Source organism: Phascolarctos cinereus, unplaced genomic scaffold (assembly GCF_003287225.1).
Source record: "Phascolarctos cinereus isolate Bilbo 61053 unplaced genomic scaffold, phaCin_HiC Scaffold_2;HRSCAF=192, whole genome shotgun sequence".
In the NCBI taxonomy this organism is placed as follows: Eukaryota; Metazoa; Chordata; class Mammalia; order Diprotodontia; family Phascolarctidae; genus Phascolarctos; species Phascolarctos cinereus.
The window spans coordinates 228681264-228753352 of record NW_027555625.1 but is presented as its reverse complement, the minus strand read 5'-3'; the positions used below and the strand labels follow the sequence as shown (position 1 = coordinate 228753352).

Sequence of the window (72089 nt, the reverse complement as noted above, 5' to 3'; positions counted from 1 at the left end):
CAAACCTCCCTGTTTGACATTGCAAGCTTTTCACAAGCTGCCTCCAGCCTATCTTTCCAGGCTGATGGAACATTGCTTTTCACCTTGCTCTTTATGCCCCAATCAAACTGGCCTGGCCTACATGACATTCCATCTCCTGCCTCTCTCTATTCCTTTGCACAGGTAGTCTCCATGCTTGAAATGCTCTCCCTCCTCAACCCCCACCTCTCGGAATCTCTAGCTTTCCTTAAGGCTCAGCTGAAGTATGATTTCCTTCAAGAGGCCTGTGATGGGAGCAATATTTTAAGGCCCTGCTCCTATTAAGGCCAAGCTAGTTTTCCCTTATGAGCAGTTAGGTGGTACTATAGTGCACAGAGCACAGCGTCTAGAGTCAGGAAGATTCATCTTCATGAGTTCAGATCTGGCCTCAGACAGTTAAGTGACTGTGCAAGTCACTTCACCTTGTTTGCCTTAGTTTCCTCATCTGCAAAATGAGCTGGAGAAGGCAATGGCAAACGGTTCCAGTATCTTTGCCAAGAAACCCCCCAAATGGGGTCATGAAGAGTTGGACATGACTGAATAACAACAGTTTTTCCTTAAAAAACAATGGAACCATCCTTACCTTGAGACTTAATTGACTCTTGGGAAAAAAAGGCTCAGACCCTTGTTGTAGCTTTCTGGCCTTAGTACAAAAGCAGAAACCCTAATAGCCATTGCCTTTCTCCTCTTTCAGGCTTCTGACTGTGGCCTTTCATGAGCACCACAGAGGCAAGAAAGCTACCCCAATTGGATAGCTGAATCCTTGCTAAATATGCTTTCCTTGCTCTGAATATCCTTCCATTATGGCTAATAAACCTTCTTTTGTTAATTGTTAGATGTTCTATGATTGTTTCATTTTATTCCAATCTATATTCTTCTCCCAGACCTGGATCTGACCTTCTGGACTTCAAAATCATGCCTCTACTGCTATCTCATTCTGGAACATCCCTTAGTGCTTGGGACTGACGAGGGCCAGAGGTTAGGGGTGCTGGAACCCCGAGATCACAACACACAGGTCCTGCCTGAAAGAATTTGACAGAAGTCTTCTTTCAGCCAAAGACGAGGTTTATTGAAGATCTGCCATACCAGCCAATCTCTTGAGGACTTTGAGAGTCTGTGAGGTATTGGCAGTGGATAGATTTTAGGAATCTGAGCATCTTATTGGAGACAAGATAGACCTTATATACAGAAAGACTGTGGGAGGGATCTAGAGTGGCCAAGCAGTTTGGGGTGACTGGAGGAGGGCTCTAAGGAAGCTCTGAATGGGAGTGGCCAGTAAAGTGGGGTGAACAGAACTCCTGGGGCCTGGACAATGGAGTCTACCTAGGATTAAGTGTGGGAAATGGCCAGGGGCATAGGGAGGGCTAGGCTAGGTTAAGGGTAACTGAATTGGGAGATTGGGTGTAGCCACAAAGAAAGGCCTATTGATGGGATTATAGATCAGGCAAACGCCAGAGATTTGGCCTTGTGGGAAAGTACAGGTCCTCATCAGGACCTCCTCCACCTGGACCATCTTACTGATGGGGTTGGGATCTGGGCCTCAAAATCAAGGCCCTTCTCCCCACCTCCCCCAATGTTCGGCTCTCTTTTGTGTGGTGTCTTCTTGCATTAGAATATAAGCTCCCTGAGGGCAAGCTTTTGCCCGATTTGTATCCCTAGTGCTTTGTACATGCTAAATACTTACAACATTTGTTTGCTTTCTCCCTTCTTTCCCTGAACTTGAGTTACCAGATCAGCCTGAATCAGGCCTACACTATTACAGGGTCCCAGTTGTTAGTCTCCCTTCACTTCTCAATCGCTATGTATTGTTTTGTCAATATAGCCTACATCTACTTATTTGTGAACAGGAGAGAGGCTGTATGATGTAGCAGATTGGACACTGACTTGGAGTCAGAAGGTTTGGTTTAAAATGATGACTTGAGGGGCAGCTAGGTGGTGCTGTGGACCTGGAGTCAGGAGGACCTGAGTTCAAATGTGACCTCAGAGCAAACACTTGACACTAGCTGTGTGACCCTGGGCAAGTCACTTAACCCCCATTGCTTCACCAAAAAAAACCCCCAAAAAACCAAAGCCCAAAGAAAATGATGACTTGGAAACTTAATACCTGGATCTCAGCTTCCTCGTCAAGACTCTATGCCTCTAAGGTCCCTTCCAGCTCTAAATCTATGATTTCATGTTAAGTTCCCCTAGTAGAATATAAACTCCTTGAAGGCAGGGACTATCTCACTTTTGTATATGAATCCCTAGCAACTAGCCTAGCACATAATAAGTGCTTAATACATTCTTGGTGATTGGTTGGTGTCTGTCCTCCAGGAGCTTGAAATTGAGGTAATTGAAGAGGTCTAGGGGTTTTGGGGTGCTGGGACCCCAAGATCATGGTACCGGGCCCTATCTGAAAGAATTCAACTCAAATCTTCTTGAGCCAGAGGAAAAGTTTATTAGTGGTGACGCGTAAGGACGAGCGGGCACGAGAGGTTCTCAGCCCTGAATGAGGGCCAGGGTAGATCTTATATGCTTTGGGTGACCAGGGAAGGGTCTGGGAAAATGGTCTGGGAAAAGGGTCTGGGTGAGAATTCCCAGAGACTGGAATGTCTAAGAGATTGAATAGACAATGGGAATAGATAATGAAGGAACTGAAAGGTATCTGAATGAGATTAAAAGGTAGGCTAAGGCTTTCAAAGGGAGATGAGGGGTTGGGGCCTGTAGACAAAAGGAGAGCCAGATTCCCTTTGGGGCAAGGGGCAAAGACCTCGGTTTGGGCCACACCCCATCATAATGACTCAAGACATATCTATGAAAACTAGCAATGTCAATGTGGGATAATTGAATGAGCCCTAGACTGGGAGACAGGGGGCTTGAATTCCAATCTTGGCTTTGCCATTTACTAGCTATGTTACTTGGGGACAAATCATTCACCCTCTATAGACTCTGGATTTCCTGAATAAAGGGCCCACACTAGATCGTCTCCTAAAGTTCCTTAGATCTCTTAAGTTTTATGGTTCTAGGGGACCACTGAGCTGTAGTTTTCAAGTGCTATAGGAGTTGGGAGGAGGGAATTACTACAAAAGTCTAGAGAAGACTTTCTGGAGGAGGTGTGACTCATTGAACTTCTATTCCTTCCAGGCCAAGATCCTGGCCTTAGATTTCCTGTGACTGTGTTTGGAGAGCTAATGATCTACTAATCAGCTAGGTTGACCAAAGTTCCTATCTGGTGAGAAGAGAGTTGCTGGGTTGGTTAGTTATAATCCATCTCTTTTGCCCTGTTCAGTGACACCAGACAGAGAGACATCATTTAAACAATACCAACAACCACTACCACTCAACATTTAAATACTACCAGCTCTAGCCAGAACCTCTAAGGGTCTTCCTCTCCCAGACTGATATTTTTGTAGTGGTAAATTGGGCCATCTACTGTCTCAATTCTTACCTAGCCTTTAGTCACTGAGTGGGCATTGCCTCAGACAAACTGAGAACTGGGAAAGACCGTAATTTAGAAAGGTCAAGGTCACCCACTGCACCCTGGGCCAGCGGTCTTGACTCTTGTCTTGCCGCTGGACTTGGATGACTCTGGAGGAGAGAGTGAGGCGGACGACTTTGCACAGCCCTGCCTCACTTAGGGTGAGTCAAGATATCACCCTTGTGATGTCACTGGTCCTCTTTGAGAATGAAGTATGAACAACAATAACAAGAGGGATGATAAGTAATCTAAGCTGAAGGTGATGAAGCTGTTTGGAAGCTTTTGCTGTGAGAAGGTGGTCCTGGCATCAATTTGGCCCTGGCCTCCCTGTGCTCCTACCTGGTTAAAGTGCTCTGAGACCCCTCCTCAAATTCTCCTTCAGTGGTTTGTATTTCTCTTTCACCTCACTCACATTCTAATTCAGACTATACTTATTTGTATGCATATCTTATCTCTCTTATTGTGGACTTAGAGCTGGAAGGAATCTTAGTGGTCATCTAGTCAAACCCCTCTCATTTTACAAAAGGGAAACTAAGAAGTGGTCTGTGGGGCAGCTAGGTGGCGCAGTGGATAGAGCACCGGCCCTGAAGTCAGGAGGACCTGAGTTCAAATTCGGCCTCGGAGCAAACACTTGACCCTTACTAGCTGTGTGACCCTGGGCAAGTCACTTAAACCCAATTGCCTAAAAATAATTAAAAAAAGAGAAAGGCAGAAGTGGTCTGCCCAAAGTCGTACAGCTAGCAAGGACCAGAGCTGGGCTTTGAACCCATGGCCTCTAACTCTAGAGGCAGCCTTCTTTCCATGAACTTTGCTGCCTCGTGCTCTTTGAGGGCAGGAATTGTTATTTATTTCCTTCTATTCCCGACACTGAGCACAAAACTTGACATATTGTAGGTAACTGTGAAGTGTTTGTGAACTGAATGGCCCCAGCCCTTTGACCTCTCAGCCAAACATTTTCTGTGAAGGGATAGCTAACCAGAGACCAGTTGGCCTTTAGGGCCAATGAGGACATGGGAAATAGCCCAGGAGATAGCTACCCCGGACGAGAAGGCTTCTGAGGGAGCAGGGCAATTTCCCCTTCATTCAGGGTTCTTGGGTTTGGGCATCAGAGGTGCCAGAGGTTCCCACTTCCCTCACCCCATCCCCCTCCTTCTAGGCCCTGCAAAGAAAACCCCACACTGGAAGGAATAGTAAGTGTCTGGATGGGTACTTCATGAAAGCAGATGTGAGTAGCAACCTAGTCTCCTCCCAAGACCCAATAGAGCATCAAAGAGTCAGGGAGGCTGAACTCAGGCCTCGGCTGAGGCAAGCAGATTTTTACTGCTGCTGATGAAAGGAACAGCCAAGCCAGGGAGAAGCTTAACAGAGAGGGAAAATCCAGGCTCCTTGTTCTAATTTTCTGCTGGCCTCAGGCAAGAGCGTTAGAAGGAATCCATTAGTGCAAGAGGCCAACAGTGAAGGCAGAGGGGAGGGGGAGAGTGACAAAGGGGATCCAGAGGATGCCAAATTAGAGAAAAAGAGAGAAGGGAAAAATGATGAGAAAGACAGACGGAGACACAAACAGACACAGAGAGACTGGGACAGAGAGAAGGCTAGAGTATGAAAGAAGAAAAATGAGAGAAGAAAGCCTAGAGAGAAAGACAAAAGAGAGGGGAAAAAAGACTAGAGAAAGAGAAAGAGAAGAGAAAGACTATCAAAGGAAAACCAAGGAGAGAAAAAAAAGAAGTCTAGAAAAAGAGGCAAATAAAGGAAGTCTAAAGCAAGTAGAAAGAATTATAAGAAGGAACCTTAGAGATCACATGACCTACTTATTTTACAGATAAAGAAACCAAGGCCTAAAAAGGTGGGACCACTTGGCCACAGTCACAGGGCTAGCAAAAATAGCAGAGCCAGGACTGCCTCTCTGATGAAGAAAGAAAAGGCTGGTGGACTCAGAGAAAAAATAAATTGGAGAGACTGAGAGGACTAGGAAAAAGACTGAGAGATCTTAGGAGACCTCAGGAGTCCGGAAAGGAAATACTACCTTTTGGTTACTTACCTGGTAGGGGCATGAGACCATCTAAGTGTCCATCATGATCACAAACAAACCAATGATAAATATGATTGTTCAGTCCCTGCCCATTCTCACTGAGATTCCCAGCTAGCTTCAGTCCCCTGTATTAAAGTAAGGAATCTCCCATAGCCTGATCATTCCTAGACAGACAGACAGACAGACAGACAGACAGACACACACACACACACACACACACACACACACACACTGTTCCTTGTCATCAGTCTCCATTTTAATGCTTGAACTTAAACCCTAAAATAGGTTAGCAAGGTGTGAATTGCTTGTACCTATCAGCAGGAAGGTGATGAAGCCCAGCTGGTCTTTAATGTCCGCTTGGCCTCTGGCCCCGGAGATCAACCAGTTGAGGGAAGGTTGGGTTCAACAGATTCAACAAACAATAATTGTTTATTGATACTCCCAAGGGTGGGGAACCTGAGGCCTCAAGGCCACATGTGGCCTTCTAGGTCCTCAAGTGCAGCCCTTTGATTCACTTGAGGACCTAGAGGGCCCATGTGACCTCGAGGCTGCAGGTTGCCACAGCTCAGTTGAGAAAAAAATAGAATATGCTGGCCTGGAGAACACCTTGCAACAAAGGGAACAAGAGGGCAGAGCCTCCCTTGTCACAGGCTCATGAGGGATCCATCTTTTGGAGTATATGATTACATCTGTAATGCATTTTTCTCTGCTCTCTTCTCCCCGATGCCACCCTGATGCAGGCCCTCTTCACCACCTGTCTGGGCTATTGCAATGATGCTGAAGGGGCTTCTTGCCTCTACTACTTTCCTCTTCTAACCCATCCTTCCTTAAGCCCAGATTCCTTATTCAACCAACTGCAAGGGCTCCTTGTAGCCCATAGGATCAAATATAAGGTCTTCTGTTCAGCTTTTAAAATCTTATACAACCAGGCCTCAACTTATCTTTCCAGTCTCATTGTATGTTATTCTTCCTCTGACGCTCCGCATTCCAGCCAAACAGGTTTTTTCTCTGTTTCTCACACATAACCCACTGTCTCCTCTCTCTGTGTATTTACCCTGGCTGTCAGGGTAGACAGAGTGCTCAGGGATCACAGCACCTCCAGTGTGAGGGCTTGCCAAGCCCTTTCCAGGGCTGCTCATCCACCTTTGGTGTCCACCTGTCACCCAGCTCTCACCTGTGGCTCCAAGACGCTGTAGCATGGACCATCTAAGGGAAATCTATGAATATTTACAAAAGTATAAATTGCCTAGATTAACAGAAGAAATAGAAGACTCAGTATCCTGTCTTAGAAAAAGAAATTGAATAAGCTATCAGTGAACTCCCTAGGAAAAAAATCCCCTGGGCCAGAAGGATTCACAAGTAAATTCTACCAAACATTTAAAGAACAAGTAATCCCAATATTATGTAAATTATTTGGAAAAACAGGTAGGGTCCTACCAAATTCCTTTTACCACACAGCTATTATGTTGATAACTAAACTGGGAAGAGTTAAAACAGAGAAAGAAAACTATAGGACAATTTCCCTAATGAATATTAATGCAAAAAGTTTTAAATAAAATGCCAGCAAGGAGATTATAGCAATATATCACAAGGATAATACACTATGTCCAACTGGGATTTGTACCAGGAATGCAGAAAGCTATCAGCATAATTAACCATATTAAATAATAAAATCAGCAGAAGTCATATGATTATCTCAATAGATGCAGAAAAAGCTTTTGACAAAATACTGTACCCATTCCTATTAAAAACACTAGCGAGCATAGGCATAAATGGAACTTTCCTTATAAAGATAAGTGGTATCAATCTAAAACCATCAGCAAGCATTATCTGTAATGAGGCTAAGAAAGAAGCCTTTCCAATAAGATCAGGATAAAGCAAAGATACCCGTTATTGCCACTATTATTCAATATTGTACTATAAATGTTAGCTATAGCAATAAGAGAAGAAAAAGAAATTGAGGAAATAAAACTATCACCCTCTGTAGATATATTATACTTAGAAAATCTGAGAGAATCAACTGAAAAACTACTTGAAATAATTAAACAACTTTAACAAAGTTGCAGGATATAAAATAAACCCACATAAATCATCAGCATTCCCACATATAACCAACAAAACCCTGCAGGGAAAAAAAGAGAAATTACATTTAAAATTACTTCAGACAGTATAAAATATTTAAGAGTCTACTTGCCAAGATAAACCCAGGAACTCTATGAACAAAATTATCAAATACTTCACACAAATAAAGTCAAATCTAAACAATTGGAAAAATATTAATTGCTCATGGGTTTGCTGCGACAATATAATAAAAATGACAATTCTATAAATCAGTTTGCTTATTCAGTACCATATCAATCAAACTCCCAACAGATTATTTGATAGAGCTATAAAAATAAGAACAAAATTCATCTGAAAGAACAAAAGGTCAAGAATGTCAAGGGAATTAATGAATAAAATATGTAAAGAAAGGTGGCCTAGCCATAGCAGGTCTAAAACTATATTATAAAGCAATAATCATCAAAACAATCTGGTACTGGTTAAGAAATAAGGTGGTGGATCAGTGGAATAGATTAGGTACAAAAGACATGGTGGTAAATGACCATAGTAATCTAGTGTTTGATAAGCCCAAAGATCCAAGACTTTTGGGACAAGAACTCACTATTTGACTAACAAAAACTACTGGGAAAACTTGAAAACAATATGGCAGAAACTAGGTATAGACCAATATCTTATTTCGTATACCAAGATAAGGTCAAAATGGGTACATGATTTAGATGTAAAGGGTGATACCATAAGCAAATTAGGGGAGCAAAGAATAGTTTATCTTTCAGATCTATGGAGAAGAGAAGAATTTAGGACCAAACAACAGATAGAGAGCATTATGAGTTGTAAAATGGATAGTTTTGATTATATTAAATTAAAAAGGTTTTGTATGAACAAAACCAATGCAACTAAGACCAGAAAGAAAGTACAAAACTGGGAAAGTTTTTACAGCAAGTGTCTCTAACAACAGCCTTATTTCTCAAATATATAGAGAACTGAGTTTATAAGAATACAAGTCATAGCCAGTTGATAAATGATCAAAGGATATGAACAAACAGTTTTCAGAGAAAAAATGAAAACTATCTATAGTCATATGAAAAAATGCTCTAAATCACTATAGATTAGAGAAATGTAAATTAAAACAACTCCAAGGTACCATCTCACACCTATCAGACTGGCTAATATGACAGAAAAGAAAAATGATAAATGTTAGAGGGGATGTGGGAAAATGGGATGCTGATGCACTGTTGGTGAAGTTGGAACTGATAAGAACCGTTCTGGAGAGCGATTAGGAACTATGCCCAAAGGGCTATAAAACGGTGCATATCCTTTGATCTAATAGCACCACTTCTGCGTCTATATCCCAAAGACATCCAAAAAAGGATCTACTTGCACAAAAAGATTTATAGCAGTAATTTTTGTGGTGGCAAAGAATTGGAGATTGAGGGGATACCGATCGACTGGGAAATGGCTGAACAAGTTGTGGTACATGATTATCATGGAACACTATTGTGCTATAAGAAATGACAAACAGGCTGATTTCAGAAAAACCTGAACAGGCTTACATCAACTAATGCAAAATGAAGTGAGTAAAACCAGGAGAACATTGCGCATGGTAACAGTATTATTGTGCAATGATCAACTCTGAATGATTTGGTTCTTCTCAGCAATACAATGATCCAAGACAATTCCAGAGGACTTAATGATGAAAAATGCTATCCACAGCCAGAGAAAGAACTGATAGAGTCTGAATGGAAGCAGACTATTGTTCACTTTATTTTTTTCATGGCTTTTTTTTCTTTTGGCTGTTTTTTCTTTCACAACATGACTAATATGGACATATGTTTTGCATGACTGCACACGTATAACCTGGATCAAATTGCTTGTCTTCTCAATGTTGGGCGAGGAGAAGGAGGAAGAAAATTTGGAACTTAAAATTTAAAAAAATGTTAAAAATTATCTCTACAGGTAATTGGGGGGAAATACTATTAAAATCTTTGTTTTAAAAAATTAAGAGATAAAAGAAAGAGGAAGAAAAAAAACTGTAGCATGTGCAGTAGCCATACCCCAGTAAAAGCATCTTAGCAGATGGGCTAAACCAGGTTGAGGGTAACCAATGGGCCTCAGCTCTGTTGAAAAAGGTCCCAAGGTAAAACAAGTACTAGAAGACTTATTGTCAACAGATTCAAAAGCTTCACCACACATTGCTCACCTGGAGGGAAAGCTGAGTCAGCATTCAGCAACAGTAGAGCAGAAAAGGAGTGGGCAATTTTCAGAGACTTGGTGTACAGCACCACACTTGCTCATCTGGGTCAGAACACTCGCAAACATCAGGATTGGTTTGACAAAAAGGAAGGGGAAATTCAGAAGCTGCTAAACAAAAAAATGAGAACTCCACAGGGTTTGCCAGCAAGATAATTTCTTAGTCTTTAAGAAGGCAGTGTTTAACTCCATCAAAAGTAAAGTTCAAGAGAAGCTGAGAGAGATACAGGATTCTTGGCTCAGTAAGAAGGCAGATGAGATTCAGTTTCGTGCCAACAGCAACAATCCAAAGTGCTTCAGTGATTCCCTGAAGACTATTTATGGCATACCTACATCTAAAGTCCTTCAGGGAGACCTTGAAAATGTCCTTGTATCGTTTCTTCTGACCTTGGTGTGAGCCCTTACCTTGTGCAGGTTCTCTGTAAAATATTCTTTTAGGTAAATGTACTTGGCATTTGGGCTATGTGGCCAGACCATTGGAGTTGTGCTCTCTGAAGTAGATTTTGAATGCTTGGCAGTTCAGCTAGAGAAGTTACTGGACACCAAGGTCCTTTCTCACACCAAACTACCAAACATTCAAACCCTACTGCAGAGATTACAGCTCCAGTGGGCTGGCCACATTGTTCAAATGCCAAACATACGCTTGTGCAGAATGATCTCCACCAATGAGGAGCTAGACCTAGACCACTGGGCTTTGTGACTTGGATTACATTCGTATTTACTTACTTTAGATTCATGCTTCATATATTTTTATATGTAATTATGGTCTCCTCCATCAGACTGTAAGTCCTTTGTGAGTACTTACATCCCCAGGACCTAACTGTGGCAATTAAAAAGGTTTGAGAGACATAATTTCTGGGTAATTTAGTCAATTTTTTAATAAGGCCAGCATGTTTATTAATGAAAAGATGGTCATTTGGCCTTCTCTCTTAGACCAAAGATAATGATGGTGGTGGGCTCAAAGCTTATATGCCCTTTTGGAAGAGGAGTGGCAGTCAACTCTGATTGGTTAACAATTAATGAGAGAACAAATATTACAATGAGTGGCTGAGAGTGACAGCATGTCACCCTTGAATAGAGGGACTATCTCTGTAACCAGACTACCCCCAGCCTTGGGCAATCTATTTAAAGAAGTTATACCCCACCTAAGCCCGAGCTGAACACAAGAACTTTAATAGCTACTTCACCTGGGAGGAATCTGAACAAGAAAGTTAGTTCAATCTCATTATCAGCAATGTCCTTCGAGAAGCTGAACTTCTTAGAATCAGTACTTCAGAAGAAGAGGAGAAACTCTGGATCTCTCCAAATCATTAGTTATTAATAATTATTTCTTTCATAACATGGCATCTGGAACATAGTAGGCTCTTAATAAATTCATGTAGATTAATTGATTATCACAGTAAGCTTTCATACACATCAATCTGGTCACGTTTCTCTTCTGCTCAATAATTTGCAATGGTTCCCTGTTGCCTACTGACATAAGGTCAGACTGTTCAACGTGACATTCATTCAAGGACTCCCACAATCTGGTGCCATCCTACATTTTCAGCTTGTCTTTCCATTTTATTTGGATCAGCTCCAATACTACCTTCCACCTAAAGCATTTTCTGCTTCCTCTCAGTTGTTAGTAATCTCTATCCCCTCAAATTACTTGTATTTACTTTTATTTTTATGTGTTCTTCCACCAGAATGTAAGCTCTTTCAAGACAGGGCCTTTGTGGTGTCTCTCTTTGTAACCACAATCTTACCTCCTCCACCGAATGACTACTATCCTTCTTTGGACCCTTCAAATTTTGTTTTTCACCTCTTTAAAACAATAATAGAATATTATATGTTATAGGTGCTTGTAGATGTCAAACTCCTTGAAGGCAGGAACCATGTCTTATCTAAACTTTGTATCTCTCTCAATGTTTAACACTGAGCTTTGAGTAGCAAACTTTTTTTCTCATTAAATTTTTTTTTTATTTGTGAAAATTACAATTCATATTTATTTATAATTTATATAGTATTTGAGGGCTGGCAAATCACTCTTTACAACAATTCTATAAAATGTATCCCTTCAGAATTTTTTTTTCATTCCTTTGATCAACACAAGTAAATGGGATAGGAACAACTAGGAACAACATAGGCACATTCTTCTGGTCTAGTACTCCACTATCCTATTCATTGGACTCCTCTAAGACCTTGATCCAGCCATCATCCCCTATCTTTCATCTTCAATTTCTTCTTCTCTTCTAGATCAATAGTAGGTAAAAGGTCTCTTTTCTCTTGACTACTGCTTTCATCTTCATCTATGCTATGTTCTTCCATGGTTTTGCCATTCATAAAGTGAATGACTCTCCTTGAAATTTTCTTCCCCCCCACCATGACATTTTGTTCTACATTTTCAAAGCCTCCATCTCCACCCATTTGTAACTGTCCTGTCACTTCCCTGAGTTAAGTAGTGCCCTCCTCTGATCCCAGGGCATCTTCTACACTCCTGGGTTCCCCATCCATGGTGTGATTCATGGCAGTAAGGGAGCTATGGTCAATAAGTCCCCATCCATCCTCTGCCTCGCAGATCTATCTGTGCAGATGAATGGTAAACTCTTAATAGCTGTAACCCATAGCTCAAGACCCCAGACTCTAGGCTTACATGAACTGAGTTGACCTCCCCAAATCCCATAAATGAATCACTTTGCTCCAATCTTTCGCAGCCAAATTGAAGAGTTCATGGAGCTTAAGACTGGAAAGGTGGGAAGGAACCAGGTTATAAAGAGCTTTAAATGTCAGAGTATTTTATATTTGATCCTGGAGGTAATAGGGAGCCACAAGGTAGTTGCAGAGCCAGGACTTGAATTCAGGTCTTTGGATTCCAAGTCTAGTTTGCTTTCCTATACATTGCTTCCTCATACAGAGCACAGGACAATACCTGAATTCAAGTTTTCAAGCTGGTTGGGAGATAAAACAAAGACACACAAAAAGTTAGCAGTATAGGTTTTGTCTATTTTCATCTAAATTTGTGATTTCATCCATGTGGGGAGCTCTCCAGTGAAGAAACTTCTACCAAAGCAAATTTGTAATTGTTCTGCAGCTTATGATCTTAAAGTTTGCTTTAGAGTATGTTACAGTAGGGCACATCATAAGGCAGAACAAGATAAGGGATGAATGAGTAAGTAGGATAGACAATAAATGCAGTAAGGGGGGCAGCTAGGTGGTGCAGTGGATAGAGCACCGCCCTGGAGTCAGGAGGCCTTAAGTTCAAATTCGGCTTCAGACACTTAACACTTACTAGCTGTGTGACCTTGGGCAAGTCACTTAACCCCATTGCCTAGCCCCACCTCAAATAAATAAATAAATAAATAAATGCACTAAGATCAAGGGAAGAAAAGATCAGGGGTGGTCAGGGAAGGCTTTGAGGAAGAGATGAGATTTAGAAGCACAGGATTTATCACAGCATCTCAGAGCTCGAAAGGACCACAGTGGGCATTTAATTGAATCCAAACCTCAACAAGAATCCTTTCTACAACATCCCTGGGGCCTGGATTTACCACTTACCAGATATGTAGCAATAAGCAAGTCACTCCATCTCTCTGAGTGTTACTGGAAGGGGAGGTGAAGACAGCAAGCATTTATTAAGCACCTACTATGTGTCAGACATTATCCTAAATACTTTGCAAATAGCAGGGGCTTAATAAGTGCTTTTATATAGTACTTTAAGATTTGCAAAGCATTTGACAAATTATCTCATTTCATTCTCACAATAATCCTGTGAAGTAAGTGCTATTATGATTCCCATTTTACAGATAAGGAAACTGAGTCTGAGAGAAGTAAAGTGATTTGCCTAGGGTCACAAAACTAGGCAGTACCTGAGGGTGGATTTGAACTCAGGTGCAGCACTCTATGCACTATAACACCTAGCTGCTTCCTCAGAGACCTTAGAGATCATTTAGTCCATCCCCTCATTTTCCACTTGGGGAAAGTGAGACCTAGAGACAGGATGTGACTTGTCCAAGATTACACAAGTAGTAAGTATCAGACCTGAAATCTCAGGTCCTCTGATTTCCTATCTAGTGTCCCTTCTACACTGTCTTGAGCTGGGCCCTGAAGAATGGGGAGGACTCAGGGATGTGGACATGAGGCAGAAGAGAAGTCCAAGCAAGGGTTAATCAATAAGCGTTTACTGATACACTCCATCTATGTGTCCAGCCAAAGGAATAATCAACTGCAGGCGGCTTCCTGTGCTCTAGAAGAGACAGGGAGGTCACCCAGAGCCATCTGTCATCACGCTCTCTCCCTGAAGACATCCATTGGAACCATCAACACCAACAAGCAGGCACGCTAGCATTCCCTACGGCTCTCTGGGCCTGACAGCGTGATGGCCTCTTGTTTACCTAACTTCAGAAATATGTGCTCCTTCTCCCCAGGCAGGGACTTTCAGTTTGCCCTAACCCAGATTCCCAGTGCCCTGAAGAGTTCAGCCTTCAAAGGTCCAGTGAGATCAGAAATTTAGAATTTAAAAAAAGTTTCGAGATCAACAAGTATACTGCTCTCCTTTATTTTACAGATGGAGAAACTGAGGCCATGCAAAGGCAAGTGATTCACGCAAGGTCACACAGATAGCAAGTTAACAGAGCCTGGATTTAAACACAGGTCCTCTGATCTCAAACTGAGTGCTCTTTGGGCTATGCTGTGTTACCCTTCAGCAGGGACAGAGATTATTGGCCAACCCTTCAATACTGGCAATTCTAGCTTTCCAAAGAGTGCATGGATCTCTTTGCTTAGAGGTTTCTTCATCATCATCCCAGCTAACATTTATATAGCTCGTTAAGTTCTTCAAATCGGTCTATACATATTAGCTGATTTGATATTTAAAACTGAATCTCCCTCCCATCCAAGTCTGGGGCCATTTTCCTGAGGGACAGTCAAGTGACACTGTGTGTACTGAGTATACTAAAGGAGATATGACACTTCTGATCTCCTGATTGGTGGAGAGACCTCTGCACCAAGGACACTGGACCTGCAAACTGGAGAAGAGACTTCTTCAGATTCCCAAAGAGTCTACTGGGCATATTCACATTGGTGAGAATAATCACACCAACTGAACCAATTTGGACTGGTTCTGAAAGCTGAGGACTTGGGTACAAATCCCAAATACACTTATTAGCACTCTAGATTTTGTAAGCAAAGATTTCAGAAAATGAAGAGAAAAGATGGTTAAGATACTATGGCTGAAAAATCTCAGGTAATAGGGGGATGGAGGGAGGGGAGAGACAGAGACAGAGACGGGGAGAGAGAGAGAGAGAGAGAGAGAGAGAGAGAGAGAGAGAGACAGAGACAGAGACAGAGAGACAGAGAGACAGAGAGAGAGAGAGAATCTGACTCATTGCCTGTGTGGCCTTGGGCAAATCACTTAAATTTCCTGGGCCTCAGTTTCCTCTTCCGAAAAATCAGGGAATTGGACCAAATGACTCTAGGGTCTCTTCCAGCCCCAGATCTCTGAAACTGTGATTCATTGAAGTAGTCTTCCCATCTGCTTGGCAAAGAATGTATGTATGTATGTATCCCTATTGCTCTTCTCAATCTAGAGTCAGAATGTCAAGTTCCCAGGTGTATGGGAAGACAGAATGAATGGAGATTTATCATGAAAATCCTAACTGTGGGGAAATCTTTCCCACTTATCAGAGAATTGAACCCTTGGTCATGAAGGATCATACATGAGGTTCTGAGACACACTCTTTAGGATACATTGTCACCACTCATATTCCCTCTCTTCAGGCTGGGCCTGACTCAAGCCAGTCTCTGGGTAGTTTAGGTTCAAAATTGGAACAAGATGAGACACTTGTAGGTCATTCAACAGTTAAGAGAAAGATTTGCTTAGCCAGAGTAGGATGAGGTTTTCAACAAAGATAGGCATTGAGGACACACTTCAGGTTGATTCACCTGAATGAAGCTCCCTTTGCCTGGTTGCCCATTGTGTTCCACCAGCCAAGCATCAGAAAGGCAACCTAGTGCTGTTCAAGGCTGCTTTGTCCTCAGGTGATGAGGAAGAGAGATCAACAGTTTGAGCCTTTAGTCCCCTGAGCCAATCAAGTCTCCAGGAAAGTCTCAATGCACTTTAAGGAAAAACTAGCCTCCTTTACATGGGGAAGGAATTGGACCCTCTTAGAGAACTCCATGCCCCATTTCCTAGGCAGGACAGGGCACAATTGTGGACCATTATCAGACCTCCAGGGAAGCATAGACCTACCACAAAAACTCCTCACTGATTGGGCTCTCCCCAGAGATGCTGAAAGTAAGACCATGCACAACACCAGAAATAAGAGGAAAGAAAACCCCCAGAATATCTCAAACCAGTCTCTGCAAGCTTCTTGGAGTCTTAACTGCTTTTTACTTCTCTCTCTCTCTCTCTCTCTCTCTCTCTCTCTCTCTCTCTCTCTCTCTCTCTCTCTCTCTCTCTCTCTCTCTCTCTCTCTCTCTCTCTCTCTCTCTCTCTCTCTCTCTCTCTCTCTCTCTCTCTTTCTTTCTCTCTCATGCTCTACACTGGCATATATATAAGCGTTTGGCTAATTTGACCAGAGTACATCAGCACTGAAGGGAGCATACTTCAATATCTCATTACAATGATCAAATGCAAAACTTTTTCCTTTTTAAAAGTTCTTTATTATAAGGCTGCTGCCTCAGTTTCCTGAATTGTAAAATGATGGTAATAATAGCACCTACCTCCCAGGATTTTTACGAGGATCAAGTGAGATAATATCCGTAGAGCACTTGGCACAGTGTCTGGCACGTAATAGGCACTTAATAAATGGTTATTTCCTTTCTCTCTGGGGGTGAAAGGCAGGAAAACAATGGGAAATGTAGGTGCTGTGAAAAGAAAAGATAGCAATAAAATTTTAATTTCAAAGAAAGTTTCAATGATCCACGATTTCATGAGTATAGGTTCTCTCTCCACCAGTACATTTTACAACTTAACAGATAATCTTCAAAAGTTGCTATGGCAGCTCTTTTGGTTCTAGCAAAGAAATGAAAATTAAAAGAGTGTTCATCCCTTGAAGACTGTGCAAATAAATTATGGTATATGAATGTAATGGAGTATGACTGCACTATGAGAAATTTAAAAAGGGAAGTTTCAAAGAAACTTGGCAAGACTTGTACGAACTGATGGTGGAGTGAAGTGAGCAGAACCAAGACAACAATGTGTATGATTACAACCCTCTAAAGGAAAACAACTTTGAAAGATTTAAGAATTCTGATCAATGCAATGACCAGCCAAGATTCCAGAGGACCAATGAGGAAGCATGCTACCCACCTCCTGAAAAAGTTGATGGACTAGAGGTATGGAATAAGACATTCATTTTCAGACATAGCCAATGTAGGAATGTTTTGCTTGACTATGTATATTTTACAAGGGTTTTTTTGTTTGTTTGTTTTTCTTCCCTCCTCTCATTTTTTAAGGAGTGAGATACAGGAAGGAGAGAAGGTTGAAATTAGAGTTGACTTCCCTCCCCAGAAAAGAAAAAAGATCATTGAAGCTTTTTTTTTAATTGCACAAAAAAGAATACAGGGAAGGACAGAAGGAATCAGATAAGCAGGATAGCTTTAACATAAGCTTAAAAGGAAATAGCAAATTGTACATAACAGAGATATGCAGTTTCATATACAAACTTTTTTCTATTATACTATGTATATAGAACTGCTCATTTTATTTGGTACTAAGTTCAGACTAAAAATAAAATAAAAATTTTAAATTGAGCAAAAAATGTTTCTATAGCCAAAAATTCATTATCTTTTAATCAATGTGGTAATGAGCCTTTCTGCACTTAGTTTGCATCACAGACACACAGTCATTTGTCGGGCCTGTACATAAAGTGTCTCCCAATTAGTAGGACCATGCCTGAGCTTGTGCTCTGCCTGTAGAATCTTTATAAGAACCTAGGGTCACTTCCCTCCATGGTGAGGCTTCAGAACAGGACTTTAGTAGACAGGCTATGGGTGAAAGCTCCGATCGGCTACTGCTTCTCTCTGTTCTACTTTTGGCACAGGGGGAGTTCTCATATATATGTGGATACTCTAAGTCATTCATCAATACTATATCATATCTCCGGTCTAGTTTGGTGATCTATTTCCTGAACCCTTTATCTAATTCATCCTGTCTTGGTGGATTGTGGTATTTTCCCATGACTTTATCACTTCTATTCCTCTTTTGTTTTTTATTCACTCAAATGTGTTCCCCCTCTAGATCCTGGATTTTCTAATATGACTATATATTTTTTGAAGTATGCAGTTCTATTCTGCCTCACCCTTTCTCTATTTATTCTTTTTGGTAAAGGAATACCCTTCCAGAGACATATTCTAGTCATATATCCTATACCACCAAGTCTCAGTGATAGCTATGAGATCATATTTGCTTCCTTATATTAGCATCTCTAATTCTCCTTGCTTATATTATCCGGACATGGTGAATTTATATACACAGCTGAGACTATGGGTTTTAATGCTGGTGTCTTTCTTGGATTTTTCCTCCCAAGTGTTTCAGGGTGTCTTTCATGGCATTTTTTTTATATATTTGTAGCTCCTTTCTGTGATATCAAAAATAAACTCCTTTGTTTGGCATTGAAATCCCTTCACAACCTGGCCCCAACCTACTTTTCTAGCCTTAGCACACATATTTATTCCCTTTCACATTCCCCTTGGTGCACTCAAACTAGCCTTACTGCTCCTCCAACATGGTGCTCCATTTCACACCTGATTTGCACTGGGTGTCTTTTAAGTCTGACGTGCATCGTCTCCTTATTACTACCTCTTAGAAGTCTTAGTTCCCTTCAGGACTCAGCTGAAGGATTATCTTCTATATGAGATCATTCTTGATTGGAAGTGTCCCCCACCTTCAGCTGCTATGTCCTTCTTCCCCCTCCATGTTATATCTACCCCAGCTATATATGTACATGTTGTTTTCCCAAATAGACTATAAGTTCCTTGAATCACAGACCATTTCACTTGTGTCTTTCTATCCCCAGCTCCTAACTGAGTCTAGTACATAATAAATGCTTTTAAAAATGCCTGTTGAATGATTTTCCCTCTCCTTTCCTTTTTGGTTTAGAGCTCTTGGGTCAAATTTGCAAGACTCTAGAAAAAACAACAACAACATTTTTACCAGCCCTTATTAAATACATTCTATGCCTGGTCAAGAACTCATCATTCCCAGCTGTGATCCAGAAATCCAAATTCTGTTCTCAGATACCATTTTCTTAACCCGCTGTTCACTTCCAAATCTGTTTTTCTCTTCAGACACCACAGCCTTCAATTGGCAGCAGTGATAAAAATATGTGCCCCCAAAGGTTTTTCATTTCATGCCCAGGACTTCATAAGCTTTAATGATGCTTCCTGGGTTCTTTTTGGTTCTATTTTTTCCCCTGTCATGAATCACCAACAGCACATAGGCTATCTGTTATCCCAGATACGTACCCAGGGATGAGAGCTGACTTCCAGTATTATTAGGGTGCCAATAGATGCCTATGAGTACCCAACCATTGCCATGTTTATCTTTCCTTTCACCCTTATTGTATGATCTCTCTCCCAACATGACCTTTACAACCACATCATCATTCCTGCTTCTTTTTCCAAAAGTTTCAGCTCTCTCTCGTTTGGAAGAATCTCTTACTTCTTACTTCATTCCAGTGTCCAGTGATTTTTTTTCCCTGCCTCCTCTGGGTCACATTCTTCCACCCTCCAAACTCCTGACACAGGTCTGGATTTTCTTCTGTCTCTTCAGATTCTTCCTGCTCCTTATTAGCCTGGAAAATAGAGATGCACTCCATTAATCCTTTTACTTTGTCTTTCAGGAGAATAACCAGGCTGCATTTCATATTTAGACAGTTGGGTAGGAGTATGCCTATTTTATGTAGACTAGGCTTTTTTCCCTTTAAGGGACAGAGAGGACAGAGGAGGGAAGCTGTCTTTGGACCTTGGTTTGGCCTGTGGGACTAGTGCTCATATTATTGGTTTGGCTTTCTTGCTCTCCGGAGGTATAACAGGTCCGGTTTAGAGAGATTTGGTGCTCCAGAGGTTTTAATGGACTCCCCATTAGACTCCTGTTGCTCTGTGGGGATGTTTTCCAGACTAAGGTTTGCCAATTGCTGTGGTGAATGCAGAGGTAGAGAAGAGTAGTAGCATTTTATTTTAATTTAATTGAAAGTATATCCTTTCTAATCTTATCAAAAGCAAAGGGTTGGGATTTTTTTTTATTTTTTTGCTGTTTTTATTGCATTATATCATCCGTAAGTCTCTCATTGCATTCTAATCCCAAGTCTGATCATTGGACTAGCCTAAACTAGGCCTGGCTAAGAATAAGAAGTAATTTCTTGGCCAGCACAGGAAAACAAAGGGTGCAGGATTGCATGATTTCTACATGGTGATCACAAAATTCTCCTTGCCTTCCATACTTGATATGGGATTTTCAGAAGTCAGTCTCAAATTTGTCAGGTATCCTGAGGCAGAGATAGGAAGCAGCTTCTATAAGCCAGGTAAGCCAACCACCCCCACCTTGATCACTACCTTCCCTGAAACCTGGATGAAGGACGCCCAGGATTCTGAAGGCAAGAGCCTTGGGAATAGAAGTGCCCTCAAGATTACTGACCCTGCTTCCAGCCCAGGCCCCATGGCCATCACTGAAGAGAAGGGGCCCACCTTCCTTGCCACCACAGTCTTACAACATCCCAAAGAGAGACAAGGCAAAGCTTATCACTCCCGTGTTACAGATTTATTCTCATATTTACAGATCAGGATCTCTGAAGTCTTCATTAAGGTCCTCTCTGATACTTGGTCCTGGTGTGCATCAATTGACCTCCAAAAAAATTAGACACTTGAAAGTCAAAAAGGCTTAGGTATTTCTACCCTAGAATTCATGACTTTTTCTAAATCTTTGTTGTGGTTCAGTTGTTTTCAGTCATGTTGGACTCTTCATGACCCCATTTGGGGTTTGGCCATTTCCTTCTCCAGTTCATTTTACAGAAGAAGAAACTGAGGAAAACAGGGCTAAGTGACCTGCCCAGGACCACATAGCTAGTAAGTGGCTGAGGCCAAATCTGAACGCAGGTCTTCCTAACTCCTGGTCTGGTGCTCTATCCACTGAGCCACCTAGCTGCTTATTCTATTTTTTATCATTTTTAAAAACAATTAATTAATTTATTTTTAGTTTTCAACATTCACTTCCATAAGATTTTGAGTTTTAAATTTTCTCCTCCTCCTTCTCCTCCCCCCCGCCCCAAGATGGCGTGCACTGTGATATAAGCTCTACTTATACATTCATATTAAGCATATTTTCCCATTAGTCATCATGTAAAGAACAATTAGAACTAATGAGAGGAACCATGAGAATGAAGCAATAAGACAAAACAACAAAAGAAAAGGAGAGCAAATAGTGTGCTTCAGTCTGCATTCAGACTCCATAGTTCTTTCTCTGGATGTGGATAGCATTTTCCATCATGAGTCTTTTGGAGTTGTCTTAGATCCTTGCCTTGCTGAGAAGAGCCAAGTCTATCAAAGTCAGTCATCGCATAGTGTGGCTGTTACTATGCACAATGTTCTCCTGGTTCTGCTCATTTCACTCAGCATCAATTCATATAAGTCTTTCCAGGTTTTTCTGAAGTCTACCTGCCTATAATTTCTTATGGCACAATAGTATTCCATTACATTCATATACCACAACTTGTTCAGCCATTCCCCAATTGATGGGCATCCCCTCAATTTCCAATTCTTTGCCACCACAATAAGAGCTGGCATAAATATTTTTGTACTGCTATAAGTATTTTCTTGTTTTTTTATGATCTCTTTGGGATACAAACCTAGAAGTGGTATTGCTAGGTGAAATGGTATGCACAATTTTATATTCCTTTGGGCATAGTTCCAAGTTGCTCTCCAGAATGGTCGGATCAGTTAACAACTCCACCAACAATGCATTAGTGTTCCAATTCTAGCTACTTATTCTAAGGAACTTATCAAGTACTAAAAGAGAACATGTGGTTCTATCTATAAGGATCAGGTATGTCAAGTGATGCATATGTTTAAATACTTTATTTATACTTTTGTTTTAAATAAGAGGAAATGCTCCTACATGTATTTCTATTGGGTCATTTCTTTGCCTGCATCAGTCTATTTCCCTTGGAGCATCAGCAGAATTCATCAAATGTTTCTAAAATCTTGTGAATAATGTATTCAAAGAGTAAAATAAAATTTTATTTTTGCATGTAGTTTCCACTATTTTTTTAAAAATATATTTTTTAGTTCTTCAGAATTTTAGAATTTATAATTTGGTTGTCATAAGAACATAGCTTTGCTTGCATCCTTACTGATAAGATATCTGAGTTTCTGATCAACAGATTTTATAACAATAAATTATATTTATTTGGGATATTATATGGGATAATAAGAAATATTCCATCTGACTCATCTGATGGTGAACCTTCCTACAATGAATTCAATGACACAAACACAACAATTCAATGTGTGAGGCAGAAAAAGAATATTCCTCACCTGATTCCAGTGATGATGAGTCCATCAAGGAAGTTCCTTCTACAGTTGACCATCTAAAAGATACTGAGTAAAATGATTCTCACTGGACCCGAGTACATGGCAAAAGAGACTTAGGAGCCACAATATCTGAAAGGTAGAGTTTGGTTCTTTATGGAGAAGGGCTGCTGTATCTTGAGTAGTGTGAGAATGCTGACAACAGCTAAATATCATGGCACTTCCATCTGGTCCCATGGTGTAATCTACAACCTGTGTTGTTGAGGAAAGTCTCATTTCTTCTGTTTGAATTTTATCTAGTCAGCCAATGCTTAGGACCATTCAGAATTGTACAAGTGCTGAAAGCCAACGAGTAACAGGCAATGTTAATTGGTCCATTACATTAAATGAATTAGAAAAAGTTCATTGGTCTTATTATCATTTGTGGTGTTATGGTAGAAGAAACCTACCATAAAAATATATGTGGAAGAACTCCTGAAAGTGGCCTTTGTCCAATAAATCTATGTCACGTGATTGATTCTTTGATATAGTAGGTAGCTTTGCTTTGATCTGAAGATTAAAAGGAAGCAAAATCTATCAAGCCAAGTTTTGTCCAGTATCTTCACTGTAGCATTCTTTTTTTTTTGGTAACTAACAGAAGGTATTTATCACTGACGTATATATAACAGTCAATGAGTGATTGCTGTTGTTTCAGGCATGCTGTAAATTTATTTAATATATATCAGGTAAGTCAGACAAATTTGGCCCGAGCTTTTGGTTAGCAGTAGTTGGTGAAAACGAATAGTCATTCATTGGACACCCTTACTTGGGAAAAGGTGATGTTAGAGCAATGATGCCAACTGCACCTTACACATATTGTTGTTGAAGCTCATGAAGACATTACATTTTTTTGGCCTTCTTTAAAGCATATTTTATTTCTTTTTTTTATCCCCCCCATCACCAGAATTTCTCTCAGTATTCCTCCTCCACACCCTCAGAGAGCCATTGTACATAATAGATGATATTTATTATGGAGGGGCAAAAATTGGGAAAGGAAAAAAAAATCAGCAAAACTGATCAATACATCAAAAAAAATCTATAAATATGTGCAATGTCCCACTTCCACTGGCCTTCCACCTCTGCAACCAAGTTAGGTTCAGGTGTCTTCTCAAATCTCTTTTTCACATCCATTCAAAGTGGATCCAAAAAGCCGTGTTTATGTGAAATTGGCAGTGGTGCCCTGAAGAATTCCTCCTCTACAAAGAGAACTGAGTAATGAGAGGGGCCAGACAAGAGATTCAGGTTGCTTCAGACTTGATGAAAAGGAAGATCTGAAGCCAGGTTTTTTTACAATCTTCTGCTGAATATATGAATATGTCAGGGGTCTGGTTGGCTGTGATCTGGTCATGGAGGAAGCTGTTCAGTCTTAGAAGGGCAGCACCCATGCACCTTTAAAGCAGATAGGAAACATGGCAGTGGGTTGGGCAGTTGGTGCTGCTCTAACTGCTGGTACAAGTCTATCATTTCTACAGGTATCAAGGATATACTTTCCTGAGTGAGTTTCATGGGGTTGGTGAAGCAGTAGAGGGTGTTGAGTTACTCTAATGGTCTTCTATTTTTTCATACTCTTGGTCTTGTTTTACAATTTCTTGATTTCTCATAAAGTCACTAGCTTCCATTTGCTCCATTCTAAGTTGTAAGGAAGTATTTTCCTCAGTAAGCTTTTAGACTTCCTTTTCCATTTGGCCAATTCTGCTTTTTAAGGCATTCTTCTCCTCATTGGCTTTTTGGACTTCTTTGGCCATCTGGGTTAGTCTATTTTTTAAGGTGTTATTTGAATTATGCCTCCTGGATCTATTTTCCAGGACAGTTGTTTTTCCAATGAGATATTTCACATTGTCTTCTATTTTTTCATTCTTTTGGTTTTGTTTTATAATTTCTTGATGAGTTTCACTAAGATCCAGGCAGTGACCAGCAACAGGACAGCCAAGTGAAGAAGTGGCAGAGGTGGTGGCAACTTCTGGGGAGAGGTTCTGGAAGCGGGGACGTCATGACAACAAGGTAGATAAGCTCTTGGCTACTGCCAAAGGTGAAAGTCAAAGACCACTCATCTTCCATTTCAGGCCTTGAATGTATCCACTGAAATGAGCTGGGTTTGGGCTCGTCTTGTACAAGTCCCCAAAGTAAAGTGCCTGGTCCTGGAGCAATGATCTCTTTCTGCACTGTTGGCAGCTATAGAGAGAAGGGTAGTTTCAAAGTGGCTTTGACTGGCTGAAATGGCAGTTGGCCCAGGAAGTTGCTGTTGGCCTTTCTTTGCCTGCATATCAGGGACTTCCCCTTTATCTGGTGGCTAGATTGCTCCCCACTCCTTCAGCCCTTGATGCCAATCACTGAGGAGGTGAGGGGGAATCATTTTATTCTACAGATTTTCTGTCGGTCAGTTCAAACCTAGCTTCCAGGTTGAAGCTGTGGTGTCTTGAAAAGTTCCTTCTCTAGGAAGGGGCCTGAAGGGATAAGAGCACTGAGACTTCAGTCAAGAGTAGCTACCTCTGGCTTCTCCACTTAGATGTTTACAAGTTACTGGCTAAGTTTTTCAGGGGTCTGGTCAGCCTCTGTGCTGGTCATGCTGTGGTTGATACTGGTAGATGGGCACCCCATGTACCATGAAGGCAGGAAACATGGCATTAGGTTAGGTACCTTGGAATTGCACTAACTGCTGGTGTTATTGGTAGTAAGAGTAGGTTCAGGGGCCAGAGATCAGTCTTTACTAAGCCACAGTTTGGAAGGGCACCAGGGATATACTTGCATGATCAAGTTTCCTGATGTTGGTGGTTGGGCATTAGAGAAAGTCAAATTGCCACAGGATGTAGATGATGACCAGCAAGAGGAAAAACAGGAGAAGTTGGCAGAAGAGACCCCAGTGTTGAGAAAGGGGTTCTAAAGGTTGTATGACCACCAGGGCATGAAGTGCTTGGTCAGTTGCACAGTGCAAAGTTAGTGCTTGTAATTATCCATTTCAGGCCTTGAGTATCCACTGAGAAGAGCTAGGTTTGTGTTCTTTTTGAACCAGTCTCCAAAGTGATTGCTAGCCCTGGCCCACTGATTTCTATTGCATGAATGCACCCTGGATGTCCTGCCAGGAGGCTTCTCAGTCAGGAACACAGCTACAACTAGAATCTAGACTCTGAGAAGACACCAAGACATTATTTCTAAAAGGCTATGATGTAACCTGTAGCAATTATTTTATATACTTTTATCTTTCCTTAAAACTTGCAAAGCAAAGGTCCGGTATAGTTGGACTATTCTTCAGAACCATCAGAAGTAATGATGATGCATAGGTCGTCCCAAGAAACTCTGGTTTGGAAATCTACAGGGAAGCCCTCAGTGACCCTGACTTCATACTAGGGTGAGAGATACGAGTACGTAACTATTGATACCCTCCACACTAATGCTCAGACCTCAGCAAAGAAGAACCAGAGCAAAAGCCAGACACTATGCTGTTTTACAAGAATAACGTGGGAGCTGACGTTCTTGACCGAATGGCAAGCTGTTAGTGAAAGTAGCAAGTAAGAGATGGCCTATGCAAGCTTTCTAAATATCACAGGTACGTGGCTGCTGTTGCTGAGTCTTTTCAGCCCTGTCCAGCTCTTTGTGACCCCGTTTGGGGTTTCCTTGGCAAAGATACTCGAGTGGTTTGCCATTTCCTTCTCCAGCTCATTTTACAGATGAGGAAACTGAGGCAAACAGGATTAAGTGATTTGTCCAGGGTCACACAGCTAGTAAGTGTCGGAGGCCAGGTTTGAACTCACAGAGATGAGTCTTCTTGACATTATGACAGGCACTCTAGTCATCGCACCTTCTAGCTACCCTATAGCCACTGTGCCACCTAGCGGCCCATCGGAGATGTGGCGCCATCAAAAACTAGATAATACACTGGAAAATTTGTGATTCAAACATCAGTTATCAAGAATACATACATCCAAAACATGAGTAAGGAGTTTACTGGAGACTGTCCAAGTAGCAAATTGGAAGTTGCACCAACCATGGTGGAAGACATGGGCTTCTTCCAAAATGCACCACACAGTGTGTGTGTTTCATCTGAAAAAACAAAAAACAAACCTGTTTGTGGCAAAGGTCCCACAAAAAAGACTGTAAAATGTAATTCCTAAATAAGTGTTTACAAGAAAATGTATTTGATGGTGAATATTTTCTTTCTCCATTCCACGCAAATGCACTTCAAATACAAATAGCTACAAGCAGAAATTAAAATTTTACTTTGAAGTAAACATTCTCATCCCTTATCCATATATTTTTTGGTCTGTGTCTTTTGATGCAGCCTGGTTGTATGCAGAATTCTTAAATTCCAGTCTTCTGGTGCTACAGCACAAGTTATGGTAGATCTTCCTAACCTGAAAAGATTCTGAGTTGAGGTCCAAGGATAGAATAAGTGACTATGTAAAAAGAATTGACCTTTTTTAGGCTTATAACCCATTGACTACAGGTGATTAATTTTTCAGCCATGACAGTTTTAAAAAAACCAACCCATACATTTGCTAAAGCACGTGAAGGTTGTAATATTCTCTGGCCAGGGTGGGGAGATGGGTAGTACACCCACTAATGAAGTATTGAAATGAAAATACAAATGAAGAAACTGAGACCTGGAGAATTTAGTGACCTATCTGCCCAAGGAGTTTGTGCCTGTATCCTTTCTACTCTTTTGTGGCTGTAACCTTGCTGTGGTTACCAAAGAGGCACAAATTCCTCCTGTTCATGGGCTGGACCCCTTGCCCCATCTTCCATACATGGCCTATCCCTTGTGCAAACCCTGAAAAGAAGAAAGACAATTAGCTCTCTTCCCCTCAGCACAGTTCTTCTCTGCCTCTCAACCAGAAGGAATTTTATAACTTTAATTAAAGAACCAGACCTGGAAGGGAGTTCAGAAATAATTAAATCCAAGTTCTTCATTTTATAGGAGACTAATTCATAGAGAGAAGAATAACATTTGTCCGAGGTCAATGTAGTAAGTTAGTGACAGATCAAGGCAAGGATCTAGATCTCCCACTGGGTTAAATTCAATAAACATTTATTATGTTCCTATTATATGCAAGTTGCTATACTAGGTGCTGGGGATAAAAAGATAAAAAAAACTAAATCTCTGCTCTCAAGGAGTTTATATTCTACAAAGTAGAAAGGGAGGTGGGGTTTATGACATGTACCTAACACAGAATAGAACCTGACAGGTTCATCTCTTCCTTTATGACACAGGGCAAAGAAGAAATACCAACAAGGGACACTAGTAATATTTGAGGAGAATACTTTATTTTTTCTAATTTCTTATTTATTTATCTTTAGCATTCTATTTTTTTTTATTTGTTTCAAATTCTCTCCCTCCCTCCCTCCAAGCCCTTCCCCACCGATTGAGAAGGTGAGCAATATGATATCAATTATACATGTGAAATCATGCAAAACATATTTCCATATTAGCCACATTGCAAAAAAAAAGTGAAAAAATTATACTTCAATTTTCACTCAGAGTTCATCATTTCTCTCTCTGCAGGTGGAGAGTATTTTTCATCCTGAGTCCTTTGAGATGGTCTTAGATCATCGTATTGATTACAATAGCTAAGTCTTTAACAGTTGATCATCATTAGAATATTGCTGTTATTATGTACAGTGATCTCCTGGTTCTGCTCACTTCACTTTGCATCAGTTCATATGTGCTTTACCAGATTTTTGGAAATCGTCCCACTCATTTCTTTTTTTATTATTATTATTAATTTATTTATTTTTAGTTTCAACATTCAATTCCATAAACTTTTGAGATTTAAATGTTCTCCCCTTCTCTCCCTACCTCATTCCCCAAGATAGCATGCAATCTGATATAGGTTGTATATAAACATTCATATTAAACATATTTTCACATTAGTCATGTTGTAAAGAAGAATTGAAACCAATAGGAAGAACCACAAGAAAGAAGAAACAAAACAAAACAGAAGGAAAAAAAAGAGCATTTGCTTTGATCTGCATTCAAACTCCATAGCTCTTTCTCTGGATGTGGATAGCATTTTCCATCATGAGACTTTTGGAGATGTCTTAGATTTGCATTGCTGAGAAGAGCTAAATCTATCAAAGTTAATCATCACACAATGTGGCTGTTATTGTGTACAACATTCTCCTGGTTCTGTTCTCTTCACTCAGCATCAGTCCATACAAGTCTTTCCAGGTTTTTCTGAAGTCTGCTTGCTCATCATTTCTTTTTCTTTTTCTTTCTTTCTTTTTTTTTTTTTGGTGAGGGAGTTGAGGTTAAGTGACTTGCCCAGAGTCACACAGCTAGTGAGTGTTATGTGTCCGAGGCCGGATTTGAACTCAGGTCCTCCTGACTCCAGGGCTGGTGTTCTATCCAACTTCGCCACCTAGCTGCCCTGCTCATCATTTCTTTTAGCACAATAGTATTCTATTACATTTATATACCACAACTTGTTCAGCCATTCCCCAATTGATGGGCATCCTCTCAATTTCTAATTCTTTACCAGCTCTATAAGAGCTGCTATAAATATTTTTGTACATGCATCCCACTCATTTCTTATAGCACAGTGGTATTCCCTCACAATCATATACCACAACTTATTTGGCCATTCCCCAAGTGATTCAGCCATTCTTCAACTGAGAGGACATTTTCAACATCAGAGAAGGTTTCACGGAGGAGATGGTACTTGAGCTGAGTCTTGAATGTAAATAAATATTCTGAAAGGAAGGGATGATAAGAGAGATAGCCTCTACAAATATATTGGAGTGGGAGAGAGCATGTCAACTTCAGGGAAGAGTTAGTAGTCCAATTTGCATGGAATGTAGGTGAGCAATGGGAAATAACCTTGAAAGCGGAAATAATATTAGAGCCAGATTAGAGAAGGCCTTTAAAACTGAGTAAGGGATATATATTTTATTATAATTGGTGATAGGGAGTCATTGAAGATTTTCAAGTAGAGCAGCTTTTGTTTGTTTTTGTCAGTTGTGTGGAGGATGTCTTGAAGAAGGAAAAGACTAGGGGCAGCTAGGTGGCACAGTGGATAGAGTACCAGCTCTGAAATCAGGAGGACTCGAGTTCAAATCCGACCTCAGACCAAACACTTGACACTTACTAGCTGTGTGACCCTGTCACTTAACCCCGATTGCAAGAAGAAGAAGAAGAAGAAGAAGACTGGAAGCAGGGAGATCAACTTAGGAGGCTGCTCCAATAGTCTAGCCCAATCGAGAGCGGTGGCCCTTTAAAATGAAGAGATGACTGAATCAGAGATGTCATGGAGATGGAATCTTTGGGATGTGGCAGTGGATTGGATGGAGGTGGGGGAAAGAGGAGTCTAGGATGAATCAGAGCTTTCAAGCCTGAGTGACTAGGATGGAAGACTCTTTCCCCTAGCCATAACAGCTCACATTTCTATGGTGCTTAATAGTTTACAAGCCCTTGACTCATAGCACTCCTCTTGGTCTCATGTGTCACAAAAAATAAATAAATAAAAATGAAGCCATTCACCAGGAGCTCCCCCTTCAACCTTATATATATCTTAGAGGTACCTGGTTATTTACATGTTGTCTTCCATTAGAATTCATGTTCCTTGACGTTGGGAACTGTTTTTTGCTTTTCTTTACATGCCCAGAACAGTGCCTGGCACATAGTCAGCACTTTATAAATTCTTGCTGGCTAACTGACTGACTGACTGATACTTCATCTAGGTGGAGAGGTAGGCATCTTCACCTAAGGTAGAATAAGTTTGCCTCCCCTCCTCCAGGAGTCCAATGTATGTGGGAAGACTTCCCCAAGCCTGGGAGCAGAGCCAGGGGCATCACAAGACTCAGGAAAAGTTCTCAGAGGGTGGCTGAGTGATTCCCTTTTTGCCTCCCATCAAAATTCCATCCACCAAAGCCACAGATGAAAAAATAATATTTAAACTGGAAAATAAAGTAGACAAATTCAAACAAATATGGAAACCATTCCTGACTCTGGCAAGGAGAAGGATCTATACACCAGATCTTGACGGGGGTACTGGAGCAGAGACAGGAATGAAGAGGCTTTCTGAAGGACATCTTACAGAGCCCGGCCAACACTCATGTATCCGCAGCCAGCTTGTCCTCCCAGGACAATTTCCCTCCCATCTCTACAGCTCACCCTGCCACAGTCTTCCTCCAGCATCTGGCTTTTCCTTCTGCTAGGGGCTGTGTATTCAATCTTATCAAAATCAGAACCAGGAAGAGAAGTCAATCACCAAAAATAACTCATGCTGCTAGAGCACCTTGAGGTTTACAAAGCACTCTTCTCACAACGACCCTGAGAAATAAGTATAAGTATAGAATAAGTAATAGGAAATAAGGATAAAGGATTACATGAGGATTATTATACCCCTTTTACAGATGGGGAAACTGAGGCTCAGAGACATATCTGTCTCAGCACTAAGACATCAACATGTCTTCTGTAACCAGGACTATATCTATTATGTCATTGCCTCTCAATTGTGCTATAATTAAAAAATAATAATAAAAAAGCACAGACACAGAAGTCCAAAGACATGGATTCTAATTCTAGCTCTGCCACTGAGTAACTTTATAAATGGCTCTATCCATTCTTTGGGCCTCAATCTATTGTACTCAATGATCTGCAGTGTTCCTCCCAGCTCCATATCCTGTGTTTTAAGTTACTATCTCCTGTTTATTTGCTTATTGCTTCTTAAAAGGAGAGGGGAGGGTTCCCCGAAGGGTGACACCAGCAAAAGCTGAAGGTCTTGCCAAAGTTCAAATATGGAAACTTCAAAAGGTAAAGGAGAAAGCCATAAATGTTAACTTGTTATTTCCCAGGTGGAGCACTGGGCTTGGAATCAGAAAGACTTATCTTCATGAGTTCAAATCTGGCCTCAGACATTTACCGACTGTGTGACCCTGGTCAAGTCACTTCATCCTGTTTGTCTCAGTTTCTTCATCTGCAAAATGAACTGGAGAAGGAAATGGCAAACCACTTCAGAATCTCTGCCAAGAAAACCCCAAAAGGAGTCAGGGAGAGTCAGACACAATTCAATGACCTAAAAAGGGTGAGAGGCTTGAATGCCCTAATCGCATACAAAAAGGCTAGCATAACTGCATTCAGACCTTTATCCCTAGCCACTCGTCTAGGTAAGCTTCCCAAAGGAGTATGGGAAATAAAATAATTATGATTATAATTGACACTTATATGGCACTTATTATAAACATTTTACAATTATTATTTCATCTGAACCTCAACAACTGTAGGAGATAAGTGTTATTATTTATCCTCATTTTGCAGATGAGGAAACTGAGGTAAAAAGAGGTTAAGTGACTTGCCCAGGGTCACACAGCTAATAAGTGTCTGAGGTCAAATTTGGACTCAGGTCTTTGTGACACCAGGCTCTTGTCTATCCACTGCGCCACTACTTGCCTAAAAATGACTCGACCTCAACTAGTTGCTCTATGGACAGAAGCCAAGCAGTGGGGACAGACTGATGACTCTCTGGTCATCAGTCGCATAATACTTAGCCAATACAGTTGCTCTAGCAAGACATGTGCAGACAACCAGAACGAGCATGGGACTATCCAGTGAATTACTATCTGCCATTTGATAGTTAAAGCAGAAATGTTTTTCATTTGGGGCAAAATCAATGGGGTGGGGTAAAGCGGTGACATCAGTGAGGAGAAAATCCAACAGTGCTGCAGCATAACTGGGGAGGGGGCATCCTGTCCACTAGTATTAGCCCTTGTGGAGATTGTGGAGAGAAAGAGGAACCTTGGGGAAAGGGTCCTACGGCAATGGGGCTATGGAGTTGCTGCTCAGGGGAATTTTGGGGGTTAGAACTATAAGGTAAGGTTCAAGGACGACCATTTGGAGAGGAAATGTGTCGCTCTAACCAGAAAGTGATCACTCTTGTACATACCACCCTCTACCTACAGATACTGGTGCCCTGGGACAAAGCCCCATTCGCACGGTTTCAGATATGGTTTTGGGGGTGAGAATACTAACAACTGGGCGGAATCCAGAAAGACTTCCTACAAGCACCGGTATCTGGGCTGAGCACTGAAGAAGGCTGGGGATTCTGAGAGGGAATGCTTTGCAGTCATTTGGGATGGCCTGTACAAATGGAAGATGGAATGCCGAGTTCAGAGAGCTGCAAGGTTTGGCAGTCATGGAAAGTATGTGCAGGGGATTCATGCAAAATAAGTGTGGAAAGATAGACTATAGCCAGGCTCTAGATGATCTAGGTTATAAGGGCTATGCCAGTTCTAGCATTTCATGACTTTCAATGTCAACCATTCCACCATTCTACCCCCACCTTGGTCCAGAAAATTGAGAGACTGGCAAAATAGATACAGTCACAAACTTCTGGTAAAGGCCTACCTGTCCATGTCTAGAAGGACAACTAGAGGGAAGGGTGTGGTACAGAGGTAACACTTCCTGAGCTGGAAAATTCCAAGAAACTCAAACTCTCCTGGCTGCTGACTGGTCAGGGGCAACTCTGCCAAGGACCACCTGCCTGACCCGATCTCACTCATCACCACAAACACAATTCTCCTAGGGCAATGCCCTCTGACCTACTCCCCTCTTGGCTCCCAATCTTTGTTATTTCAGCTGGGCATAGCAGGAAAACGGAGGTGTGTATGGGGGGGTGTTGACTGTGGAAAAGGGGTCCAGGGAGAGACAGAGTTTGTCCCAGACTCTAGCTGTAGCTGGTGGGTTTTCACAAATCACTCAGGAGGGAGTCACCACCTTTCTCTCCTTCTATGTTCCCAAAGTGAAATGAGCTGACTAAGGAAGATGTGAGTTCAGCATCATTAGAGGCATTAATCTGGAAATTGGATGGCTGACCAATTGCTAGGGTTGTTGTACAGGGGATTTCTGTTCTGCTAAGATGTGGTAAGATCTGCTGAGATGGCTGCTAAGGTCCCTCCAGTTCTGAGATGCTGTAATTCTTGAACATTCTGGAACTGCCCCAGGCTGACTGGTAAGCTTCACTTCATCCTGTGGGAGCCAAGGCTGCACCTCTCTTCCAGATCATCTCTATGCCATGCTGCTTTGAGTGCCTGGTCCTCTTCCATGGGTTGTCTCCATCCATTAGAAGTGAGCTCTTCAAAGGCACAGGTTCTCTCTCTCTCTCTCTCTCTCTCTCTCTCTCTCTCTCTCTCTCTCTCTCTCTCCCTCTCTCGCTCTCTCTCTGTCTCTGTCTCTCTGTCTCTCTCTCTCCCCCTCCTCTCCCTCTATTTCTCTCTCTCTTCCCTCTTCTACCTCTTGTCTCTCTTTGTCTCTCTTTCTGTCTCTGTTTCTCTCTGTCTCTGTCTTTTTCTCTCCCTCCCCCCTTCTCTCCTACCTGTCTGTCTCTATCTCTCTGTGTGTCTCTCTCTCCCCTCTGTATCTATCTCTATCTCTGTTTCTCTCCATCTCTGTCTCTTCCTTCTCCTTCTATTCCCTCCCTCTCTCTCCCTGTCCCTTCCTTACCTTCTCTGTCTTCCCTCTCTCCTCCCCCTGTTTATCTCCGTTTCTTTCTCTTCTCTTTCTCTTCCCCCTCTCTGTCAGTCTGTCTCCCCTCCACATATATATGTACACACATACGTACATATACACACTCAGAGGTCAATCCATCAAATCCCAACAGTTATTAAATCATTAATATCAAGGGGCAGCGAGGTGGCGCAGTGGATAGAGCTCCAGCTTTGGAGTCAGGAGGACCTGAGTTCAAATTTGGCCTCAGACACTTGACACTTACTATCTGTGTGACCCTGGGCAAGTCACTTAACCCTGATTACCTCACCAAAAAACAAAAAAAAATTTTAAAATAAAAATAAAATCATTATATCAAGCTTTGAAGAGGCTTTAGACATCAGTTCATCCAACTGAGTCATTTTACAGATAAGGAAACTAAGACACGGAGGAAGGGAGAAAGCTGTCCAAGAGAACACAGCATAAAAGGGGAAGAAGGGAGACTCCAGTTGCCAGTCCAGGGCTCCTTCCACACGTTGCTGTCTTCCTGTTCTGGGTCTTCTTCCTCCTTCCTAGAACCTCTGCCTTCCCTCTTTCATGCCCCAGCACCCAATTGCCCTCTTGCCCTCTCCCTTACTGCTGTAAGAAAAGACTCTGATAGGAGTCACCAATCTCAGAGGTGGATCCTATTCCTGGGATGGTCACAGAAGTCTTCCTGAAAAAGAAGGAATCAGATTGGAGAAAAGCCTCACAGACCTGGGGATTGAGGGAGAGGGGGCATTCTAGGAAGAGAAGGGGCATAGGATTGAGTAGAAAATTACAGTGAGAACAAAATAGAGGCCCAAAGCCCTTCCCTAAGGCCACGAAGTTAAGGCTGGATTCCTCCAACCATGAGTCAAATTTCCTTGTTTTTCTGTCAGTTCAAGGTTCTATCTGGAAAAATCACCACTTGTGGAAAATTAATTGTTCTTCAGACTCTCATAAAAGGCTGTCTAGAGGGCCTGTCCATCTCCAAAGCTCTGTCTACCCCCACAGTTTCAGCTAAGCCTTCTCTGGCCAGGCCTAGCTCTAGAGGCCTTCCTTCAAGGCCCCCTTCCCCAAGTGTTGGCCAATCTCCCCTCCCATCCCCCACCATAGGGTGTCTACCTAGTTATTAAAGGCACAAATGCCTAAAGGAAGGAAAAAGAAGTGGGCAAAGGAAAAAAGGAAGGAGGGAAGGATCATGTCTACATATGGGACTGGACTAAGACATCTCTAAGATCCCTTCTAGCTGTGACATTCCAGCAGAAAGAACACTGGAGTCCAAAGTCAAGGGTTCCAGCTCCAGATATACTTCCTCTCTCTTACTGGCTTTATGACCTTGGACAAGTTACTTCTCTTTATGCCTCATTTTCTTTTCTCTATCGGCACCTGGGACACCCCATCCCAAACACATACATAAGGGGGTCCTGAAGAGAAGTGACCATAGTTCAAGGCACTCTATGGATCAGCACTCGCTCAAAACTATAGTTTGTAGGCTCCCGCCAGTGAGTTTATATTTACCAACCCTACCAGAGGACACACATATATTCAAAGCAAAAGACATTTAATCAAATAATATAACAAATAAAATGATAGAAAAGATTCCACAGGTTACCACCACACTGGTGGGAAAAGCAGAAAACACCCCCAAAATCCATGTGGCCAAAGCACATGGACCTCTAGAGAGCAAACGCCATCTTCTTGTGATGCCTTCGTTCTGATCAGGCACTGAGCATCCTGTCACGGACTCTCCATCGGGTTCATGGTAGCTCAGCTGCTCTTTGCTACCATCTGCTGAGCCTCAGTTCTTCATACCTGCTGCTCTCTGCCACCATCTACTGGGGGACAGCGTCCGGAAAGCCTCTACTGGATAAGGGCTGGCTAAAGCTCTTTTGGAGCATGGCTGAAGGCTATGAGCCTAGAGGAACTTTTCGATCCTTATCTCCTGGCACAGACCCCAAATTCTTGGATTCAGTGCAGTATAGTGGAGATCTGGAGCACAATGCCAGCTCTGACATTCTATAACTTCCAAAGTCAAACACTCTTCCAAGCCCCACACTAACCTTTATCACAAAAAAATCTGAAAGGTTGACAGAACACAAACATGATAAAAACTTTTTGTTTATGCCTTACCTGTCCCTGTCTAGACAGAGGGCTGTGGTAGTTGGAAGTGGGAAGAGGTGTTTCAGAGTTCAAATCTCAGCTCCATTTACTCCGTGTGACCTTATGAAAGACACTTAACCTTCTTGAGACCTCAGTTCCATATCTGTATGCTGTACCTGGGAGACACACACACACACACACACACACACACACACACACACACACACACACGTCCTAAAAAAAAAGCTATCTTGATTCAAAGCACTCTGTGGATCTGCACTCGCTCAAAACTATTACTCATGGGCTCCCACCAGTGAGTTTATATTTACCAACCCTACCAGAGGACACACATATATTCAAAGCAAAAGACATTTAATCAAATAATATAACAAATAAAATGATAGAAAAGATTCCACAGGTTGCCACTACACTGGTGGGAAAAGCAGAAAACACCCCCAAAATCCATATGGCCAAGGCATATCTGTAGAATGAGAGGATAAACCAGACGGCTTCTATGATCCCTTCAAGCCTTAAAATCCACAATTTGCCTTTTTCCTATCTCCTCCTTTCCTCTCTTGCCTTTAGAAGTTAGGATTACCCTTTCAAAGCAACAGTGTTGTTCAGTCTCTGAGTGGGAGAGGGCTTTTATTAGAGAGTTAGCATGAGGTCATGAAAAAGAGATGGACCTGAAGTCAGGAGGCCTGGGTCTGACATTTCCTAGCTGTCAGACTTAGAGTATGTCACGGGACCACTCTGAGTCACACTATTCTGATTTGTCAAATGGGGATAAGAAGATGTGTATTATCTTCCTCTCTCTGGAAAGAGGTCTTGTGGCCTAAGCAGTCAGCTAGACCTTCTATCTGCAGCACCCCCACCCTCCTACGAATACTTACCTAACAAAGAGTCTCATACCCAGTCAGAGAGGAAGGAAGGGAGGGAAAAAAAAAGCACAGGGGTCTTATAGCTCCATTAAAGTTTCATTGAAAGATAACATCCCTTTCTTAGGGAAGCTTTTAGCCAAGTAGGGAGGGCAGGAAGATAGGAGGGAGGAGAGGAGTACTGAATGACCAAATATTCCCAGAAAGTGACTTTCACCAGCTGGCTTTCTGTCTTCTGGGTTCTCTCACCCTTGTCTCCACCTCTTCTCACCATCAGGTGCTGTGGGTGCCAGATACCCATACTTTGCCCCTTTCCCATGCAGTGACGTGTCCTTAGAGTCTTCAAGAGCTATAGCTATAGTCAGAAGTCTGCTGATTTCTTCTTTCCCCCTAGAGGCAAACTCACAGACTAAGAACTTTGGAATACAGAATGTCAGAGCTGGAAGGGCCCTTACAGAACATCTTGTCCAATCCCCTTGTTTTATAAAAGGGGAATCTGAAGCCTGGAAAGGGGAAAGTATTTGGCCAGCTTCACACACTGCGGCAGATACTTTCTGTTGTCCAGTTGTAGCCTTTCCACTGTGCCATACTGTCTCTCCTTTGAAAAGCGCTATGAAGGGGCAGCTAGGTGGTGCAGTGGTTAGAGCACTGGCCGGGAACTCAGGAGGACCTGAGTTCAAATCGGGCCTCAGACCAAACACTTGACACTTACTAGCTGTGTGACCCTGGGCAAGTCACTTAACCCCAATTGCCTTTAAAAAAAAGAAAAGTGCTATGACCAAAAAGTTCCCAAGGAACTGAGTGCCATTATGTACATAATTTCCCCTACACCCATCTTGGTTGGGGGATGGGGGATGTGACTTATCACTACTAAGCTTATAACTAAATACACACAACATCTAAGCCCTGTGTTGACCCAATGGGAGACAGAAACAAACATCTTCCCTGACATCCAGAAGCTTACTTTCTTATTGGAGAGCTCAGTGGGATACAAATACAATGGACATAGGGGAGAGAGCCCTAACCTAGAAGGCAGGAAAGTTGGGTTCCAGTCCTTGCTAAGCCATTCATCACCTGTGTGACCTTAGGCAATAATGAAACTAGATCTCATTTCTATAGCACTCTTTTGAGTTTACAAAGCACTTTTTATATGTCACCATGGAGCTAGGTATAGTTTCCCCATTTTACAGATGAGGAAACTGAGGTAAAGTGACTTTTCACAAGGCACACAGCTAGTGAGTGACAGAAGCAGGATTCAAACTATGGCTCCTAGCTAGAAATCCAGAGTACTTCCCACCATATCCCAGCTGCCCCAGCTGAGAAGGGACAAGATGATTTCTAGACTCTTGTAGCAATAAAAGTATGTCCAAGCAATCCCTGGGCACCATCTAGTGGCAGAAAGTAGTATTGTCCCCCAATGCACCTGCTGAAACAGAGAGCCTTACTTACTTACTTACCTTCCTGGTGCTGATGCTGGTGTAGGGGAACTGCTGAGCAATTCTAGCCAACCTGAGAATGAGGCTGCCACCTTACTATGGTCCAAGGGATGAAAATCCTGCCCAGTTCTGTCTCTACTGGTCATCCAGGCCATGCTCACCAGCCCTTCCCTGCCCCCATCACTGTTTCAGTCCCCACACTCTCGCCACGAAAAGTATGGCCAGAAAGCACCCCACTGCCCCGTGATTTCAAAATACTTGGAGGCATTCAATATCTGGGATGATCCCAGTGTTTGTGAGGGTGGAATTCTAGTCATTTTGGATGGGCCATTCACCTCATTCTCCCAACCTATCTAGGGCCAAATGTTTAATCAGCTTTGTGACCTTGGACAAGTGACTTTGCCTCTCTGTGACTCAATATCCTCATTGTAAAGCAGCATCATAATCCTTGCCTTTCTACTTCACTTCGAGTATTGAGTCTCCAGTGACATAACGCAAAAGTACTTTGAAACGTATCATTACATGCCAATATGATTGATGATAATTACAACAACTGAGGTCAGTTTGAGAAACAGCAGGTGAGCTGAAGGATAAGACAGAATAAAATTTTACATTTAGAGCTCCTCTAGTCCAACTCTTATTTTACAGATGAGTAAACTGAGGCTAAGCCCTCAGAGATGCGCCTTGACCAAGGTCACATAGTAAGTTAGGAATTGACCTGGGGCTCTGACTCCCTAATCTAGCACTTAATCTCCCATGACATTGCAACTTTTAATTAGCTTAATTAGCTTTTAATTTAACAAGTTTTTAATTAGTTTAATAAGCAGGTTTGTAGATTCATAGGTTGGCAGAGAAGAGACCTTAGCAGTCATATAGTTCAACCCACTTCATTTGACAGAGGAGGAAACTGAGGCCATGGAGGGGAATGATTTGGCCATGGTCATACAGCAAGTTAGTGGCAAAGTTGCATCACGGTCCCAGTTCTCTTGACTCCTCATAGAGTACTCTTTCTACTACACTCTTGCTTAGTATTTATTGGGCATCTGTCTGTGTCTGTGCTTAGTGCAATGGGAAAAGGTTTAGGATTCCTGGCAATGAGACCTTGTGCAAATCACTTAACCTGTCCCATTTCCTCCTCTGTAAAGTTACATGATTTCAAAAGTCCATCCTTGCTCTTCATTAAGTATTGATCATTCTATGGTACTAAGGTTGAAAGGCTAAGGAGGGGGGAAAGTGCTGGAAAAACCCAGTAACTCTCCTGCTTAGGAACCTTCCATAGCTCCTCAGTCCTGCATCATACGACCAGAATTGAAAGGAACTTTAAGCATTAACCAGTTCAAACCCCTTCATTTTACCCAATGATGAAACCGGGGTCCAAAGAGGTTAAGTGGTTTGCTTAAAGTCTAAGCTCCTTGACCCAACATTTAAGGGCCACAGTTTAGCCTGAACCCACTGTATCTCTCAGTGTCCCCTGAACATTACCCCTTGAGTCTAACCAGGGTTCATTGGAACAGCCTTCCCAAGGCAATCTGACACTCTGCTGGGTGGCCTTGAGTCCTGGGAATGAGTCCAGTCCACTAGGGGTAAGTTGATTTAAGCCTCTTCTCCACCTAATGCCAAGTGATGGTGTGCAGGCTCAAAAATGGTCTAATGGCAAGGGTATATTTGGAATCAGGGGATCTGGATTCAAGTCCCAGCTCTGCTACTTACCAGCTGTGAAAGTAACTCTGGGTAAGTCACTTAACCTCTTGGGTTTCAGATACCTCATCTATAAAATAAGAGGGAGATCTCTCTCAGCTTAACATCCTATGAAACTGGGTATCAGACAGGGAGATCCCTATACATACATACTTTCCTCAATCTGGTTGGATCATCCTTCAGAATTCAGAATTTCATGGCTAAATCACAGTGACCCCCTGTGGTAGACCTGAAGAATCTCTTGTTTAGGACACCTAATCTTTCTCTAGCTGACAGCCTTACTCCACACTGATTTGCCCACATTAGGATCCTCTTGGGAATCTTTTGTGTTTGGGACTTTTCAAGTTTGAAACTTCTAGCAACCAAGATAATTGGTACCTTTTTGCCTGTGACCTTTGAGGAGGGAAACTGATCAACCTGTCTTCAACATGGGACCTCAGTGTTACCCACTCTATAAAACACCTATTCCTCTGCATTTTCCCTCTGCCATCTTGACACATGGAATGAAGATGTCCATCAAACTATAAAGAATTTGTTTGCACTGTGTCTTGGGAGTAGCGCTTTGCTAGACCAATGTGGACTCCTTCCTGAGTCCATTGAGATGCATGCTCTTTGGTGACATCCCTTCTTGTATCCCTTCCCCATCCAACTTTGGAAGTATTGGTAATGGCTTCAATGTGTGAGGTGGGGGAATGGAGCAGATGCCACCTTAGTACTCGTGCCTGGTTGCTCTTGCCTCCTTTTCCATGGTCCTTTGGGTATCTTCAGTTAAGCCAAATGGCCTTCCCTTCAACATTCCAAATAAAGGGGCCTGTTGCTCTCAGCACTGGATGGCCCTTTGGGATCTTCAGTAATGTTTCTTTAAGCCAGCCAGTCAATAAACATTTAAGGGCTTACTAGATGACAAGCATTGTGCTAAGTGCTGGAAATGCATAGAGGCAAAAGACAGTCCTTACCCACAAAGAGCTCACAATCTAATGGGAAGACAACAAGTAAACATATACAAACAAGCTATAGACAGGATATACAGGAAATAACTAACAGAGGGAAAGTACTAGACCTAAGGTGGACTGGGTAAGGTTTCCGATAGAAGGTGGGATTTTAGTTGAAGCTTGAAGGAAACCAGGGAAGTCAGGATGTAGAAAAAAGTCCCTAATGGGCCCTAATACCCCCAGAGGGGTCAAAAGAAACCTTGCAGGCCAGGTGCCCAGGCCCAGGAAATCTTCAAAGGTATGAGGGGTCTTGATTTCTTCCTAGAGGTTATGAGGAGTCTGAGGCCTGCCCCAGGGAATATAAGGTTTCTCACAGATAATCTCTAGGAGTTTCAAGGAACCATATAAGGGGGTTAGGGAGTGGTAGGAGAGGAGAATTGGCTGATGTTACCCAGAGTTAGGTCTTAGATCACAGATCCAGAGCCGGGAGGGACTTTAGAGGTGCATCTCATCTCAATACTCAACCATATCAAGTTGGTGCTCATAGGAAAATTCTGCAAGAAATTCTCTGGCAGGACAGTAAGTGAGAGAGAGAGTAAAGAGTTTTGAAAATTGAAATGCCCTATAAGTTGCAATTTTAATTATTATATTTCAGATGTTTAAACACCCTATTATAGAAGCCCAAAAGGAGAAACTAAGGCAGGGCATATCAGTTGAGTCTAGTTCCCTGCTACCAGTCAGTCCAAAGCTGAGAGCAAAGGTTGAGGATTTCCTGATTGTCCTTGAGAAGAGAGGGATTCTGGGGTGGGGAGAGGAAATAACCAGTCATGAAGGTACTAAGGTGACCCTGAACCATCGTGGGGCACAATGATTTCTTATCAGAGAAAGATGAAAATGTTCAGTGACTACATTGACCCCAACTACTAGAGACCTCAGATCTGTGTCCTTCCATGAAGCTGGAGTACCTCAGGAGGCCGTAGACGTATCTACCAGGCTGTACTGAGCCCAGGCTGAGCTGGGTCCTTGGCCCAGACGGCCGCTGATCAATTTCCCAGGAGAGAACCTGTCAGACAAGGAGTATGATCAGACAGTAACAAAAGTGCACAAGGTGGTTTCAGGGACAGGAAGAGAGGGAGCAGGGAGCCCCAAGGAGGGTTTGGAGGTAGGGGCCATACCTAGAGGGTGCTATATCAAGCCTACCCCTAGACTCTATTGAGCCATACTTCATCTACAGGGAACACATGGATCCGGGGACCTATGAGTTCCACAGGAACTTAGTTACCATATAGTCCTGCCATTTTGGGCTTCAGAATCCAAAGTGGGCCCCTAAGTGAGGTGAAGCCTGGGAACTCAACTGTGCCTAGGGAGATTGGTTTTCTATTGTGTCTCCTCACCTGAAACCAACCATAACAACACTCCTATCCTGTTAAAAATCTGATGAAGCTGAATAGCCCTTTTTAGGCTAAAGCAGACTGTGCCATCTGCATCTACTCCCTGCACCTAGTCCTGCTGCCGCCACCCTTTCAACTTTATCTCCTGGGCTCCTAAATTGTGACTACCTAGCTAGGTTGGCTTGCCCAGAATGCCTCCTTGGTTCCTGAGTATCATCTCCCACCACTTACAACCATCATAGCCTCTTCCCTAGGTCTGCATCACTCCTTTGCTCTGGGCCCTGGGCCAGACCTTGAGTCTCATCCTGGCTGGAGCAGGATAGGGAGGAGGAGTCAAAGCCATGTTATGTGAGGACAGGATAAAGGAACTGAGGATATTTAGCTAGGAGAGGAGAAGGCTTGGGGAGGATTTAATCATTATCTTCAAAAATTTGAAGAGTTAGGGCCTAGGTTTAATCTATGGGAAGGCAAGAAAGAACTTGGGCCTACAAAAGGAAGGAAGCTAGAAGGAGGTGGATGTCAGTCTCTCTCCCTAAAGGAAATTTCCATCCCCTCTTACCTTAAAGGAAAAACTTGATAACCATTTGGAGCTGTGGAACTATGGAAAAGGCTAGCTCATGGCAGAGTGAGCTGTGCAGTGATGGTTGTGTTCTAGAAGATGCTAGGTGATGGGATAGGTAAGGGATATTTCAGGGGAGATTCCTGCAAGGGGTAGGAAGTGGACCATAGGACCACCAAGGTCCCTTTCAGCTCTAATACTGTGATGCCAGGATTCTATGGCTCTGATTTTATGATTCTTGGGAACTGGGTCCAAAAAAAAAGCTACGAGGGCATGAGAGAACCAGTAGGCAATGTGAGTTGGGTCCCAGAAGTGAGTGGGGTGGCATCTGAGGCCAGAAAGAAAGGAGGGCAGTATTGGGAGGAAGGCAGGATACAGACCATAAAATCCAAGAGCTGCTTATCAGGGCTTTATTTGCTCCATCACAGGTATAGGGGGGCAGTTTGTGGAGATTTTAAGCCTCTGGCCTGACCCGTTGGTGGCACATACCGTCTTCTCTGGAACTGTTGGTCTATCTCTGCCAGGGACTGGCCTTTGGTTTCAGGGACAAATAAATAAATGAAACTCAGGCCAATCACAGCCATCAGCCCATAAAGCAAGAAGGTCCAGGACAAGCCGATTGCTCCTAAAGAGACAAAAGGGACAATATGTGCAATGGTTTGCGGTCACAGGTGACAAGTAAAGGTCAAGGATCTTTGTGTTAGGCAGTGATCTGACTCTTTTAGGAGTTAACAGAGCAGGAGCTGATACTTATTCTGAGTTTCCAGAGTTCACTAAGGCCAGTTCCCTTAAGGAGACAGTGTGATAAAGTGGAAAAAGTCTTTGCTCTACAGACAGAGAAGCTGGGTTCAAATCCTGTCCTTGACACTTACCACCTCTGTGACCTTGGGCAAATCACTTAACTCCCCCTGGTCCTCTGGTTCCTCATCTGTAAAATGGGGGGGTTGGACTAGATGATCTCTGAGGACCTTTGCTGCCCTAGATCTATGACCCCCTTTATCCCATCAGGATAGGAAACAAAGGCCTTGGAAGGGGAAGAGTAACATACAACTACTCATCAATGAACAGGGGGGCAGCTAGGTGGCATCGTAGTGCACAGAGGGCACTGGGTCCTGAGCCAGGAAAATCTGAGTTCAAATACAGCCTCATATGCTTAATAGCTTTGTGACCCAGGGCAAGTCACTTGCCCCTGTTTGCCTCAGTTTCCTCACGAGCTGGAGAAGGAAATGTCAAACTATTCCAGCATCTATGCCAAGAAAACCCCAAATTGGGTCACAAAGAGTCAGACATGACCAAAAAGGACCAAACAACAAAAATCAATCAATAAACATTTATTAAATATCTAATATATGCCAGGTACTGGGCTAGAAAATAGGAATACAAACACAAAGAATGAAACAATCCCTATTCACAATGAGCTTGCATTTTATTGGGGGAGTCATATGTATGTAATATAAAGAAATATATGTGTAAAAATATATGTGATAAAAAAAAATGTGTAGTTTAATGAAAAGAGCCCTGGATAGGAAGCAGGGAACCTGGGTTCAAGGTCCAGCTTTGTCACTTAGGATGACTGCATTTAGAGCTGGAAGAGGCCTTCACTTTACAGGAGGCTCTGAGAAGTTACATAGCTTGTCCAGGGTCACAGAGTTTGGATTTGAACCAAGGCATTCTGACTCTAAATCCAATGCTCCTTTCCCCACACCATGCTGTTATATGATCTCGGAAAACTCACTTGAGTATTCTGAGCCTCAGTTTCTTCCTATGTAAAATAGTGATGGGGGTGTCAGAATTTAGATCTGGCCCAGGGGTATTAAAGAATAACATCTTTTGAGCTAGAATGGAACCTGGTTCGGTTCCCTTATTTTACAGTTGAGGAAACTGAGGCCCAGAGGCACGAAGTAATTGGCCCAAAGTCACACAAATAGTAAGTAATAAATACAGAATTTGAACATAGGTTATCTGATTCAAAATCATGATAATCTCTAAGTCCAGCTCTATGATTCAGAGTGATCTGCCTAAGGCCACACAGTGAATCTTTTGCCACAGGTTAGTCAATAAACATTTATTAAGTTCTTACTATGTGCCAAGTCCTATGTAACTAAGCATTGGGGATACAAAGAAAGGCAAAAGACGGTCCGGTCCCTGCCCGCTAGGAGCTCATAGTCTAATGGGAGAAACAGAAGCAAAAATCTACATACAAAAATGTCATATACAGGACAAATTGGGAATAATCAACAGAAGGAATGCACTGGAATTAAGGAGACTCAGGAAAGGCTTCCTGTAGAACAAGGTTTCCTAAACTTTTCCCACTCATTTGAGTTGCAATTGGCATTGTGTGGCCTGAGGGCATGCACAATGCAAAGTACACATGCTTTGTGTTCAGAACCAAGGCTGCAGTGAAGTTCCTCGACGCAACATGGGCAAGTGCTGCCAGAAACACCTTGGATTCATTACATTGATTTTGAATTAAATTTTGGTTGTTGCACATTCAGAAACCTTTTACTGTTGCCCAATGTTCACGACCCCATGTGGGGTTGCAACCCATAGTTTAAGAAGCACTTGCTAAAAGGTAGGATTGTTAGCTGGGACTTGAAGAAAGCCAGAGAAGTCAGAAGGTAGAGATGAGGAAGGAGAACCTACAAAGCTAGTTCTAGAGCCTAGGTCACCTGATTCCAGTTAATAAATGTTGACTTGAACTAAATTGAAATAACACTATACAGAACTTTTTCAATTATGGTTTCACAAAGGAAGAAGGATTTTATTCCCTTATCCCCAGTCCCCATTTCATACCATGTCAGCCAGTAACAAATACCCACCTACCTATACCCCTGACATCCAGGGCCCCCAGACACTGACAAAGCCCATGCTTGCCACTCTCCTACAGGCAAATTGACTTAAGGACAGTTACTCACCAATCAGATCCAGAAAGGAGAGGCTGATCAGCAAGTTGGCAGCCCAGTTAAAACTATTGCAGAAGGCAAATGCCCGTCCTCGGATTTCAGCTGGATAGATTTCACTGAGGACCAGCCAGGTGACTAGGAGAGAGATGGGATGGGGGAGGATTCAGGTCAAGTCATCCTTAAAGGGCTAAACTGAATACGAGATCTGTGGCTGAGCGCTAGGTGTAGGAATGGCTCTGGGCCAAGTAGTAAAGAAAATAGCACTGGATTGGGGAAAAGGAAAAGGCAGCCCCACACTCACCAGGGTTAGAACCAGAGTTCAGAGCTTGTGAGCTTTCACTCCCATATCCCACCCTAAGGGTAAACAAGGATCACAATCATTAAGACCAAGGGAAGAAAGGGAGGAGAAACCTGTATAGTCAGATGGAACCTCTACCTGGAGAGCAGAATGTTGTGTCACCTCTTATCTATAGATGAAGTAAGTAGCTGCCTGCCCAGTGTGATCTGGGGTGCACAGAACAGGTCATCATGTCCTGAAAATCTCCCCCTCCCTACCACTCCTGGTTTATCAAATTCTACAATTTATTATTTTGGGTCACAAAGCCTTTCTTTGAGCAGTTAGGTGTCACAATGGATAGAACATTGGGCCTGGGGTCAACAAAAACTGAGTTCAAATCTGGTCTCAAATACTTAATGGCTGCGTGACCTTGGGCAAGTCTCTTAACCTCTGTTTGCCTCAATTTCTTCAATTTTAAAATTAGGATAATAATAGCCAACTTCTCAGGTAGGTTGTGAGAATCAAATGACATAATATTTGTAAAGCACTTAGCACAGTACCCTGGCATATAGTAAGTATTATATAAATGCTACTATTAGCTTACTGATATGCAAAGAGACTGTAGAACAGTGATTTGGGTGTCAAAGGACTTTGGTTCAAGTCTCAACTTTACCATTAATTCACTGTGTGACTTTAGTCAAGTCACTTTCTCTCTAAGATTGATTTTTCTTCTATCTATAAAATAAGGTTAGACTCAATGATGAAAGGCAGCTAGGTGGCTCAGTGGATAGAGCGCTGGGCCTGGAATCAGTAAGACCTGAATTAAAATCCAGCCTCAGACATTTACCAGCTGTGTGACTCTGGTCAAGTCACTCAACCCTGTTTGCCTCAGTTTCCTTGTCTGTCAAATAAGCTGGAGAAGGAAATGGCAAACCTGTCCAGTATCTTTGCCAAGAAAACCCCAAATGAAGTCACGAAGAGTCATACACAACTGAAAAACAACAAAAGACTCAATGATGCCTAAAGCCCTTCCCTGCCCTAATAGTCTATGACCTAAGCTTAGGTCAAATTTATGCATTGCCATCTATAAAATGGGGCTGTACTATAGGGTCTGGGGAGGAATAACCAAAATATGAAGGACTTTGTAATGTATAGCATTTAGTAATAGAGTTAGAAAGGAAGGCACAGAACATAGAATGCTAAAGATGGAGGGTATTTAGAACATATGGTAACATAATATTAGAGTTGGAAGGGTCCTTAGAAATTGAACACAAAACATAGAATATTCGAGCTAGAAGGGCCTTAGAAGATAGAACATAGAATATTAAAGTGGGAAGGACTCAGAATATAGAATGTGCGGCAGCTAGGTGGCGTAGTAGATGGAGCACAAACCCTGGATTCAGGAGGACCTGAGTTCAAATCCAGCCTCAGATACATAACACTTACTAGCTGTGTGACCCTGGGCAAGACACTGAACCTCATTGCCTAGACAAAAAAAAAAAAAAGAATACAGAACATAGAGCTGAAAAAAGACCTCTTAACATAGAGCACAGAATGTCAGAATTGGAAAGCATCTTAGAACTTAGTCATGAAGTCCCTTCCCTTCATCTGTCAGGCTCAGAAGGGTCCCTTGCCCAAGATGGAGGCATGTTCAGGCCTCCAGAGGCCAGTTCTCCAGACTCCCGGTGATTTGCTCTTTTTACTACCTCATGTAACGCCTGCCCATTCTAATCAGGTGTCTCCTTATAGACTAGAAAATAGAGATTTGCTCAAGGTCACATGGTAAAAAGCTGCCAGAGATGCGATCAAAACCCAGTCATTTCCTGATGCTGCTTCTAGTGCCCCTGCCCAGCAGCACAGCTACCTCCTAGATGAAGCCAGTTTGCTGTGCCCTAATAACTAACCTGGTGCTAAGGTAGTGTGGTATGGTAGAAAATGTGTGAGAATTGGAATCAGGGCTTGGGTTCAAATCCTACTTCTATGAAGAGAACACAAAGAAGTGTAGACAAGCAGGACAGCTTTGAAAGCTAGAGGTTAAATTTGTTATATATTCAGAAAGCAGAGCAAGCCGTGCATGACAGAGACCTGTAGTTTCACTCTCTGTATGTGGAAATGCCTATTGTTAAATTTTTTTTTAAGTCAATAAGAAAAAAAATGTTTTATCCCATTTCTCCTACTTACTACCCACGTGACCTTGGGCCCTTTAATCCTCGTGGCCTAAGCTCCTGGTCTGTAAAATGAAGAGATTGGTCTAGATGACTGCAAAGGTACCTCCCAGCTCTAAATGTACAATCCTTTTGGGGGGCTTTTGTAGCATCTCCTGGCATAGGCATTTGGTGTTCTTGTACTGCCCCTAGGTCCTCCTAGGAGGCTTCACAAAAGGGTGAAAAGAGCTCTATAGACAGAGTCAGGATTCATATGCCCAGATCTGTCACAAGATACTTTAATTCTCTAAGTCTCAGTTTCTGTTTCTATGAAATGGGTATACTAATATTTGTACTATCTCATAAAGTTGTGAAGCTAACCCATGGCAGGTAAAGTACTATATAAAGGTAAGGGGTGATTGATACTATTACCTGGTCAATAACTCACATTTCTACTGTGCTTTACAGTTTATAAGACATTCTCCTCACAACCCTGTGAGTTTAGGGGAAGAAGGTAATGATGATGATGACAATAGCTAATGTTCTTACAGTGTTTTAAGTTTTGCAAAGTGGTTTGCACACATGATCTCATTTGTAATTGTGGAGGTAATGTCACTATCATTATGCCCATTTACAGAGAAGGGAAGTGAATTGCCCATGGTGGTCACAACACTAACAGGCATCAGAGCCAGGGTTCAGACCCAGGTTTCCCGACTCCACATCACTTAGAACATTCTCCACTCCACTTTCTCTCTAATAAAGACTTAGAGAATGACTGGGTTTTCTCTCTCCAAGGAATGGTTTATTTATCCAGAGAAATGACTAGTGGAATTTCAGGATGGCTGATGCTGGGGAGAGATTTCCAGATGGGAGGAAATCTCAGGGGTCCCTCTGCAATCATGACAGATGAGGGGCTACCTACTCTGCCTATACGTAAAACTGGATTCAATCACCACTACTAGGATGGGTTCTGAGGATTCCTTGAGGCTAGGAGTAGCTAAGGGCAGGCCTGGTTGCATGCACTTACTTGGTCCAAATCCAAAAGAAAAGGCGCTCACAAATGCCATCATGCAGAATAAGGCGATCCAGTTTAAGACCTTGTGTTCGCGGGTCGAGGAGTCGGTAACCAGGTTATTGGCGCCATATGCCAGTGTGCCGTGAGTTGGAGGAACAGTTCCCTGAACCCCAGGGGAATTAGCAACTGTCCCTCTAGCTTTGGGACCAGATGTGTCCATCTTTAAGGAAGTAAATCTTGTGTTGGCATAGCCTGAACTCCCTTGGTTCCTGCTGGCCCCTTGGAGAGGAGGCAGGCTGGGGTCTACCTGAAAGGCAGGAAGCCTGGAGGCAGAGGTTGTGTTGAGTGCCCCAGCAGGCATGTGGCAGCCCTGGGTGGGGTCCATCGACACAGTAAAGCCAACTAGCCCAATGCCGCTGACCGAGACGGCCATGACAGCGCAGCCAGCCATCAGCAGCACCCTCCTCCCAGCACGGTCCACCAGTCCCATAGCCACCAATGTAGCAACCACTTTCACCCCTCCAAGGCCCACAGAAGCCAGGGTGGCTGAAGAGCCCCCTCGAAAACCCACAGAGCGGAATATGGTAGATGCATAGCAGAGCACATTGGGTTGGCCGGTGAGCTGCTGGAAGAGCACGAGGCCCAGGCCCACGGCCGTCCGGCCCCGCATGTTAGCCTTGGCCCAGAATAGGCTGAAGAAAGAGTACTGATTCTTCCTGTTGGGGCCGGCTGTGGTTTCTGGGGCTTCCTCGAGGCCTTGGAGGGGAATGAGGCCCTTATGGGTCTCCGATTCAGACTTGCATTGTGGAACCAGGCTTGGTGGAAGGAACACGAGGCTGAGAGACTGCATGAGGGCCGGGGCAGCTGCCCAGCCAAACATGTGCCGCCAGCCCTGCACTGTGTCAGCAAGCACGTAGTTGAGAGCGTAGGAGACCAGGATACCCACGGTTATGCCCACTTCATACAGGGACACCAGCACACCCCGATGCCGAGGTCCCACCAGTTCTGAGACGTAGATGCAGCAGGCCATGGAGGACAGAGAGATGGCAAAGCCCACTGTGCCTCGGCCCATGGCCAGCCAGGCCAGGGAGCCTGCCAGGCTCAGGCTCAGGCTGCCAGCCAGCAGCATAACATTGCTAAATAAGATGGCTTTCTTCCTCCCATACCGGTCGATGAGGAACCCTCCAACTAAGGAGGCTAGGAGAGCTCCAAGGAGCAGGGTCCCCACCAGGACCTCCTGCTCAAAGCAGCTGAGCCCAAAGTCTAACTGTAACTGCAGCAATGCCCCAGAGATGATGGCCAACTCATAGCCAAAAGTCAGTCCTCCCAGCAAGGAGACAGAGGCACACAACAGAAGGACAGGAGAATGCAGTCCTGAAAGGCAAAGAAGAAAATTATGGGCTCCAAGAGCTGCCTCTGCCTCTCATGGCCTGGGCAAGGGAGGCAATATTTCTTAGTGAGTCCTCTGATAATAGGGAACGGGGGCTTCTGCATATCAGAATTTCTTGGTTAACTGAATTAAATAATGCAACTGCTTCTGTTTGAAGTTTATCGAAAATCTTGCTAAAAGGTGCCTTTTCCTGCCTCAGTAAATAGAGTATGTTTAACATAACGGAAGCTGTTTTTCATGGAAGGGATCTCCTAGACCCCCCAGGTGATTACTCTACTTAATAACTTGTGTCTAAAGCTATAGACACAAAATATGGATACTACAGCCAAAATCATTAAGTCCAACCCATGATTTTTATAGTTAAGAAAACTAAGGCACAGAAAGGAGAAAAGACTTTCTTAAGGTCACACAGTGAGGAAATGGAAAAGATGGAACCATGGGCGGAGTTCAAACCACTCCTTGTGACCTAGGTGGCATAGTGCTAGACTTAGAATCAAAAAAATGGGGATCATAATTTGTTCTCCTAGTTAGACAGCTAGAAGGTGCAGTGACTAGAGCCCAGAGCCTGGAGTCAGGAAGACCTGAGTTCAAATTTGGCCTTGGATACTTACTAGCTATGTGACCCTGGGCAGGTCACTTAATCTCCATTTGCTTCTTTTTCCCCATCTGTAAAATGGTAATAATAATAGCACCTACCTCATGGGCTTATTAGATTAAATCCAAATTAAATGAAATAACATACATAAAATGTTTTGCCAACCTTAGAGAGTTATATAAATGCTAGGTATTAACATTGCTGTTATTTTAATAAATCATTGGTGGTTTTTTTTTAAATAAATGCTTATATTTTCTTGTCATTTTCTTCTTTTTCATAGTGTCACCTCCATTCTAATCCCAGGAATCCAAAGGTTCTAATTAATCAAGGTTTTACTATATTATTTAATTCACTGGCCCTTCTTCCTCACTTCCTTTCCCGCAGCTCGTCAGTTGAGGAGACTGTTAATTCTAACATGTTTCTTCACATGTATACACACACACACACACACACACACACACACACACACACACACACACTCTGTCACCATCCTAGCTCAGGCCCTCATCACCTCTTATTGCAACAGCCTCCTAAAAGGTTTCTCTGCAACCAATCTCTACCTCTCCCAAACTAACAAGCCACCAAAATGATCTAAAGACATAGGCATAACCATGTAACTTTCTTGCTCACAAACCTTTAATGACTCCTCCGCCTGCTTCACTCTGTTTCTCTCTTTCTTCTACATTTTCTTTCTTTCTTTCCTTTTTTTTTTTTTGAGGCAATCGGAGTTAAGTGACTTGCCCAGTGTCACATAAGCTAGTAAGTGTCTAAGGCTAGATTTGAATTCAGGTCTTCCTGACTCCAGGGCTGATGTCCTATGCACTGTGCCACTTAGCTGCCCCAAAATGTTCTGGTCTTATTTCATACTACTCCCTTTTCTGACATTTACATTCTAGTCAAACTGAATTGCTAGCTGCTTCCCAAACTCATTCTGCCAGCTTTCACTTCAGTGCATTCCCACAAGCAATTTTCTCTGCCTGAAATACACTCCTTCCTCATCCCTGCCTCTCAAAATTATGATTTCCCTTCAAGATTGTGCTCAAGCACCTTTTCCATGACAGCCAGTCAATTTCCCCTCTACTAATATTTACTTTTTTACATATTGTAATCACCTTCACCACCCCACCCCCAATGTAAGCTTCTACAGGGCAAGAGCTATGGTATTTTTGTCTTTGTATGCTTAGCACCCAGCCCAGTACCCTTGTACCTAGTAGGCATTTGATAAATAATTGTTGAATTGAACTGAATTCTAGCTCTAACATTCTAGATCCAAATATAGCTCTGACATTCTATGTTCTAAGGTCCCTGTAGCTCAGATACAATAAGCTCATGGTCTAATTCTCCATTAGTTCTAACAGTCTATATTTTAAATTCCTAGCTCCAGCATTCCATGCTATCAGGTCCCTTAATTCTGGCATTCTATAGCCTAAGATTCCTTCTGGCTCTGACCAATTCACGTTCTAAGGCCCCTACAGTTCCAGCATTCTTTAGGCTACAGTCCTTTCTGGCTCTGACATTCCATGTTCTAAGGTTTTTCCAGCTCTGGCTTTGAATGCTATATGCTTCTGGTTCTCACATTCTATGTTTTCAAGTCCCTTCCCACTTTGACATTTTCTTATTCTTTTTCCAGGTCATGAATGGCCACAGTGAAAGCACAAAGTATGCAACTTCCTGGCTCCTCACAGGGCCAAAGGGAAAGAAATGTCAACATCACGTTGACTGTCAATAAAGTCCAACCAGAAAACCCTACAGGGAGGCCTTATGATCTCAATCAGACCTTTCTTGCTCACTGCTGGTGGCCCCAAAAGATCCATGCCCAAACTGTATACAAGGAAGTTTTGAAAGTTTTGAAAAACTAGAAAAATGTTAACCAAATAAGGTGAACTTTAGAATGTATCCTTGCCTAACTGAGGCAGGATCCAGAGAAAATGTTCATGCAGTATGCTAACGGCTATGCTAATATGCTAACGCAATAATACAGTTGTAATAGACATCTTTGGAAGACAACCCAGTTAGAGGCAAAAATGGCATGGGTGGGGGTCGGGGTGGGGAACAGATGTTATGTTTAAGTGCAGAGATGGAGAGAAAAGAAAATTCTCCAGACTGGAGGACCTGGTGAGAGGGGGTGAGGGAGGAGCAGGAGGAGGAGAAGCACATTAGATACCCAGAGCCAGGATAGTTAGAAACTGGGGCAAGGGCATTGGTCTTATTGTCAGAAGACCTGACTCTACCATATAATTAAAGGGCCCAGAAAAGAGGGCTTAGTTTAGGCAAGATCTCTTGGAATGGCAGGTGAGGAGTGAGATATCACAGAGTTCTAGAACTCTCAGGGGTGGGGAACCTGCCGACTGAACCAGAGTTCTGCCTGAGTAAGGCCTGAAGCAACCAGCCAGAAAGAATGTCATTTCCTTTGGGTGTGATGGGGCTGAGGGAGAGAGCTGTTCATTAAAACTGAGAGTAAGGTAGGAATCAGAAGGTAAGAGAAATGACCATAAAACTGACATACCTACTTGTTATAACTACTCAAACAGATTCAATTGAACAGCTGTCAATAGCCTGTTTGAATAACGATGTGTACTCTGAGTTTTTCCTTCAACGCACAGAAGTAGTTTTAAACTCACTGGGCATCCATTATGTGCAGAGATCATTCTAATAATAATAGCTAGCATTTATATAGTACTTTAAGTACTTTGTATAGCATGCAAAGTGCTTTCCAAATATGATCTCATCTGATCCTTACAACAACTCTGTGGGATGGGCGCAAATATCCAGATTTTATATATGAGAAAACTGAGCCTGATAGAGGAGAGTTAAGTTGCTCAGGGTCACATAACTAGTTAGTACCCGAGGCAGGACTCATATTCAGGTCTCCTTGACTCAAGTCCAGGGCTCTAGCCACATGACACATAACCACTCTACTTTAGACAAGGGAAGCAGAACTAAAGAAGCAAAGACTGACATTGGAAAAGCTTCTTACCTCTTGAGTAGCAGCAATGGAAAGTTACTAGCTGTGAATACAGCATGGGCAGCCTTCTCTGTGGACAGTTCAGGACCAGACTGACCACACTGGCTACTCTAAAACCCATTCTCTGATTCCAAATCCAGCTTCTGCTACTTATTACCTCTCTGACCCCAGGCAAGTAAATTCACTTCTCTAAATCTTAATTTACTCTTTAGAATAAGAGAAGCTAGATGTAGCACCCAGGCTTTTAATCTTGGCTCCTGGAGAGACTGAGGCCCTTAGATCTTTGGAGTTTGAGAATTCTGAGCTGCAGTTTAGCTGCAATAGAACTAAAACTGATTTAGTATCTACATTGCCTGGCATGGATACAGGCAGCCATCAGGCTGCCTAAGGGTCCAACTGACCCAGGTCAGAACTGGAGCAGGTCAAAGTTCCATTGCCATCTACAGCAGACCCAGAAGTGGTAGCTCTGCTTCCAGCCTAGTCAGGAGATCCAGGCTCTTAAAAAAAAAATGATCCCTAGGTGGCGAAGCGGATACAGTACCAGCCCTGAAGTCAGGAGGACCTGAGTTCAAATGTGAGCTCAGACCAAACACTTGACACTTACTAGCTGTGTGACCCTGGGCAAGTCACTTAACCCCAACTGCCTTTTTTTAAAAAATGATCCTAAAGTGGTATAAGGAAAAGAACCCTGGATCTGAAGACATAAGAAACATGGGTTTGGACTTTGAAGTCATGAACCACCTCTTTGAGGCTGGTTTCTGCACCTTTAAAATGGAGAGGAGAGGGTGTGGAGTATTGGACAATAAACAGACAAGAGGATTTGGAATCCAGAAGACTTAGGTTGAAGGCAAAATTTAGGAAATTTGCTAAAATGTAAGTTATGGTTTATGGATCTGCATAGGTGGTTGGAACATACGGTCATGGTGGGGAGGGAGAAAGGGAGGGAGGGGATTAGGAAGAGAGAGAGAGAGAGACACGCACACAGGGACAGACAGAAAGACAGAGAGACAGACACAGAGAGGATAAGGTAGACTCCAGTAGTTTGGGTAGAACTCCTCTTGAGGAGGTTTTTGGGACAACATGGACAAGAGTGAAGGATGGCCAGGCATAGATAGATGGCTGGAGGGAATATCCAAGTTCATGAGATCACAGATTAAGTGGAGTATCTGGGGTAACTGAATACTTGAACAATCTCACCGGTTGTTTTAAGAAGAGTGCTTTTGTAAACCTTAATGCGCTATGAAAATGTGCATTAGCAATGGTAGTTGTAAAATCGGGACTGGGACAAAATCAGGCACTTGGGTAAACTCGGGTTATCTCCCAGGATGGGAGTTGGGGCATAGGAGGAAGTGAGTGGATGGGAAGTGGGGAGAGGAAAATAGGGAGAGGAAAGAGGGTGGAGCCCGAAGAGGCGGCCAGGGGGTCCCAGGGGAGGAGGGCCCAGGAGCCCACAGAGTTTGGGAGGAGCGGTGGGAATTGGGGGCACGGCCTCATGGGGATCCCCCCGAGTTTGGTGAAGCCCTGGGAGGGAGCTGAGCCGAGGGTCGGGGCTCCCCTCGCTCCGGGGCCGCCTCTTACTTACCCATGGCTAGCCGGGCTCGGCAGTGCCGGGAGACCCGACTTGGTCGGGGGCGGCAGGGAGAGCGGAGCGCATCCCTCGGTGCGGCCCCGCCGCCGCTCCGCAAACTTTCTGGGTATCTCCTCCCCGCCTGATCCCCGGCTGCGCCCGCGCCACGTCGGCCAGCCCCCGCCCCAGCCCCGGCCCCCGAGGAGCTGCGAGAGGAGGGGCGGAGGGAGGGGGCAATATACCGGGGCCCGCCCCTGCCCAACCAGCCCCAATCCCTGGGCCTCACGCTGGACAGACGCTAAACTCTCGGCTCCGCATCTCGGACCAGAGAGGACCTGTGCTGTAGGTAATGAACGCCAAGTGCCCAGGATCCGGAGTCGGAAGCCCTAGGTCCAAATCCCCATTCTGCTATCGCTTGTCTTTGTGACATCGGTCAAGTCTCTTCTCTTCTCTGAGACTCAGTTTCCCTAACTGTAAACGGAAGGTGTTGGAATAGATGTGATCTCTAAGGAACCTTCTATCTCTGAATCCGGTGACCCATTTCCTCTTGCTCCGTAGCACTAGCAGTACGGACTGGAGGGGCAGAACGCCTGCGGGCACAGGCTTGGGCTCGGGCTGGCACGCAGCGGGTACCGCAGCTGCAACCAGCAGGATTAGCTAATCTGGATCCTGACCAACCTACCAGGTTCCGGCTCCCTAGGGCTCTGGAATGCGAGACAGGCACTTCCCTGCCTTGGGGAAGACAACCAGGATAAAAAAAAAAAAAACATTTAACACAAAAATCCAAACAAGCTTGAGTCCTTGTGCCGGAGGCCCAACTGCTTCTCTGAGCACAAACTTGTTTAGCCAAGGTGTGGGCCTGGATGAAAAAGAAACCCGCTCCTGCCTTTCCCAGCTCCTACTGGACCTTGGAACTTGGAAGGCACTTGTCTATCGCCCCCATTTAACAGATGGCAAAACTTCCTTGCCAGGAGATAATTCTTGGTTCTCCTAGAATCACTAAATTTATTTTGGCTTTTAAGTTACTCAGCAGAGCCATCATGCAATGAAAGAGGAGTCCTGGGTCTGGCTCTGGCCCTAACAACTAAATAGATGTATGGCTTTATTAAATTATATTAAATTATTAAATTTCCTCTTTCTGGTCTCAATTTCTTCCTCTGTAAAAATGAAGGGTTTCATAGAACTAGAAGCTCTAGAGCTGGAAAGAAGCTAGTAGAGTCAAAGATCCTTAAGCATTTATTAAGTGTTGTGTTAAGCACTGGGTTAGGTAGAGGCTAAGGACAAAAAAGACAAAATAATCATAGTTTCTTACATCCTAGCTGTATTGTGAAAGAGAATACTCCCCCAAAGTTGTATGGCAGCCAAGGTCATAGAGCTAGTAAGTGAGAGAACAGGGTTTGAACCCATGTATCCTATCTACAAACCCACTGTTCTTTCCTCTGCCCTGGGTTGGACAAGGATGCTAGGTTATCACTGGCTGACTCTTTCCAACTCTGACCTTCTATGGAAACAGTATGGTACAGAGAAAAAAAATCCTGGATTTGGAGTCAAGAGGAGCAGGGCTCAAATGGCAGCTTCTGCCACACACTACTTGTATGACTTTGGGCATACTTTACCTCTCTGGCCTCAATTTCCTTATCTGCAAAATGAAGGGATGGCTTTGAAAGATCCTGCTAGCTCAAAATCTGATTGCACAAAGTAGTAATTAGGAGGCTACTGTGAATGATGGAGCCACCACCGCTCATTTTGAACAAACTATATTGACTTCCTCTAGTCCCCTGCTTGTCATTCCGGGGATGTTACCCCTATTGCACCTCTCCTAGTTACCTAAGGGTGCAGCTTCCTAAAGGAGAGAAAGGGGGAGTAAGAAGGAAGGAAACATACACTTATTAAGTGCCTGCTATGTGTCAGCACGTAGTGAGTGCCAAACGCTTTACAAATATAATCTTATTTGATCCTCACTACAACCCTAGGAAATAGATGCCATAATGATCCCCATTTTATAGCTGAGGAAACTGAGGCAGTTTAAGTGACTTGCCCAGGGTCACAAAGCTGGTAAGTGTCCCAAGTAGGATTTAAAATCAAGTCTTCATGACTCCAGGCCTAATGCTCTATTAACTTTGCCACCTAGCACCATCTAGAGAAGCAAAAATTAGGTTAGCCAGGAAAGTAAAAATGGCAGACTCTCTGTACTCTGGAGAGACCACACACTATAATGGAGAGAGAACTGAACTGTGAATCAAGAAACCTAGGTTATAGTCTCTGCCACTGACTCAATGTGTGACTTTACACAGGTCATTCTCCCTCTCTGGTCATCAGTTTTCTGTAAAATCAGATATTTCATTTAGGTTACTTTGAAGGCCCTTTCCTGCTCTGGCATTTTAGTAGCTCTATAGTCCAAGATCCTTTTAGCTCTAATGTTTTATCTTCTAGAGTCACTTTCAGCTCTAATATTCACTCATTCGTAGAATGCCCAGCTCTGTTAGGCAGAGCCGTTTTATATTCTAAGATCCCTTCTGACTCTGGTACTAAGTCAATCCATGATTAGTGTGAACCATCCACAATTCGCTTACTTTGACTATCTGAAACATCTCTGTTTTCTTTGATGTGGGGGCTCCCTCTATCAATGCAAATCACAACTCCTCTGTCTATTGTTTGTCCTTCATTCTCTTCATTCTTGAAGAGGACCGTGGCAGGAGGGAGGTGATAGCATAACATGCAAATAAATTGGATTGAAGTGAGGGAGGGCTGTGCAAAGGCACCAGCCTCACTTTCTCCTCTGGAGCCATCTGGGTCCAGTGCCAGATATAGATCAGGACAACTGCAGATGGCCCAGGATGCACTGGAGACCTTGGCCTTTTCAAGCTTAACAGGTTTCAGTTTGACTGAGGCAATGACCATTCAGCAATTAAGGCTGAATTAAAGCAATTAAGAAGTAAGGCAGAAAATGGCCTCTTTACCTAGTCAAAACAAACAAACAAATAAACAAAACCTTGGTACAGCCGGTCTGTACCAAAAAGGGAAGAATTCATACCAAGTGCAGCTGTTTCTGGCTCAGCCCTGCCCGTTTGGTAGAAGGACATTGGACACAAAAACCGAGGTTCACCTGTAAGCTCTGCTACTGCCTTGTTGAGGGACTCTGGAACAAGTCAGTGGACCTTTTTTCTTGGCTAGTTTCCTCATCTATATGTTGGAATTATAATTCCTAACTTGCCAAGTTTACAGGGCTTTTGTGAAAATCAAATGAAATAATGCATGTAAAAAAGTATAGGAACATAAGTAGTTACTCTTATCCCAGCTCTAATATTGGCAGTGAACCTGGGCAAATAATTTCACCTCTTTGCCTCAATTTCTCCATCTGTAAAAAAGGGGATAATAATACTACCTACCTCACAAGATCATTGTAACCAATAGAGGAAAATGCTTAAAGTGCTATATAAATGTGAGTTATTTTCACACTGGCAAACATGCCTGCCTGGGGCAGCTAGGTGGCTCAGTGGATAGAGCACTGGCCCTGAAGTCAGGAGAACCTGAGTTCAAATCTGGCCTCAGACCAAACACTTGACACTTACTAGCTGTGTGACCCTGGGCAAGTCGCTTAACCCCAATTGCCAAAAAACAACAACAACAAAAACCAGGCCTGCCTGTAAAGGGCCTGAGAGGAGTGGTCCCCATGCATCTGGAGTATATGCTATCCTAGGAGTGGAGAACATGCATGGAGGTAGAGGGGGCATGTTCTTTCTTGATCTTTGACTCTACCAGCTAAGGAAGGCTCTGGCCCAGATCTCTTCTGGACTTGCATTCACAGTATCTGGTAGGCTGAAAGCCAGGCAAGAAACAGGATGACCAAAGCTGTCATGGGCATAAATGGGCTTGAGTGGTGTCTTATGCTGCCCCCCCCATCCCCTCAGTGCCAGTTGCACCTCCAAAGAGGTGTAAGCAGCTCCAGGGGGCGACCATGAGAAGGCAGCCAAAAGCAGATACCTTAAAGGACAAAGGTGAGCCTCATCCCATCTCTTCCCTTTAGATAGTGTCCTAGTAAAAGTAAGCCACACTTGAATCATGGGGCATTTGATTCAGTGTCCTAAACCAAGGAAAATGTATCTTGCCTGCTTCCAGCCCATAACTCCTCTACCCTTTGGATGATGGGTAACTTGTCTGAGTTTCCCATGAACAATCTACTCAGTGTGAGGGAGGCCTTCCTTTTACCTTTTCCTTTGATCACCTGGTAGCCCCAGTAGCCATTCATGTTCTCTCTGTTTTCACTCATTTTTACTACCTGCCCAGCCCACATCCTCAAAATTTCCTTTATACCACTTCTTATACACAGGGCATCATTAATGAGACTTTGGCCAACTCATTTTTTTTTTTTTAGGCAGTTGGGGTTAAGTGACTTGCCCAGGGTCACACAGCTAGTAAGTTTCAAGTATTTGGTCTGAGACCGAATTTGAACTCCGGTCCTCCGGACTTCAGGGCCGGTGCTCTATCCACTGCGCCACCTAGTTGTCCCCTGGCCAACTCATTTTCTCTGGGCCAGCTGAAGCCTCATCTGTAAAAAGGGCTAGGTGATCTCTGAGGTCCCTTTTGGCTCTAGGTCTGTGATCCTATAATTTATGACTAGTAACATGCTAAATGATGTTTGTACCCAGCATGAATCTTTCTAGAGCCTTCTGGATTAATTGTGATCATAATTCTTCTGAGGTAGTGGAGTTCCATGATTCACATGAACAGAATAATGTTCATAAATAAAATAGATGGATTGTTAGAGAAGTAAGCAGTTTGGAGTAACTGAAAGAAAAATACAATTTCCCAAACATAAATCAGCTTGATACCTACCTCCTATTGAATTCCATCTCATTATCCACCTCAACACTTGACCAAGGTACAATTATTATTATTTTTTAATTAAGGCAACTGGGGTTAAGCGACTTGCCCAGGGTCACACAGCTAGTAAGTTTCAAGTATTTGGTCTGAGGCCGGATTTGAACTCAGGTCCTCCTGACTTCAGGGCCGGTGCTCTATCCACTGTGCCACCTTGCTGCCCCCCAAGGTACAATTATTGATGGACTAATTCTACATGCTGGATGTAACATTTAGCTGAATGTCATAATCTAGGCAAGGTACATTTTTTCATCCATTTTGTTTTTCTAGTGCGGATGTTTTGACTATTCTTTTTCATTATCATGGCCTTTCCCAATGTGGTTCAATGCAATTAGTAGGATTTCATCTGGAAATAGAGCATTTGGAGAATTTTGCCATCATTAAGATAAATATTGTTTTCGTTGGATCTCAGGTGGAATATCTTCCTTAATGCTGCTGCCAAAACCTTTGGCAAACAAGTATCTCCATATACCACCTTATGTCGATGCTCAACAGATCACTGAACAAGGTAACATCAATAGTCCCATCTGCCATGTAGTCTATAGAATCCATACCATTAAAGAAAGAAGAGAACATCTGTTTAATGCACAGAATGCCAGAAAGAATCACAAATAAGTAGGACCTCTTTGAAAGTCACATGTTGAATATAATAATTATGTTATATTACATTATATCATATATTATATTATTTATATGTAAAAAGAAAAGCAAGCAGTATATAATAGATTTATAACTTCAGGTGGAGTTTTTTTTTTTAATTCTACTATGTATATGGAAATACCCATTCTAAGTTCAAAAGAAAAAAGAAATTTAAATAATCCACATTACTGGGGAAAATAGAGCACTAATTGGTCTCCCTGACTCAAAATCTTTCCCCTCTCCAATCTAGCTTCCTCACAGCCACTAAAATGATATTTCTAAAGCACAGACTTTACCATGTCAATTCTCTGCTCAAGAGGGTTGAGAAACTCTTTATTGCCTCTAGGATGAAATATAAATTCCTCTGTTTTGCGTTTAGGGCCCTTCTCAGTTCTGCTAACCTTCCAAGGCATCACACATTGCTCCCCCTATGTGCACTCTACATTCTAACCAATCTGACTAACTATTTCTAGGGAACAACGATCCATTTCCTACCTCTGTGCCTTTGCATAGACTGTGCCCCATGCCTGGGATGCCTTTCCTTCTTTCTCTTAGAATCTCTAGCTTCTCCTCAAACTCAGCTAAGTACTGCCTCTTACAAAAGATCTTCCTAAGCTACTAATGCCCCCTAGAAATTACTTTTTATAACTTAAGTACTTACTAATAAGTAGTGGTTTCCTCCATAAAACGTAGCTCCTGATGGGCTGGGACTATTTTAATTTTTGTCTTTGAATCCTCAGATCCTAGCACAGTGAGGGTAGATGCTCAATAAATGTGTGTTGATTGACTGATTGATAGGCGTTCAATAAATGCTTGCTGGTTGCTATTTTTGTGTAGGAAGATATTTTCTAAGGTAACTACAGCATTGCTTGAGGTTTCATTGCATCCTTGTTCCCTCCCCTCACTTATTCTCAGACACCTTTCTAATCTGATCCAGTCCAATCCGACAAGAATTAACCACTTTCTATAGTCAAGGCACTGTGCTAGGCGCAGAGGCTTTAAAGACAATAGAAAACACCCCCTGTCCAAACAGGGCTCGGTTCTGTTGGGCCTTTACCTTGTGATTCCAGCCCAAATGGATAGCCCTCCGTCCCCTTACCCCAAAATTTTCAGAATAGTCTTTATTCTGCATTTTTAGAATAAAAACTCCATAAGTCAATTATGCCACAATGAAGGGACATGCTGAATTTCTATATCAAGGGTACACAGCCAATGACTGTACAGAAAGAAAATAATCAACTTTAGATGAACTGAAATACTAAGTTAAAATATAGTCATCAAATCTAATTCCAGAAAATGAAAATTATAAGATTGAGGATTCCCGAATCTATTTTTTTTTTTTAGCACTAATGCGACTTCAGCTGAACTCAACTTCATTTTGAAGTGACCCTTTCACAACAGAATCTCATTAACCCAGCTCAGGGGCATTGGACGTCCTTGGGCTGCTGCCTCTCACACTGAAACAGATGGCAATCAATTTCTATCTTGAAAACTCCCCTTAATTTGGCTGTGAAATTCATCAGGCTATTGAACTAGACCCCTTCCCCTTGCCTTTCACATTTTAAACCTACAATCAACCAGAGTACAGTTAGCTTTAGCATCAGTTACTCAAATCACTTTAGCTCAAATCACCAAAGTACATTTGGACTAGGTCTTGTGTGCAGAGGCTTCCAAGAGAAGAGCACCACTCTTTCCCCCATCCTACATAAAAAAGAGAGAAAAACAAGTTACTAGCCTCCCTCTCCTCTTTATAGAAGTGGGGCACTGTGGGTGTGGAATATTGTATAAGCTGCTCTCGGCTGGTTCACTGAACTACTTTTTTTTCTCTTTTTAAATCTTTGTTACTAGGGTTGACTCCCTGCTTAGGGGAGATTGAGGGATACAAAAGAATTTTCTTAATTATAAAAATTTTAAAAAAGAAAGAAATTGAATCTGCAAGCTGTGATTTGATCACCTACAATGTATCCAGGACTGTGCTGAAGGATATGATGGATATGAAAAAAGAAGAAGCCATAATACCTGTCACTAAGGGTCCTATTGGCCCACAAGTAACCTCTTTGCAATGTGAAAGTTTGGGGCAGTTTGGGGCAGCTAGGTGGCGCAATGGATAGAACACTAGCCCTCAAGTCAGGAGGACCTGAGTTCAATTGCGACCTCAGAAGCTGTGTGACCCTGGGCAAGTCACTTAACCCCAACTGCCTAAAAAAATAAATAAACAAATTGCAATGTGAAAGCTGGACTAGACATCTCTAAGATTTTTTCCAGTTCTGATATTTTTTTCAAGCCCCTTCTACTTAGCAACTCTAATCTACTCTCCCATCTCATTTCCCCTTTGAGAGCCTGGTCTTTACAAAACGAAGGGTTTGAGCTAGAACCTGCAGCCTCAAGGCCACATGTGGCCCTCTAGGTCCTCAAGTGTGGCCCTTGTCCACCCCTGAACAGTTGCTAAGTGCCTTTACAGCTCTAACATCTCATGCTCCTTTGTGAAGGCTTCAAGAATGGGTTAGAACAGGGGATCCCAACATTTTTTTTGGTTCCTGTACCCCTTGACTTCCAGCAAACCTTCCTGTACCCCCTATTCTATATCAAGTAAAATAAGTTTCTAGTTTCCCATGGATACATATATAAAAAATAAAATAGGGAGAAAGCCTGTATATATTTCATTGGCATTAGAAACTCCCTCAGCCAAGGTAGGCCTGCAACTTCTCTACCATTCACAGTCTTAGGGAATTACCTAGAACACTGAGATGTAAAGTGACTTGCTTACAGTCACTCCGCCAGTATCATGTTCAAGAAAAGATGTGAACCTTGTTCTTACTAGATCTAAGGATAGCTCTCTATCCACTGTGGCACGTTTTCTCTTAAATCATTTTTTTTAAAGTGAATAAGTGTCAATAAGATAATATAGTTAGTTATTAAATATTCTTATGTACCCTAAGCTGGAAACCCCTGAGTTATGATGTAATAAAATGCTAACTGCTAAGTGTCAAAGGAGTTAGGAAAGGGAGGGATCTGGAACTGGACCCAGCATTGCTATGAACCACAAAGGTACTACAGTATCCCGTGAAGGCACCCTAGCCTGTGCAGCCTCCTGGGATCCCAGCATTCCCTCAGATAACATTATCTTCCTCAGGATGCACCATATACTGATGCTCCACCTGCCTATTCAGAGCTCTATAATTTAAACTTTGTGTACCCAGGACTGCAACAGTGCCCACTAAGAAGATGAGGAAGTGCGCCCTGAGAATAGGAGGTCCCACAATATCACAGAATTAATCTCTAGCTTGGTGGTATGGTAGATGAAGTGATGGCCCTGGAGTCAGGTAGATCTGGATTCAAACCTGGCCTCAGACACTAACCAGCTGTGTTACCTTAGGCAAGTCATTTAACCTCTGTTTGCCCCAGTTTCCTCAGCTGTAAAATGGGGATCATAATAGCACCTTCATCCCAGGGTTGTGAGGATTGAATAAGATGGCATTTGTAAAGAAAAGCTTAGCACAATGCCTGGCATGCAGTAGGCAATTAAAAATTGTCTCCTTCCTCTTTCCCAAATAAAACAGGCTCAACACATTTCCAAAATGACAGGCCTCTGGACAGAGTTTATACAACACTGTTCTCAGTGTCACACATATTGTCAGATTTGGTTGAATTACTTTTGTGTTGGTTACTTTTGCTGAATCGATTTCCCCCCATTCTTTTTTTATTCTTTCCTTACAAAGGATGACTCTCTCTTTAGAGGAGGAGGGAAAGAAATGTTTGGAAATGAAGGTAAAGTTTTTTAAAATCCCCCAAAATAGTAATATTTTAAAAAATTAAAGTTAGAAAGAAAAAAAAAAGCAAATGGGGACAGGGTATAGTGGTAAGCTCGCTGGACCAAGAGGCCAGAGCCCTGGGTCTGAGTCCCCACTCTACCACTTAGTGTTTGATGACTATGAGTCATCTCATGGTGCTAGGCCTCAGTTTCCTCATCTATAAAATGGCTGAAAATAATCCCTGCCTTTGGCGCCTTGCCTGGGTTGTTGTGAGAAACTGCTTCATAGACAGAAAGCTTTACAAACTGGAGCTGTTGTGGAAGGATAATAGAATGAATACAATAATGGAATAAGGAGAATGGTAGATGCTGTTTATCATATTAGACTGTAAAGTCTTTTTATTAAGATGGAACTCAAAAGCAGGTTGTCAAAGGGACTTAATTAGGCAGGTGTTCTGAAGGGGTTGGTAACCCTGGTGATGGTTATGACAATGATAGTAATAAGCATGCTAATTAAGTGATGCACTTTGAAGGCTGAACAACGGAGGGGCAATTGCTCTGAAGTAGGCTTTAATTACTTTGAGGGAGGAAATGATCAAGAATTTGTACCTTATAGAGACAGCAGTTGTAGACAGCTCGGTTGTCAGAAGCCTTCTCTCTGGAGCTGGATGGGTTACCAGGGTGGGATCTCACCCTTCACTTCATTAGCTGGGGTTGGGGCTGGGTGGGGTGTAAACTACTCTTTTTCCCTCTCATTTCTAGCATTTATAATGGGTGTGTGGGTGTGGGTGGTGAACGGAAATACCCTTATAGGGGGCGGAGGAGCTGGATGTGAAATGGGAAGACCTGGGTTCAAATCAGACCACAGCTAGTGAATGTCACTTTTCTTTCTTGGAGGCCTCTGTAAAACGAGGATGCTTGCACTTCCTAGTTGGGAAGGTGGTTGTAAGCTTTTATCGTTAATTTAAAAGTCGTAGGATCATTGATTTACAGCCAGAAGGGCTCTAAGAGGTCATAGATAGAGTGCAGTAAGTTCATTTTGCAGATGAGGAAACAGACCCAGAAAGGAGAAAGGTTGGGTGACTTCCCAGGGTTACATTCCACTCTGGTCTTGACTTTAATCCACTACAGAACTGCCTCTCTAGTCCTTCTCACCTCTGAAATTCTAGGATTTTATGAGGGCAGGAATTTTGAGAGGAGTGGCAGCACAGAGAAGGGGAAGTTACAGTAAGAGTGAGTGATGTGGGAAGTCAGCAGAAAGATAGGAGCGGGGACTTTGGAGATAATCCAACCATTTTACTAAAAACAGACAAAACCCCCTTCTCCTGATGTCTCTGGCATACGGATCAAATCTACCACTCCCCAGCCCCTTTCCTCCTCTGCCCTCCTTTTCATTGTGCCCTTTAGAAAATCCACTTAATCATCAAAGCATTTCCCTTCATACTTTGTCTCTTCTTTTCATCATCTTTCCATCTCTTTGAATTCAGGGAAATACGGCTTTCTCCTGATGAGTCATCTTCTCCAGTGCTGGTTGTTCTACATCTCATGTTCCCTAGCACATTGATCAGGAGAAGCAAGTGTATTCCTGGTTCCCCATGGCCACTAGTTATCAATTGATCAGTCAATCAACAAATCAACAAGAATTTGCTAAATGTCTAATATGTGCCACACAAAGACAAAATAATGAAATCCTCTAGGAGTTTCCATTCATTCTACTCGCTACCAGCACTGAGCATCCACTCCACCTTTGAGGTTCAGTCCATTCATTTATTTCATCTTGTCCATATCTTGGTGTTATCTATTGGTCTCCAAGTCACTTTCCTTCATTTCCTAGAGTTCTAAGCCTGACTCTCAATTCTGTCTCCAGCTCGACTCCTGCTCCCATACTTGGGGGAGTGGGAGTGAGGTGGGGTCGGGAAGAGGGCTTCAATATAATCAGCAATGTCTCCTCAAGCACTCTGGTCTTCCAGTTTGCCTGTCTCGTTAACTCCTGTGGACTATATTTTCATTCCACCTAAGTCGATCACTGAGAAATCTTACCCTCACTCCTAGCTATGAACCTGAACTACAAAATTCCTTTCTCTGATCAGTGTCTTGTTCTCTTTCCTTCTGCCGAGACCTCCTAGTCTTAGCCTACTCCCTCATCCTCAGGTATTTACTTTCTCACTCCCAACCCCACATCTCCAATCTCTTGTCAAGGCTTGTCGATTTTAAAACATCTCTCACAGACACTCCCTCCTCTCCTCTGACACAGCCAGCACCTGGGTACAGGCCCTAACCACCTCAGCCCTGGATCGCTGCAATAGTAGCCTACTTGTGGATCTGCCTGCCTCATGTCTCTCCCTACTTTTAGTCCATCCTTTACTCAGCTGTCAGTGATCTTCTGAAAGCACAGGTCTGACCATGTTGTCCCCCTACTCAATAGACTCCCGTGACTCCCTATCAACCCGGGATCAAATACAAAATGCTCTATTTGGCTTTTAAAGCCCTTCATAACCTAATCCCCACCCCCTACCTTCCTATTCTTCTTGCACTTTACAACTCCTCCCCAGTACTCTGCAGTGACTCTGGCCTCTTTTTGATTCCTCAAACAAGAGATGGAATAATCTCCTACTCCAGGCATTTTGTCTAGTTGTCTTCCGTGCCTAGAATGCTCTCCTTGTCTTTTCCGGCTTCCTTCAAATCCTACCTAAAATCCCACCTCCTACAGGAAGCCTTTCCAGATCCCCCTTAATTCTACTGCTCTCCCTCTGCTGATTATTTCAGATTTATGTAGTATATATTTTGATTGTATATAGTCGATTTCGTGTTGCCTCTCCCATTAGACTGTAGGCTCCTAGAGAGCAGAGATTGTCATTTGCCTTTCTATTGGCTCAGAGCGAATGTGAATAGCAACTGTTTCAGTTCTGGTCAGAAACCCGGAGGTCTAACCCTCCCTGATTGATTCTTTTTTTTGGGGGGGGGGGTGAGGTAAAGAGGCCATTCTCTGCCTCATTTCTAATTAAGCCTTAATCAGTGAATAGGCACTGCCTCAGTCAATCTGAGACCTGTTAAAAACCTTGGTTTGAAAAGGCCAAGGTCCCCCACTGCACCTGGGGCCATCTCCGGGGCTCCTGATCCATATCTGGCCGGTTGACCCATTGGCTCTGGAGGAGAAAGTGAGGTTGGTGACTTTGCACAGCCCTCCCTCACTTACATCCAGTTACTTGCATGTCATGGCATCACCTCCCTGATATCACAGTCCTCTTCGAGAAGGAAGGAGAAACAGCAAGCAAGCAGCATCTTAGCACAGTACCTGCTGCATAGTAGGCACTTAATGCTTATTGACTGACTACCTCCTAAACCTATTCATCTTTACCACAACCTCCAATCCCTCCATCCCTTCCTATTCTCCCAATACATAACCCTTGCTCTGGGGAATATATTGGATAAATACAGGAGTGTGTGTGGGGTGAGGAACATAGTGGGTTCTGAAAGGGTTAAGCTCTCCAGGGCACAGCCTCTGGTCCACATCTAGCTAGCTGAAGACTCTTCACAGTCTTGACCTTACCTTCCTTCAGTTGATCAGTTTAACTATACACTGTGCCCCATCCTTGCCCCTGCCAATCTTTAAGCCTTGGATCAACTCTGCCATTCTTCTTCTCAACTGGTTCTACTAAGCTACTGAACACTAATGTAGGAATCTTACTAACCTACAGATTGGGTCCACTACAAATTCATGTCAGCTACTTTCAACTGAGCTCACCTTCCAGAGAGTTATGATATTTCCCCTTTTAGTACTACCCTGGGGTGTCCCTCCCCCATACCCCCCAAAAGTACAAAGTGCTTAGGGTTAAATAGAAAGTTGTAAGGCAGTGTTTAGAAGGATAAGAGTTAAATTGGGTTTAAATCCCATCTCAGGCATTCACTCTCTGTGTAGCCTTACACAAGTCACTTAAACTTTCTGGGCATGTTTCCTTTTCTGAAAAATGAGAGGCTCAGACTCCATCTATAGCCTCTAAGATCCCTTGAGATAATACACAAGATCTCCTTTGTGTATTGTCTCCCTCAGTTAGAAAGTGAACTCCATAAGAGCAGTTAGCATAATAGAAAACATTTAGAAAATGCTTTTCCTTTTCATTCGCCAAGCCAAAAACTCCACGTTGTACAATTCATTGTACCACCAAAGAGCAAGATCCAGGTTTGCTCGTCCATATCATCATCTCGTGCCTTGCTGCTCCTGATCTCCAGCTCCCACTTTGTCCAGGAGCTTCTCTTCTAGGTATAGGAAGTTTGGTCCGGAAATCTTTCATTGCTCAGTCTGTAACTCATTTTCTGGCAGCTCACTGTTTGGCCCATCAACTCCTCAGCTATGCACCACTGCCTCTGCTCACTGCCTTTACTCGCTGAAAGGACTGACTGGATGTGCTGGGCTCCCTCCAGAGAACTAAATCCAAATGTAGCCCCTGTTCTCTCTCTCTCTCTTTCTTTGCCTACTCCCAATCCTCCCCTACCCAACCCACTCTCCCTCCTACCTTCTCCCTCTTTCTCTTTCCCCCTCGTTTTAAAGGCTAACGATGTTGGTCAGGCTATTGACTTCATCACCCAGTTATCACAGATGTGTTATCAAGCACCCATGGCAACAAGCACTCATTATAAGGTAATGAATTCACATCTTATTAAAGAGACATCTCATTGTGAGAACAAAGGGACTATCACATCAACTCATTCAATTCAAATTATCAAACATTTATGAAATACTTACTAAGTGTCAGATCTGTGTTAGGTATTAGGGATACAGACACAAAAACGAAACAGTCCCTGCCTTCAAAGGTCAGAGATTCTACTGTGGGAACATTGACAAGTAGGTAAACACAGTGGACTGCCCGCCTACACTACAAGCTATAATCTGGAAAACATGCACTCTTCATCCACCCATGAAACAAGACCTGGAATATACCTTAATAAATGCCTGCTGAATCTGTAATGTCTGTTGTGTTTCTAATTGCTGCTCATAAATGTTTGGTAAATGAAGAACGAATGAATGAATGATCCTGAGTCTTGGAAGGACCTTCTGGAAGCAGATAGGAAGGGCTGAAAGTCTATGAAGAGGTTACAGGGAGTGAAATGCTTTGCTACTGTTACCTGTGTAACTTAGGCAAGTCACTTCACTTCTGAGGGCCTCAGTTTCCTTTTCTGTAAAATAACTGGGTTGGACTAGATGATCCTATGAGAGGAGACACAGTTTCTGTAAAGACGAAAAGATTCAGCAGAGAAGCAAGTAAAGGAGACATCTTCTGTCCCTTGCTTTGCCCCTGAATTGGAAGCTATGCCCTGGAGATCTTAACCCTCTCAGAACTCACCCTCTGTCCTTCCCCCCACACACACACACACACACACACACACACACACACACACACACACACACACACCCCAATACCTCACTTGGCTCACTACTTCAGGTGGATCCCAGTCCTCTTGGCATGTTCCTCCCAAAACTGGTCCTGGATAGCTCTGCAGAGGCACTGGACCTGTGATCTTACAAGAAAACTAAGGAAACTCTGGGATCTTTCTTCTCTATAATACTGACAAGTGTCTTGCCCAGGGTGATGGTCAGTGCCCAGCACTAGAAGCCAGGTTTATTGCCATTGCTTCTGAAAAGCCTGTGCCACAGTACCCCCTTAATACTTTCACTCCTAGTAACAAAACAAAATATCCCTCTCCTCTACTCCCCCTTCCCCCAGAAGAATGTAAAGTCCTTGGGGTCAGGGATAACTTTCATTTTTATATCAGTGTTTCCAACTCTTAAGTGCTTGAACTTAATGTAACTCTTAATGTAAGACCTTAAAATGTCTTAATCCGTGCTTTTTCATCCATTCATTGAAGAAGGCGCTGGCTTTGGAATCTCAGGTAATGAGTCTGAATCCCAGATCCCTCACTAACTACTGGTGTCAGTCAACAAGCATTTATTAAGTGCCACACACTATATAGATACAAAGAAATGCAAGAAGACAGTCCCTGCCCTCAAGGAGCTCACAGTCTAAAGGAAGAGACAACGCGACTGTGTGACTTCAGGCAAGCCACTGAACTTTCAAAAAATTACTTTTTAACATTTATTTAAAAAAATTTTAGGACTTCCGCTTCCGGGAGCCAAGATGGCGGAGTGAAAAGGTAGTCCTCTCACTCTCCCCTATCAACCTCTGAAAACCCAGAAAATATCACCCCAGAAAAAAAAAAAACCTGGAACACCTGAACTAGAAGAAAGACAAGGAGCAGCAGTGCAGCAGCCCAGCAAACGGGTCTCCCAGTGCCTCAGCAAAAAACTACAAGGGGCCCCAGGCAGATAAGTACCCTGCAGCATTCATCTGAAAGGAGGTGAAGAAAACAACCTAAAGGCTTCCTAAAGCCCGCCTTGCTGATTCCAACCCAACACCAGGTGAGCTGTAGGAGCCCTGAAGCCTCCAATTGTGAAGAAATCCTGAAGCCCAGGTGGTAGAGCAGGCAAACACCAACACCTGGACCTCGAGTGCCTCAGTGAGGGCGGGGGAACCGGTGGAAACCAGCTCAGAAAACCACCAGGAGTCTCCAAAATCCACCACAAAGGAATCCCCCGGTGCATCAGCAGAAACGAGGGAGACAACACTGCAGGGGACCCCAGGCATATAAACATCCTGCAGCAGCCATCTAAAAGGAGCAGAAGACAGCTAAAGGAAAGGAAAAGCAGGTAACTAGAACTGCCTGAAAGTTCCAGCCTTGCTGATTCCAGCCCAACACAAGGTAAGCTGTCAGAAACCTACAGCCTCCAATTCCCAGCATAAGAGGCCCCAGCACGCAAAGCCAGTGACCAAGACCTAGGCTCCCAACACAAGAAGCTTAGGTCAGTATCCTCTGTGCCCCAGCAGGAGAGCTCAATCTCTTTAAAGGCCAGGGAATAAAGAAACACCATGAGTAAAAAGAAACGTACCATAGATTCATATTATGAGAAGAGTGAAGATCAAGACAGAAATTCTGGAGGACAACATTGTCAACAAACCCACATCTGCAACAACAAAAGGGAATATGAACTGGTCTGAAGCCCAAAAAGCCTTCTTAGAAGAGCTCAAGAAGGATTTTGATAGTCAAATGAGAGAGGTAAAGAGTCCTTCAAAAATACAATTGGCCAATTGGAAAAAAAATACACTGAAGAAAACAAGT

General features: G+C 43.0%; 1 protein-coding gene across 2 annotated transcripts; it reads right to left on the bottom strand.

The window, feature by feature from the left end:
* Positions 1-36250: 36250 nt before the first annotated feature.
* On the bottom strand, positions 36251-55864 carry SLC2A10 (solute carrier family 2 member 10). Of its 2 annotated transcripts, XM_020984142.2 has the most exons (5): positions 55661-55864; positions 49141-50502; positions 45705-45827; positions 43279-43414; positions 36251-41902 (listed from the first exon to the last, which is right to left on the bottom strand). In XM_020984142.2, the coding sequence occupies exons 1-5, from the start codon at positions 55662-55664 to the stop codon at positions 41806-41808; spliced, it is 1722 nt and encodes a 573-aa protein (XP_020839801.1). In that variant the 5' UTR covers positions 55665-55864; the 3' UTR covers positions 36251-41805. The 2 variants fall into 2 exon arrangements, with proteins under 2 accessions (XP_020839801.1, XP_078005979.1); XM_078149853.1 differs by lacking the exon at positions 45705-45827.
* Between the last annotated feature and the right edge of the window lie 16225 nt (positions 55865-72089).

Excerpts from the sequence above, each read along its gene's own strand:
- SLC2A10 (XM_020984142.2), bottom strand. Across the intron at positions 45,828-49,140 it reads TTCTTTTGGATTTGGACCAA|TCACCTGGCTGGTCCTCAGT; the intron begins GTAAGTGCATGC and ends TCTCTCTCCTAG. Across the intron at positions 41,903-43,278 it reads CAACAGTTCCAGAGAAGACG|GTTCTCTCCTGGGAAATTGA; the intron begins GTATGTGCCACC and ends CTTGTCTGACAG.